Source organism: Ctenopharyngodon idella, chromosome 21, assembly GCF_019924925.1.
Source record: "Ctenopharyngodon idella isolate HZGC_01 chromosome 21, HZGC01, whole genome shotgun sequence".
Taxonomy (NCBI): Eukaryota; Metazoa; Chordata; class Actinopteri; order Cypriniformes; family Xenocyprididae; genus Ctenopharyngodon; species Ctenopharyngodon idella.
In genome coordinates this window covers 1,372,823-1,444,911 of record NC_067240.1, presented here as the reverse complement: position 1 = coordinate 1,444,911, position 72,089 = coordinate 1,372,823, and the positions used below count along the sequence as shown (strand labels likewise).

Below are 72,089 nucleotides of genomic sequence, written 5' to 3'. Positions count from 1 at the left end.
GTTATTGATTTTTATTCTGGTTTACAATTTGAAAAACTGATGAATATAATTGTGATAATATAATGTAATTTTATAAAAGACTTTATAATTGATTTTCACATTATTGCTGACCATAATGCAAAAAAATAAATAAATAAATAAATAATAATAATAATCACAGTAATTACAAATAAATTAAGCTATATATATTTTTTAGTTTTTCAAAATTTAATTTAAGTTAATATATATATATATATATATATATATATATATATATATATATATATTAGCTGACATATGTTCGGAGCAGCAGAACATACTATTTTCATAATTATAATATCATAAATGTAATTATTTTGGAGTGAAATATTTTTATTTTATGCTATTAAATAAATAATCACAGGTTTTGTCTATGAACAAATAAATAAAGATGTTTTGTATTCAATGAATGCATGATGAATTTAATTTATAGTATGAATATAATATAGTAATATTATTTTTTAAAGGGCTTTATGTCAGCTAATACACACTTATTGATTTAATTAATCCTATCCTATTTCCAATTTGCAACATCGCAAAATATCCAAAGACAGTTTGTTTAAATCACCACAGAAAAAAAAAATGCAAAAAATATAAAATTAAAAATTTTCATGCCATAATTATTATTATTAATTTTAAAATTTGTAAAGGGCTTTAGAATTGATTTGACCTAATTGTTGACCTAAAAAATCATAGGTTTTGTAAGATTCAGCCAAATGCTCTTCAGACCTACAAATAGAGTCTAAGACTGTCAGCTAATACACCCTCAAATTTCCAATTTGTGACATTGCAAAATATCCAAAGATAGTTTGTTTAAATCACAATTGGATGTAAAAAAACAATGCAAAAAATCTATATATTTTACAAAATCACATTTCAAGTGATGTCCTGTTGTTTGTCTGCAGGTACTGGAAAACGAAGCAGCTGTCTCCGAAGCGGCTGAGCACGGGGATCCTCATGTTCACGCTGGCCTCGTCCCTGTGTGATCAGATCCACCTGTACGGATTCTGGCCCTTCGGCTGGGATCCCAACACGGGGAAGGAGCTGCCGTACCATTACTACGACAAGAAGGGCACCAAGTTCACCACCAAGTGGCAGGAGTCGCACCAGCTGCCCACCGAGTTCAAACTGCTCTTCAAGATGCACGCAGACGGCGTCCTGAAACTCAGCCTCTCCCACTGCGCCTAGAGGCCAGAGGTCAGGGTCAAAGGGTCAGCGGTCAGGACTCAGGGTCGTTTGGTTTGGCTAAAGGACGTTTGTGGTGATTCAGGGTTGCAACTATTGACATCAAGCTCAGTCACTAATGATCAGTGTTAGTAATGATGAGGAAAGTTGGTACACTTTACAATATTTGTTAACATGCGTTAGCTAACAACGAGCAATATATTTTTTACAGCATTTATTATGTTTGCTTGACACTTTTCTAATCCGACTAATGATTTTCATTAAACAGGTGATCAAAACTACGAAAAGTCCCACAGACTTCCATTGAGTATGAAGTCAAGACTTTTGTAGAACAATACTTAAACAGTATTTAAGCTATCGCTAGCAAAGCTAAAGGACTATCCTAGGACAACATTTTAAAACATGCTAGTAACATGCTAATCATGCTAGCAACATGCTAAATCATGCTAGAAACATGCTAGGAATGTGCCGATTCAAGTTAGCAATGTATTAAATTGTTTTATTAAACATGTTAAATCATGTCAGCAAACATTCTAAATCGTGCTAGTCTAGTAACATGCTAGCAATGTGCTAAATCATGCTAGAAACATGCTAGCAATGTGCCAATTCAAGTTAGTAATGTATTGTTTTGTTAAACATGTTAATTCATGCCAGCAAACATTCTAAATCATGCTAGTAACATGCTAACCTCATGTTAAATCATTTTAGCAACATACTAGTAACATGCTAATTATGCTAACAACATGATAGCAGTGTGTTAAATCATGCTAGCACTAAGATAGTAACATGCTAATCACACTAGCAACATGCTAATTCATGCTAGCAATGTGTTAATCATGTTAGCAATAGGCTAGCAACATGCTAAACATGCTAGCAATGTGTTAAATCATGCTAGAAACATGCTAGCAATGTGCCAATTCAAGTTAGTAATGTATTGTTTTGTTAAACATGTTAATTCATGCCAGCAAACATTCTAAATCATGCTAACAACATGCTAGCAGTGTGTTAAATCATGCTAACACTAAGATAGTAACATGCTAATCACACTAGCAACATGCTAATTCATGTTAGTAATGTGTTAATCATGTTAGCAATAGGCTAGCAACATGTTAAACATGCTAGCAACATGCTAAATCATGCTAGAAACATGCTAGGAATGTGCCAATTCAAGTTAGCAATATATTAAATTGTTTTATTAAACATGTTAAATCATGTCAGCAAACATTCTAAATCATGCTAGAAAAAATGCTAGCAATGTGCCAATTCAAGTTAGCAATGTATTAAATTGTTTTATTAAACATGTTAAATCATGTCAGCAAACATTCTAAATCATGCTAGTAACATGCTAACCTCATGTTAAATCATGTTAGCAACATACTAGTAACACGCTAATCATGCTAGCAACATGCTAGCAATATGTTAAATCATGCTAGTACTAAGACAGCAACATGCTAATCATGCTAGAAACATGTTAACAACGTGATGTAATCATGTTATCTACATGTTAAAACATGTTAGCAACATGTAACAGGGCTTTCTCAAGCCAACATCAAAGTTTGTCATCAAACTTTACTCATCTAGTTAACCATTAATCTTAGTTAATAAAAAAGATCATATTTATGTTAGTCCACAGTACATTAATTAATGTTAACAGACATTAATATATATATAGATATATTAAAACATGTTACTAACATGCTAATCATGCTAGCAACATGTTAATCATGTTAGCAATAGGCTATCAAACATGCTAAAACATGCTAACAATGTGTTAAATTATGTTAGCAATGTGCTATATTGTACTAGAAACTTGTTAGCAATGTGCTAATTTATGCTAGCAGTGTGCCAATTCAAGTTAGCAGTGTATTAAATCATGTTAGCAGGATGTTAAATCATGTCAGCAAACATTCTAAATCATGTTAGCAACAAACTAACCTCATGTTAAATCATACTAGCAACATGCTAATCATGCTAACAACATGCTAATGATGTTAACAACATGTTAATCATGCTAGCAGTGTGTTAAATCATGTTAGCAATATGACAGCAACATGCTATTAATGCTAGAAACATGTTAGCAATGTGCTAGCAACATGTTAATCATGTTAACAACATGCTAAAACATGTTAGCAGTGTGTTAAAACATGCTAACATCACGTTAAAACATGCTAGCAACATTCCAAATCATGTTAGCAACATGCCAGCAACATGTAACATGCTAGTCAAAGTTATTTAAACTTTCAGACCTGGCTTTCTCAAGCCAACATCAAAGTTTGTCATCAAACTTTACTCGCCTAGTAAACCATCAATGTTAGTTAATAAAAATTATCATATTTATGTTAGTTCACGGTGCATTAATTAATGTTAACAGACACAACTTTTGATTTTAATAATGTATTAGTACATTTTGAAAGTAACATTAACTAAGATTAATAATAAATGCAGCAGAAGTATTGTCCATAGTTAGTTCATGTTAACTAATGTTAACCATTGGAGCCTTATTGTAAAGTGTTACCGAAAAGTTCTATCTGCTCAAAGCTTTTATTAATTACATTTATCAAAAAGCATCATGTTACAATATAACCACAATATAATGCACATATTACTAAATATAATGCACATCAAAGAAATGCTTTCGTTTAATATCCCTACAAAGGTTTTCTTTGAGTATATATATCTACAGAGCAGAAGATGAGCCGAACTCAAGTACGTCACCACCTAGCAACCAACAACAACACCCTAGCAACCGCTTAGTAACACCCTGGCAACGACCCACAATGGCTACTTTTGCAGGGGCAAACACCACTCAGATTTTCTTCAGAGGAATCTAGTTTTGTATATAGTCACAGAGGACAAAAGTATGGAAGCTGATTTCCGCAATGGAATAAAATAAAAGTCAGAATTGCGAGATAATTACTGTTTTTTTTATTCCGTTGTGGAAACAAGCTTCCATAAAATCAAAACACTATGCGTATTTTCTGCATGCCAGGTTAAGGCTGGTCTACTAGGTTATGTTTCTGAATTATTATATAGACAAATTAAAGTCTAATCGAAGTATTTTAATTGGACACAACCTGTGTCAATCAATCAGATTGCTCCAGTGGGCGGGGCATTCTCAGCGGAGGCTCTGATTGGCTCGTGAGCTGTCAGAGTTCTGCAGAAATATCAATGTTTACTTTCCATATAATTCAAAGATATATAGGTTATGAATGATGTCATTTTATTTGTGATTGATTCTGTGTTTATGAATGTGTACGTGTTATTAACACAATTATTATTAGTGTGTGAGTGTGTGTGTGTTGAAGTCATAATGTGCATGTGGAAACCCAGGTCAGTTTGATGTGTCGTGTCTTCTTTAACATTTATTCCTTTTTTTAAATAGTCATTATATAGATGATAATATATAAACACTACATATGTATTGATTATGCTACATTTTCTGTAAGACGTCATAAAGCTGAAGCGAAAGCAGAGACACAGATTGTAACCTGAACAAAAAACATCTTCTGTTTTCATATGAAACTTCATTGATTGCCATCAATGAAGCTTCCACCAGTTTATAATCATTATTTGTATGATTCATTTAATGGTGTTTTATTGCATTGCAGTTATCCAGCATAAATTATACTTTATATTGGTCGAATATGTCGGTTATTTAGTCTGACGGTGATCAGTCCATCAACCAGGACATGCAAATTTGTTTTTGCATGACCAAGCGGATTAACAAACAAATTGATTGGCTGAGATGATTAACAGACGACGTGATTGGCTGAGACAGTGGATACGTTCCAATCCCTGATCATATTACTGAAGATCCATTTGCAAAACGCTGAGCGTCTAAAAAGTTCCGCCGGACCTGGTTGTCAGTTTGATTAATCTGTCCTGCTTATTTGTCTGTTTAACACTGACAGAAATGTTCTCGAGTCATTTCTTTTTCATGTATGCATATACTGTATAAACATGTCAAATCAACATTGACCAAAGAACTTTCCTCGCAAAAGTCTGTCAGCTGACATCTGAAAGTCTTGAGAACGTCTCATTTCTTTTTCCAGTGTAAGTTTTAGTTTTGTTTGTGAAATTTATTTAAAAAACATGCAAAAGCAAAACATTTGCCGCTTCCATAATACAAAAGTGTTCACATCCAAACTTAATTGTGATATTACTGTTTACACGAATATTACAATGTGTTTTGATATCTTGGGTTGTTTTTCTGATCCAGAATCTAAAAGGTGAGAACCTGCCATTGTTTACTGTACACTACTGTTCAGAAGTTTGGGGTCAGTAAGATTTAAAAAAAATAATAATAATAATACTTTTATTCATCAAGGACGCATTAAATTTGATCAAAAGTGACAGTAATGACATTGATAATGTTATTTCAAATAAATGCTGAACTCTCTATTTATCAAAGAATCCTGAAAAATAAAATGTATGACGGTTTCCACAAAAATATGACTGTTTTAAACATTGATAATAGTCAGAAATGTTTCTTGAGCAGCAAATCATCATATCAGAATGATTTCTGAAGGATCATGTGACACTGAAGACTGGAGTAATGATGCTGAAAATTCAGCTTTAATCACTGGATATAAATTACACCTTACTATATATTCACATAGAAAACAGATATTTTAAATTGTAATAATATTTCACTATTTTTACTGTAGTTTTGATCAAATAAATGCAGAATTGGTGAGCAGAATAGACTTCTAATTCAGGAATAAATTGCATTTTAAAATATATTCAAATAGAATACAGTTATTTTTGTAAAAATATTATTGTTTTGCTGTATTTTTGTTCAAATAAATGCAGCCTATATGAGAAAGAGAGAGTAACAATATCAGAAAAACAACCTGCTGCTGTGTTTATTTCTTCATTGGTGATTTCTTCATGTATAGTTTTAGAAAGCCTGTTTTAGACACTTAAACTTCGCTGGGAATCTTTTCTTCACCCTTTCCTTCTGTACACAGATGTTATCTGTTGTGCGGCTGTACATCATTCCTCTCAGTGAGATTCTTTTCAGACGAACCGAGACTCCAGAGAATCATTCTGGACTCCTTTTGAATGTTTAATGCAGTTTGTTATTTTGATAATACCGACTTCTTTTGATTGTACCTGTCTTTGTTTCCATGTTCTGAATGTGTTTCGATTGTAAGATGCTCCACTGAATTTCTGATGTGCTCCTGGCACCAGATCTTTACTTTCACAAGTATCATTTAAGAGAAATTTAAAGTGCTCCTATTATGCTATTTTAAAGGTTCACATGTTAAAAACACTTTAATTTCTCATAATATCCACTGCAGCATCAGCTCTTTTTTCTCAGTGTCTGAAACGGTTCGATCAAGGATTCGGTCTCTCTAAACTCCTTCTTTCTGAGAGCTGCTCTGCTCTGATTGGTCAGACGGCCCAGTCTGTTGTGATTGGTCAGAAACCAAACGCTCATTATCATATCTCAATCTCAGCTCTTGATTCACAGTGATACGAACAGTAACGATGGCGTCGGTTTTACCGTATCAATCTCATCGAAGTGGAAAACAGACATGAACAACACGATCCAAACTCTTCCAGTCTCAGATACAACTACAGTGTTTGAGGGCGGGGCAAAGAGACGCTGTTCAGCCAATGAAGACCATAGGCTGGAATTATGCAAATTAGTTACAAACCTACATAGGTTCAGCAGGAAGTGAGACTGAATTACTGACGACTCGTTTCAGGCAGTTCAGAATCGATTCTTTCTTTTAGGAGACAATATTTATATATCACATGCAGACCTTTAATATTCAAGGTAATTTTGAAAAAGCATAATAGGGACACTTTAAGCGAAATGAATTCATGAAGCAAATAGTGAGTGTGTGTGAAGTGTTATTTTCTTATTCTTTTAAATGTGGAATCGATTGTAAACGCAGAACTAAGCTCCTGTCGATGTTTTCATGATGATGATGATGATGATTGTTTCAGAGAATAAACTTCAGTTTCAGACATCAAAGTTGTGTCACATGTGCCAGTTAATATATAACATCAACCAAACCTCTTAAACATGTCATGTAGAGCTTTTGATTTATGAATGATTATGACTATTTTAATTGTTAAAAAATCACAACCATTATTCTGTTAAATAGATTTATCTGTGGACGCTTCGATTGACAGTCTAATGGCCATCAGAAATATTCCTCAAGCGTGTGTTTTGTTTACAGTTGTCATAAATCAGGGTTATACGGTGAGATCTCTGACGACGGTTCAATACTTCACCATTAAAGATCATGTTTAAGAGGAAAATTCCTTTAAAGGTCCTTCTGAACATGATTTAAAACACAAAACGTCAATCAAAAACAGCAACACAAGTGAAATGTTATTGATAATCCATGTGTAGAGGAAGAGAAAACATTGATCACCGTTAGAGCAAAAACATCCTTCTTTATACTCTAATGTTCGTAATGCATACATGAAATTGCTTTGCGTTAAAATACAGCAGCATACAGCATATATATATATTGTTTGTGTTAAATTTAGTTTGTTTTATGTGAAATAAATAGACGTGGAGTGTGTTCAGGCCGCTGGCTGCGATTGGCTCTATAGTGTCGTTTTTGACCTCTGACCTTTGAGCCTAAAAAGAGGGGTCAAAGTTTAAACAGAATGATGTAACAGCCCCTCGGCTTTGTCTCTTTAGATCTTTCACTTACTGTTTGCAGAAACGTAGAAATATATTTTATTTCCATGTACAACTTATTGACGTTTTTGAAAGATATTTCTAATGTTGTTGATAAAAAAATAGAATTGTGGTTCTAGCTATAGGTTAGCTTACTGTGGTGAATCATCAAAATTCGTCATTTTTAAATAAAAATATGATTTAATATGAGTGAATTCACTAATGAAAGTCATTTTAATGTTGTATAGAAATAGTTTTAGAGTTATTAATCTGTATATTGAGCTTTTCTCTTCATAACCACAGTTTGTCGAAGTGTTAAAGTCGAGGGTTTGTTTAGTACAATTTCATTTGCACATTTCAGCCGTTTTGTGCTTCTCGATTCATAGAAAATCAATTTGGGGGGAAAAAAAAAAAAAGAAAGAAAGGGAAAAGCAGCAAAAAGAACCCTTTCCTTTCTCTGTTCTGGAAGATTTCTACACATTTTCTTCATTTATGATTAATGATGTTTTTGAGACTGCAAAAACCAAAGTCTCTGTAAATGAATACTATAACACTTTATATAAGCTTCATTTGTTCACATTATTTAACACGAACTAACAATGAACAATACTTCTACAGGTTTTATTAGTTTTGGTTAATGCTAATTTCAACATTTACTAATACATTATTAAAATAAAAAGTTGTTAACATTATAGTTAATGCACTGTGAACTAACATTGACAAACAATGAACACTAAATATCAATATATATGTGTGTGTGTGTGTGTGTGTGTTAATTAATACATTAACTAATACGAACAAATGAGACCTTATTGTAACGTTACCCTACTGTTACCCTTTGATAATAATAATAATAATAATTTTTATGCCGTAAGATATGAGCAATGGAAAGGATTTTACATGTATCTGTTCTTAAAGTGAAGAAATCTGAATAACAACAGTCTGCTGGATGTAATGAACAATTATAAGTTTTTTGTTCATTAGAAATAATTGTATTTATGCTCTGAGATCAGTTAGTGAATGAATATGATTGGTTTGTCACCTCACATTATCTGATGACATGAATATGACTGTACAGAAGAGTTTCTGTGGTTCTGAGCAAAAGATAGAAATGCAAACCAGCTTCAGATAATCAATACACACTCTATTACACACACACACACACACACACACACACACACACGCAGAGGCCTGCTGAGAGGTCAGGGAAAAGTGCTCAGTATTCCTGCAGTGTCAAAAAAGCATAAGAAAAGGACAGACAGGTGTGTGTGTGTGTGTGTGTGTGTGTGTGTGTGTGTGTGTGTGTGTGTGTGTGTGTGTGCGTGCGTGTTGTTTATGACGACACAAATGTGTATAATGACAGATTTACGAGGTTTATGAGGACAATTAATTTCAGTAAAACAGTGACTTTATTCCAGATTTATTCAGTATTTTAAGCATTTTAAATTATTAAACATTTTAACTACACTGTAAGAAGAGATAACCTGTAATTGTTAGTGTAAAAAAAAAAAATCAACCTGATTTAACCCATAAAAACGAGTTTTGTTGGTATAAATGTACTGTATGTATTTATGTATGTATGCATTTTGACCAGATGTTTACATAATTTTAGGTTACCATTTTCTTTTCAGTGTAAAATGTAAAATTTTAATGCATAGTTTTTTGTTGTTGTTGTTGTTTTGTTTTTTTGTCAAATATATATATATATATATATATATATATATATATATATATATATACATATTAGTAACATTTTACAATAAGGTTCCATTAGATACTGGTTAAGCATTAACTAATATTACTTATGAATGAACAATACATTTGATACTGTATTTATTCATCTTTGTTAGTTAATAAAACACAACTGTTCATTGTTAGTTCATGTTAGTTCAGCTTCATTAAATAATATGAACAGATGCAACTATAGTGTAAATGTTAAAATTAACATCAATGATAATAAAAGATTCAGAAGTATGTTCATTGTTAGTCAACTAATGAATCCTCATTTTTCATGTCATATTAGTTACAGCAAGATTTTATAATGCTGTATAATAGTCGTAAATTTCTTTTCTTTAGTAAATGTTATTATGAAATCATAGAAAACATCAAAAGCTTAGATTATAATTTTTGCGTTCATTAGTTTATTAGGACGTTACACACATATTCCTACTCTATTCTCTTTATTTATTCTGATAGAGGAATCAGTGCTGTTGTCCGTGTGTGTTTGCTGCTCTCTGTCATGAGGTGAAAGTGTCGAGGGTTAAAGGTCACGGAACCTGAAACACAGCAAGCAAAATACAGCCTTTCAGCAATACTGAATTAGACACGATGAAGATATCACGTGGAATAATCAACAGAGACGTTATCTTAGAAATGTGGAGGTATTTTTCTAGAGGAAGAACAATCATTAAAGCACTTCCATGTTAAACTGCTCACACATGCAAACCAAGAGCAGTTATTAATTAACCCTGAACACTCAAAACAATCAATATGATCATCAGAGACACAAACCCTCTCTGCACCATCACACACACTATATATATATATATATATTAAAACAACTATATACTAACTATATATATGTATGTATATATTAAAACTCTCTATATTAAAAAAAATATATATAAATGACCTTTCACTCATATATATCCTTAAAATCCGACAAAAAATCACATGTAAAAGGCGTATAACAGAATATTAGACATTATTTAATCACGTGGCGAAAAATTCTCACGTCGTGTGAACGTCATATTCTTTAAGGAAGCACAGACAAAAGGTAATATTACGTCAGAATCAGATATTAACCTCGTGTTGTGTTTAAAACCTTATTTCTATAAGCTCAGAATTAAGTCTTTAAAATAATGTCAGTAGTTTCACAACAGAAAAAAATGCTCAAACCTAACCGATACATAATTTGAAGTCGTAAAAATCAGGAATAAATTATTATTATATGATAAAAGAGAGTTTTAATGCATCACTAATTCAGTCTGATTCCTCCTGTTAAAAACAACATTTGAAAATTGAAATAAGGCCGTATTCTGAACATCAATCTCTCATCATATATGCACATTATTCTCATGTGAGATTTGAGTCGTGCATACAGATTTACACGCATATGAAACTTCATAACTTTAGCTGAACTTGATTAGAATAATAAAATTGAATTGAAGCGTGAACATGTTTCATGTTTTCTGAAAGTCTCGTGACGTGTAAACCCAAATCTCTAGTTTCAGCTTATAAAAAGTGTTTTTTGTTTTGACAGATCTCCTGCAAAACTGCATTTCAAGTAAAAAGTTAAATAATACTCAAATAAAGTCATAATTATTTTTTTATACTTTTATTTGCATGACAAAAAGGCACAGATATTATTAATAATAATAATAATAATAAATATTTTATGTCACAAAATTCACAGAGCGACAGAGATGATGTTTTCAGCCATCATAATGACATTAGCATGCCTTAAACAGCCTCATTTCTCATTCAAGAAGTGTTTCTGTAACGTGTCCATTCGTTTTAAATATGCAGAAATCACCGAGAATCACATCAGTTGTCACATGGTAAACATTTTATGCTCGCAAAACCCAAAGAATCATTGAACAGCATTTATTAAAGAGTGTAAATCTTTATCGCAATAAAAATATTAAACACTGCTTGAAATGTTCATCTCGACACTAATTCAGACGGATCTCCTGCACACGCACGGATGTTTCTCTCTCGTGACTCGCCCCTCCTGTAAAGCGAAGCGCAGGTTTGGATAAAAGCGTCCGTATATGTCAGCACGAGCGCGTTTAACGTGCCAGAGGAAAGTCCGAGACTTACCGAGAGCTGCCGGACACTGTCCACACCCAGAGCCCGCCGGGTCACTCGAGCAGATGCAGCGCAGGGCGCGAACTGACGGCCACTAACGGCACATCACCGTCATCATGGGGTCCGAGGCGCATTGATTCTGATCAATAGTGCTGCACTGACACAGCAGATGGCCGGAGAGAGACAGACATGAGGAAAGACGGGCGAAAAAAGCCCAATCGAAGAGTTACTCGGGCCTCTACAGCTTCTGCAGGATGATAACAAACTCAAGTGTGTTTCATTTACACTCCTAATCCATTCAGATGAGTTAATCTCATCACAGCTCAACATAGCGCAAGCTTTAGTTTCGGTGTTTCAGCCTATTACAAATCACATGTTCATTAAACGTGAAGCACAAACATTGATCCGCTGATAGTGGTATTCTCTGCTTTTATTGTTATTTTTATTTCTTATGCATTCATTTTTATTCTTATGTATTTGTTTCCTTTTTATGTAAAGCACTTTGAATTACCATTGTGTATGAAATGTGCTATATAAATGAAAGAGTCAATCAGATGCATATCAGATCTCAGAGAAACCAAAAATTGCTTTGCATTTTAAATAGGAAAATGGGTTTAAATAGCACCAGATTATCTTTATTGATTTCTTGTTTTCATTTTTGACTTTTAGCCTGTTTTTTGTTGATAAACAATTAAAATAGGCCAGTTAACAGAACTCAAAATGTCTTCATCATAATTATGTCATGTAAAAATACTTTTACTCCATTTTCTTCATCATTAATCAAACTCAAAGTAGTCTCAAAACACCTTTTTATAATTTCTAAAGTATTTTAGCAGATAACTTTGTCAATGCATATTATTTTCTGTTTTCAAGTTGAATTTTGTGTAAATTTAGTGAAAACAAGTGCATGTACACTGTATGATTTGTTATCACAACATTTTTTTCTTTTGTCAAATCAACTTAAATAATTAATGTGGTTCAGATAACATGATATTTTGAGTTTCTATTGATTAAATCAATCGCCTTCATTGTATGAACTCAAAATTTTATTTTCAATGACCTCAAAATTTTAAGGCAACCAGGTAACTTACTTTTTTAAGTTAAACCAACAATTCTTTTTTAGGTTCTAAAAAAGCAGGAGCCTAAAAGGAATAAAGAACGCTGTAAAATTTAAAAAGATTCTAAATGGAACTCGAACTTCCTGATAGTATCATTAAAAGTGCTACTTTAGACGTTTGTTATTTTGTTCTCATTTAGAGCTGCATAAAGTGAGTTTAGAGGTTTATATGCGTTTAGAAAGAAAACAACGTCCACGTTGAATCTCTCTCTCTCTCTCTCTCTCTCTGTGTGTGTGTGTGTGTGTGTGTGTGTGTGTGTTTCTCTCTCTCTCTTTCTTTCAGATATCGATTTTCTTTGACATGAATAAGGGCCTTTTTCAGTCAGTGATTCTTCGCATTATGTTGGAGTGTGCCAAAGCAGAGCAGCACAAAAGCTCTCGGAGAACATCAGAGCAGGAATCAAACTCTTCTGTGTCCGGCGCTGAATTCGCTCCAGTCGCGCGGCAGGTACAGCCACTTTTCCTCCAATTTGTGGCAGCTGAAAAGCCTCGTGGAGGACACTGGGCCCCCTGCACCTCCTGCTCCTCCTCTGACAGCTGATCAAAAGAAAAATAGGTCACGCTTTTCAGACTTCTGTCGCTCATCCTTAATTACAGTCGCTTTAAACAAAAGCAACATCTGCGCATCCTCCAAACAAAATAGCAACCGGCATTTGAGAAATCTGTTACTTCTGAATCACTTCAAGCCGGATCAGAGCAGAATGCGCGGAGAAGAAGTTGGATTGATCGATTTAGACTAACTCTAACGTGAAAAGGAGAAGATCTGTGGCACTTTGAGATATGTAGAACTTACTCAAATTAGAGAGTTTTAAAAATGTTTCTTTTTTAGACGCCTAAATTTAAAAGTGTGTTTCAAAACGAATTGAAGCCTTAAAACAATTTACTACAATTTTACAGCGTTTGCTAGTATATTTACAGGCCCATTGTGCACTATGAAATTAATATGCATAATTACTCTTTTAAATTTTAATGTAAAGCATGTAATGAGCCAGTGTTAAATTATCAGTTCATTCGCAGAAAACACAAACCAAAAAATGTGACTTGATATTTTAGCATTTGTGCAGTTCTGCAGTGTTTAACTTGATAGATAGATAGATAGATAGATAGATAGATAGATAGATAGATAGATAGATAGATAGATAGATTTATTGATCCGTCGAAGGAAAAAATAATTTTTGCCCAATGCGCAAAATACACACTGATGCACAAAATAAACAAAGATAGCCTATAGAATAAATAGGCTACATTAGAAGTGTGTTTTGCACTTTCTATTTTACAATTAGCTAAATTGTGTTTATGTGAATATACGCGATTATATTTTTGTGAACTGAGTAAATGATCCGTTTGGAATGACAGTAAAGCGACCGTCTGACGCTTGATTCCAGATGCAAAGACAGCCGCTCTGAACAGCCTCGTGGAACGTTCAGCGATTGGCCAGAACGCTAATGAGCCGCGCTCACGAGGAACGCGATTGGACCGCTGGCGCGTCAATCAAGGCGAAGTCTCCTCCCCTTTCAGCAGGGTCGGGTGCGCGCGGAGCAAGCCCACCCCGAACACCTCCAGCTGCCCAAACAGAAGACGCAGGAGGAGTAGAGGGCTCGGACATGGGGAGAAATCAGCACTGGCCCGTCTGATAGAGATCGGTGTTTTTTATTTATTAGAAAAAAGAAAAAAAAAAAAACCGAGAGGCCTTAGAAAAAAAAAATAATAAGGAGAGAAAACCCATCCCTGGCACAAAGCTGGACATAAATCAATGGACTGAATGAAGACTGCCTATACCGCCTATCGATGCCTGGCCAAGGATTTGGATGCGTACGCCATGAACCCAGAGATGACAATGGACATTGGCAACCTACACGCTGGACTAAGCCATGAGCAGGACTTGATGAGCAGCCACAGCCCCCATCACAACCGCAACCCGGGGGCTTCGTTACGGATACACCAGGATCTGAGCGTGGCGCCGTCGCGCTCCGCGATGGTGTCCAGTATGGCATCGATTCTGGACGGCGGCGGTGGTGGCGGCGGCGGCGCGGGAGGAGAGTACCGTCCGGAGCTGTCTCTGCCGCTCCATCACGCCATGAGCATGCCGTGCGACACCTCCCCGCCCGGGATGAGCGGAACGTACACCACGCTGACCCCGCTGCAGCCCCTGCCGCCCATCTCCACCGTGTCCGACAAATTCCACCATCCGCACCACCACCACCATCACCACCACCACCAGCGTCTCTCTGGGAACGTGAGCGGCAGCTTCACTCTCATGCGGGACGAGAGGACTCTACCAGCCATGAACAACCTCTACAGCCCCTACCACAAAGACATGAGCGGGATGGGGCAGAGTTTGTCCCCTCTGGGCAACGGCCTGGGCTCGATCCACAACGCGCAGCCCGCGCTCCACAACTACGGCGCGCACGGCCACGACAAGATGCTGAGCTCCAACTTTGACGCGCACACTGCCATGCTGGCCAGAGGGGACCAGCACCTCTCCAGAGGCCTCGGTGGCCCCGCGGCTGGGATGATGCCGCATCTCAACGGGATGCACGGGTGCCACCCTCAATCCCACGGGCCCGTGTTGGCTTCCAACCGGGACAGACCGCTCTCCTCCTCCTCCTCCTCCGGAGCGCCGGGCTCGGGCTCGGGTCAGCTGGAAGAGATCAACACGAAGGAAGTGGCGCAGCGAATCACGGCCGAGCTCAAGCGCTACAGCATCCCGCAAGCCATCTTCGCGCAGCGGGTGCTGTGCCGCTCGCAGGGCACCCTGTCCGACCTGCTGCGGAACCCCAAACCCTGGAGTAAACTCAAGTCCGGCCGCGAGACGTTCCGCCGCATGTGGAAGTGGTTACAGGAGCCCGAGTTTCAGAGGATGTCGGCCCTTCGGCTTGCAGGTAAGACAAGGTATCTGCTTTTTAACAATCTTTCAATATAGAGGAGGATCATCAGAGTGCATGCAGATTTTTATTTTAAAAAAGGACAATTGTGCCAGATTTATTTACTCATGACATTTAATGTGCATTGTTTGTTTCATGCATTTTGTTTCCAGAGTGAAGCACTGCTTACTTAAAAATAGATATTGTTTATATATCTGATGTTTTAGTTTGATCTGCACAAAAACACGCGCAAAATTCCGTAAACACAAGAGAAGAGGCGCTTTAGTCTCTCTCTCTGTGTGTGTGTTTGTGTGTGTGTGTGTGTGTTAAAGAAAAGCTTTCTGAATAGGGATGTGTTGCTGGTAATTACTGAACTGTTATTCCCCTCCTGCCCCGCTACATCAGGCTTGTTGCCCCCTCTAGCGATGGGCGGTGCAGACCCCCTTTTCCTTTGTTCGGCTGAAGAAAAAGCAAGAGCTGAATTTTCCTCTTCAGTTCAGTGTAGTTCGGATGTGTGTTGTAGGTGTCAGAGACGGTGTCGTGCTGTTGAAGAGCATCCTATCAGTGCATTAAAATAAAAGCTTGGTGCGTATTGATTTTTAATTTGTAGGGTGATGCACAATTATTCACTGAAATAATGGACAGCTCTGATGCCTCATGCATTGTGCCTGTGCATTAAAGCTTCAGCTGTTTCTGTAAAAAATGTGTGCAACTATTTCAGTTGTCAACAAAAGGGTTTGGAGAAAGAGCAATAGTGAATCACATACCAAAACATGGGCATCTTTATCAAAACACTCCATGTGAATGTGCTCTAACATCATGCATTCATGAGATGCTCTGTATGAACATCCAGATTAAGGTGATTGTTTTGTAAACAAACACATGCATGTTTCTTTCACCAAGAATATGATTGAAACAGAAGCATGTAGGGCTTCATTGGTAGGTGCTTTAATGCTGTTTCCCTGCAGGACTCTGGTCTCACAGATGGCTTTGGGTTGGGGGGAAGGTATTATGTGATCTGCAGGGGAATTGAAAAGAAGAACAGAGGCTGCAGCGGCTCGATGAATTATTGATAGAAATCTCTGCGTGACCCTCAGCTCAACGCACAAAACGTCACCTTGTCTTGGGTTAAACAGGCAGAGATGTGCGGCCCGGCACCTGCCTTTTGTTTAGCGTTTTGCAGCGTTTGGGAAAGAATGTGAAACAAACAATGAGGAGTTGCACGTCGTGACATCATAAATGACATCATAAATGTGTCTGACACTGAGAGGATTGCTCACCATGCTTGAATTAAAGCTTTACGTTCATGGAAATGCAAGCACAACAACCTCGCTGTAAATTCATGCATATAATTCAGCAAAAAGCTGAACGGGTTATAATTTACTTCAGGTGAACATCATGAAATTATTATCTTCATATAGGCATATAGTAGGGTCCAAAATCACCAAAGATAACAATTCATATGAAAATATTAAAATATTCCGCAATATTTAAATCTGGAAATAAGTTTTGTGGAACATATTTCTTATTTCTAGGTGACCAATCAAATGTCATTTGATCATCAGATGGTCATATTTTCTTGCTTTCATTGAAGATTCATTCTTAAATCATGATCTTCAGGTATTTGCACAACTTTTGGAGACATCGCGTGCTGCTGTTATTAAAGTCAATTTACTATTTTCATTCAAATTGTTATGCTGATAATGTCATTTGCAATGATTTGCATAAAATTGAAATGGATATTCATATTTGAATCTACATATCTTATTCATGAAGGTTATTAGACTGATTCTTAAGCATACATTCATTGGTTTTCTATATAAAACCATAGGGTTTTTGACTCTTTTGAATTTTAAAGAACATTTTATGCCGAAGAGATGCTACACTAAAAAATACTGGGCTAAAAACAACCCAAGTTGGGTTGAAAATATTGTTTTAACCCAGTGGTTGGGTTATATGTTTGCCCGACATGCTGGGCAGTTTTATTTAACTCAAAATATTGTTTAAAAATGACTATATGTCTGGCTTAAAATGAACCCAAAATATGTTGGAAATTAAAAATCAGACACACAATTAGAGGCAACAATAATAATCAAACGATGAACATTTATTAATAAGCAATTTAATAAATGTTTATTGTTTAATTATTATTCATTAAACATATTAATAAATGTTCATTTCAAACATATTTTGGGTTCATTTTAAGCAAGAAATATAGTCATTTTTAAACAATAGTTGAGTTAAATAAAACTACCCATCAGGTTGGGTCAAACATTTAACCCAATCACTGGGTTAAAACAAACCATTCGCTGGGTTTGTACATTTTTAACCCAACTTGGGTTGTTTTTAACCCTGCATTTTTAGAGTGTATAAAAGGAGAAATGTCTTAAATGATTGCATAATACTTTCATGTTTAACAGGTTATTTCAAGTGATAAAGTATGTTTTCAAGCTGTTTACACCCTAAAAAATGCTGGGTTAAAAACAACCCAAGTTGGGCTGAAAATGGACAAACCCAGCGATTGGGTTGTTTTAACCCAGCGGTTGGGTTAAATGTTTGACCCAACCTGCTGGGTAGTTTCATTTAACTCAACTATTGATTAAAAATGACTGTATTTCTTGCTTAAAATGAACCCAAAGTATGTTGGAAATTAACATTTATTAATATGTTTAATAAATGAACATTTATTAATAAATGTTCACCTTTTGATTATTATTGTTACCTCTAGTAATTATGTGTCTGATTTTTAATTTCCAACCTATGTTGGGTTCATTTTAAGCCAGACATATAGTCATTTTTAAACAATATTTGAGTAAAATCAACCTGCCCAGCACATTGGGCAAACATTTAACCCAACCACTGTGTTAAAACAACACAATTGCTGTCCATTTTCAACCCAACTTGGGTTGTTTTTAACCCAACATTTTTTGTAATTCATAGAATATAATTACAATTAAAAATGAAAACTAAACCCATAAAATGATGGGAACTGCTGAAAGGTTCTATAACTGTGAAGCGCCTGACGGAACACTTTAAGGTTCTAAATAGAATCTTTTCTTCCAAGAGTGTTGCAGATGCATGATGTCACCAGTGAAACGAGCCTGTCTTTGCACTATTAATTTAGTCAAATCAAACGTGACGTCTGACTGGACCTCATTCCAGTCACACCGCACAAGCAATCAGCCAGCGAGACAAACCTCGGCCTGTGCCGTCCGCTGCCGACAAACAACTTTATTAACTAAATGATCAAAGGGGACAAGCGCTGTTATACGAGTCAGGACGGAGGAGATTGAAAAAGAGCCAGGTGCTGGAGAAACACGGGGTCCCGGCCCATAAATAAGAGCGCTGGAGATGGATAAATATACCTGCAACCTATGCCAGGCTGGATCTCTCTTGATTTGGGCTTCTACAATCAGACAAAGACTGCAAGATAGAGATGATATGAAATATAAATATCTTTAGATATACAGTAGGATCTGAAAGTCTGAGAGCACAAATACTGTCAGCATCACAATTTGAGTTAAAAGTTGAATAGGTCTCAGTATTTGGCACATGCCTCGCAAAAGCAAAACCTGATGATCATGATCTCATCATGAAAGAGCTCATGATCAGTGACACTCTTTTACTGACATTTGACCCTAGAAATATTGCAACAACTCCTTTTCACTTTTATTTTCAAGGTTTGCATGAAAAAAGTCCCACATTTTCAATGCGGTCTCAGACATTTGAACACAAGTGTCTATTATATTGGTAGAATAAGAGGTCAAGAGCGCAGGGTGGCCGACAATTAATAGAATGCATGTGTATGATAAATACTGATTTAATAATTTAAATCACAAAACTGTAAGGTTAAACATGTTTATTTCACAGCATGCTCTATAAAATTCTCTTAAAATGGTGCATTATGTACTCTAAAAAAATGCTGGGTTAAAAACAACCCAAGTTGGGTTGAAAATGGACAAACCCAGCGAATTGGTTGTTTTAACCCAGCGATTGGGTTGTTTCGACCCAGTGAATGGGTTGTTTCAACTCAGTGAATGGGTTGTTTTAACCCAGCAATTGGGTTGTTTTGACCCAGTGATTGGGTTGTTTTAACACAGCGAATGGGTTGTTTTGACCCAGGGAATTGGTTGTTTTAACCCAGTGATTGGGTTGTTTTGACCCAGTGATTGGGTTGTTTTAGTCCAGCGAATGGGTTGTTTTAACACAGTGATTGGGTTGTTTTGACCCAGTGATTGGGTTGTTTTAGTCCAGCGAATGGGTTGTTTTAACACAGTGAATGGGTTGTTTTAACCCAGTGATTGGGTTGTTTTGACCCAGTGATTGGGTTGTTTTAGTCCAGCGAATGGGTTGTTTTAACACAGTGAATGGGTTGTTTTAACACAGTGAATGGGTTGTTTTAACCCAGCGATTGGGTTGTTTTGACCCAGGGAATTGGTTGTTTTAACACAGCGGATGCATTATCCCAGCAGTTGGGTTAAATGTTTGACCCAACCTGCTGGGTAGTTTTATTTAACCCAACGGTTGTTTAAAAATGTATTTCTCGCTTAAAATGAACCCAAATATGTTGGAAATTAACATTTATTAATATGTTGAATAAACGAACATTTATTGATAAGTTTAATGAATAATAATTAAACAATAAACATTTATTAAATTGCTTATTAATAAATGTTCACCTTTTGATTATTATTGTTGCCTCTAGTAATTATGTGTCTGATTTTTAATTTCCAACCTATTTTGGGTTCATTTTAAGTCAGACATATAGTCATTTTTAAACAATAGTTGGGTTAAATAAAACTGCCCAGCATGTTGGGTCAAACATTTAACCCAATCGCTGGGTTTGTCCATTTTCAACCCAACTTGGGTTGTTTTTACATTGTTCAATGAGCAGTTATCTACCTGTCATGAGGTTGTTATCAGATGTATGATCTTTTGGTTTGAATGCAAAGATGCACTCAATTGATAGGCCTGCACTGTATATCTTCAACGCCAGGCCAATCATGGATCTGTTTCTGCTTGATGTTGGCAGAACGAGACCAAAATACCAGTTTATTTTCGTCCAGTCGTTTAGTAATGTGTGTGAGTTATGTCACTTTCTCAAACAAATATGTGTTGCTGAACGACGGCGGATCAATGCGTGTAATCTCTTAAAGATTAAAAGGGCATTAATGCTGGCAACAATAACATAAACGTGAGCACCGAGTTCGCATTGATCTGGAACCCGATCCAGACCTGTTCCAGTAAAGCTGACGCTGGAGGAAGGTTCCCAGCAGCAGAAGACTGACTCCGCGCTAAACAGACTCCTGGCGGGCTATTCTGAGCCGCGCTCGCCGCGGTTGTTTAAAAGGATCATTAACGCTGATGAAGAGACGCGAAATGCACGGATAACCAAGCGTGGGTGTTTTCAAGTGAATTTTAGCTGGGTGTTTTAATCACCCCGGCTGTGTGTAGAGGAGGCTGGCGTTGAAAGGATGCGGCCGGTGACCTTCACACAAAGACCGGGGCGCAGCGCTCGCCTCGCGGCTCCAGAGAGAGAGGACGCTCGCGTCTGATAATTATAATGGCTTTGCGGTGCTTTGAGGACCTTTTAGTGATGAGATTCTCTTCTCAACCCAATAAGTGCGTAGAGAGTGAAATAATCCCGGCAGAAATATGATTGAGCGACTGATTTTCAGATACTCTCATGGCCAATCTGCTTAAAACAGGCTAATCCAATCACATCCTAACATTACATTATGATTATGAAAAATCAGCATTGCCTATTATATTATAAAGATTATGGTTTAGTAGACATTCATCTGTTCTAAATCAGACACTAAACTTCACTGTAAGGTGTTTAAATGTGGTTGACCAAACTCACACTCATCTGTTTATATTAATATTTTGGGTTAAACTTTATTTTAAAGTGTTCTTGTTATATTTAAGTATTGTGTAATATTAAGTAATAACATGTACTTGCTGTAGGTTTAGGATGTAATTATACGTAATATACTGTTATTATACATGTACACTAAAAAATGATGGGATAAAAATAACCCAAGTTGGGTTAAAAATGGACAAACCCAGTGATTGGGTTTAATGTTTAACCCAACCTGCTGGGTAGTTTTATTTAACTCAACTATTGTTTAAAAATGACTGTATTTCTTGCTTAAAATGGATCCAAAATATGTTGGAAATTAACATTTATTAACGTTTAATCAATAATAATTAAATTGCTTATTAATAAATGTTCATCTTTTGATTATTATTGTCGCCTCTAGTAATTATGTGTCTGATTTTTAATTTCCAACATATTTTGGGTTCATTTTAAGCCAGACATATAGTCATTTTAAACAATATTTTGGGTTAATAAAACTGCCCAGCATGTTGGGCAAACATTTAACCCAACCGCTGGGTTAAGACAGCCCAATCACTGGGTTTGTCCATATTTAACCCAACTTGGGTTGTTTTTAGCCCAGCATTTTTAGAGCGCAACATGTGTAAGAAAGACATTGCAAAATACAGTACCATATTCTTTATGGTTCAGTGTTTCATATCTCTAATGTATTTGTTTCATTCATCTTTCTGAACATTGAATCATGTTAAATGAGTAACTTATTATTTTTGCCACAAATTTCCCTTTGTCCTGTTTCAATCAATCCCATCGTATTCAGCAGATATACAGCAGGGTCTAAAAGTTGGAAAATGCTTAAATTAATTCAAATATTTTTTAAAGAAAAAAGAAAATAAAGTGCTTTAATGACAACACGCAGAACTGACGTAATTTCCATGTTTAAATCCCAGATTTTCTGTGTTCTCAGACTTTTTTGTTGCGTTGTATACGTATCGTCCTCCTCATATATCGTCTTTACAGGTTGGAGCGGCGTGTTTGTTTTTGAGTTTTGAGGTAAATCGGCAGTGATGTGATTATCTCTCTGTCTTGTGATCGGGGATCATCAGCTCCGGCCTGAGCAAAGGCCAAAGTTTTCGGTCTCTCAGCCCCACAAAACCTCTAGTAATGCTGCTGTCAGTAAACCAACAGAAAGAAAAAACATGAGGGAATCTGTGGGGGATTCAGTTTTTCTTTTAGCCTTATTTTACTTGAGGTTTATTTTTGTGTTCCAGCACTCTTTGGTTTTGTGTTAGTGATCTGCAAATGAATGACAGAAGTAAACTTGAGTGTGCTGCATGATAAAGTTTATTTTGTGATCATTCTTCAGTTTACAGACCATCGTGTCTCTTACTCCTGTGGAAAGAATAGGCAACGTTTAACTTCAGCTATGAGGAAAGAGAAAGGTTCATGTTTGCTTTCCAGAGGAGAGGAGCTGATAAGAACTTGCGTAATAAAACACGCTCATTATTTACAGTTGGCTCTTACACATATGTTCTCTTAAATAGTGCTTTTGTTAGATAAAAACCCATTGCAATTGTTTCTACATTTACATTTATGCATTTCCTTGTGCAAAAGAGTTGCATGAAGATTTCTCCTTTTGTGTTAAACACCAAAATGGACCATAAAGTATGTTTGTTTGACATACTGTAGTATGGATTGTTGATATGATTAATAGTGTTTTTGGTTATGAATGGAGCTTGATGGCTACATGAATACAGTGTTTTTGTGTGGAAAAGAGCGGATCTTAATTTCTGCTTTTATGTTCCAAGGATGAAATAAAGTCTTATGGGTTTGGAACAACATGAAGGTGAATAAATGATGACAATTTTCAGTTACACTTTACAGTAGAGTGCATTAGTGCAGCGCTGCTTCCGGATATGTTTTTTTCCATTCATTTCTCCCATAGGGATTTTTAAAAAGTCCTTATTAAAGCGTTATAAGCCATAAACCAAACCAAGCAGCTACGAGGAGAATCACAACACTGATTTGAAGCAAAAAAGTATTCGAACATTGGCTTTAGTGAGGGAAGGAAGAAAGAACTACAATCCCATGAAGCATTGCGAATGACATAATCGAAATAAAAACGATGGAGAAACATAAAATTACTCAATTAAAAATGTTGATATATATATATATATATATATATGTAGTTTATTGCAAAATATGCATATGGGTCAATGACGTGACGGCTCATTTTTTTTTTGTCCAAAGGCGCTAATAATAATAAAAAACAAAGATATGACATCCAAAGTATGTAAGGTAGTACAACTAGATCTCTTTTATTGAATCCAAAAGGTTTTAATTATATTTTACTACAGTAAAGGTATTTTAAAGATTTTGAAGTGTCAAAAGGTCATTCGGTTTAACCGTCCAAAGGCCAATACAGCCATTTCATTTGTGATTAAATTATCTTAAAATGTAATAAATGTATATATTTTTTATTGTAGCATGATTTTATAACATCATATATCAACAAAGTGCAAAATTGTAGAAAAATGACTTTCATTGATGTCATTCGGAGTAACCAATATAAAGGGACCATTTTGGATCAATATCATGTGACAGGATGTGACATCATTCAGACACCTGCAAAGGACCACATGGTCGTGAAGTAAAGTAACTAACTCTCTTTCAACTATCTGAAAAATTCATGTTTTCACTTGTTCATACGCATGTCCCGAAACATCAGGTCATTCGGTACAACCGCTATAAAACATGGAAAATGTTGTAATATTTAAAAACTTGTACTAAATATAAAATGTTGTCCTTTTGCTAGCTAGCTAGATATCAGCCTGTTAGCATTGTTTGAAAATATCGTCATTCGGTAAAACCAAAAGTGTCATTTGGTAAAACCGAAATTTTGGTTAAACCGAATGATTTTTTTGGTTGTTGTAAATCTTGTAAAAAATGGCAAAAGCAGTTTTAATTGATTATAAAAACCAGATAATCTCATTGTTAACACTTAATAAAACTTCAAAATGAATTATTTCTCCATTATGTTTTTTTACACTTTTAAAAACCTTATTTGTCAATGACCCATATTCAAATATTTAAGTATTTTTTGAGTGTAGAGAGATCGATTTGATTATGTCATTTGCGGCGCTTCATGGCAGTGGGCGGAGCTAACAAGCTCTTTTGATGTGTTTTGCTTGTTTCGACTCTGATTGGTGGAATTTTCTGTACAGCATCATGGGTAATGTAGTTTTCACCGCAAATTTGGCTGTTAAACAGTCATTTAAAAAATAAGCTGAAATTATGTAGGCTGACGGCTTCAACAGAACCAAATACCATTGATTAACAACCTCGTATAGCTCACAGTAGGGCTGTCTTTAACATTTATAAATTATCATTAAAAATCAATTTCCCTACTGAGAAAATGTTTTTATGAGTGTTGCGCTCTATTTGTTAAGTGCATTAGTTAACATGAACTAGCATTTATTAATCTTAGTTATTGTTAATTTCAACATTTGCTAATACATTATTAAAATCAAAAGTTTTGTGTTAATATTATTTAGCTAACATGAACTTATAATAAAAAAGATGAATAAATACTGTAAAAGGGGTATTGCTCATTATTAGTTTATGTTAGTTAACTAATGGGACCTAATTGTAAAGTTTTACCAAATTTTCATTCCAGGATGTGATGCAATCAGGACTATGTTGAAGTGTGTACTTTTTTAAGACAGGTTGTTTCTTGTCAAACAAAGATACGGGTAACAAAACACATTCGGCTCCAAAAGTAATCAGTGTTGCTTGTTTATCTGTGCGTTCGTAAGCATTCAGTGTGTTTGTGAAGCTGATTGGATCGTTGGCTGATGTTGTTGACGAGTGTTACATCATCAGCATTGTTTGTGAGCGTTCTGATTGGCCGTATCAGTGTGCTGATGTTTCTGTCTGGCAACAAACCTTTGAACCACTGATGTCATCATGTCAGATGAACTCTGACCTTATTCACTTGATCAGAGAACATTTGTTCTGTCCCTCATGGAGATCAAGCGATACAGCGACCCTGAAACGCACTGGTCAGTTTTGAGATTTAGTTTCTATAACTTCAGACTGTAGTGGAAAGAAAACATCCAAAACACACATTTAAGTGTTTATTTTATTGCACTTTATCTAGAAGTTGAGCAAAATCTCCACTTTAGCCGCACTTACACCAGACTTTACAATTTCATTCCTGTCTCACCAGATTTATAGAACGTTTTATTCCTAAAAAAGTTTGTATGAACCAAAACCATGATAAAACGATATTTCTAAAATCGCCAAAGTTGATTAAAAGACATTGAGAGTTCAGAATTTAGTGGTGAAAATGCAGTATTTCATGTACTTGATCTAATGAATCACATTCACGTCTTTATAAAAGTGCAAATCATCTGAGGTTTGCTGTATGTAGTGGAGCTGGCGCTGACGGCCGAAGCAAGATGATCCACTGCAGTGAACGCATGACTCTGTCTCTCAGTTTCTCTTTCCTTCCCCTCCTCCATCTCTCGGCGAGGTGTCCGGCCTCCACATTAAGGATATCCGCACATGCACAGAATGACACAGCTAAGTGCAAGACTACAGCATAATGCGTTTAGCAAGTCCTCTCGCTCTAACACGCACACACACACACACACACACACGGCACTTCCAGAAGAGCGTATACGCTTAGAAAAGGGTTGATATTGAGATGGGAAGCATCTGAGCACGAGAGATCACACGTCTGTGAGAGGATGAAACACTAGCCGAATTAAAAAAAGAGTGATTTTCTCTCATCTGTTATGGGGAGGTTTCACCGAACAAGTGAAAACATCATTACTGATCGTGTTTTGTGGCGAAATATTGATCTGATGTCACCCATCGCCTCCCTCTCTCTCCTCCTCTGTCTCGTTGTACTGTAGGCCTAGCTTTCGCTTTTTCTAATCAGACGCATGAGGCTGGAATTTAAAGTCTTGATGTTGTTTTCGGGCTCTACTAGATTGAATGTTGATCATTTTCCTCATATTTCAGCTCCTCTCTTCCCAGTCTGTCAGTAACGCTCTGTTTAGTTCCTGTCTCTATGAAGCCCCTCCTTCTGAAAAGCACAATGTGCTCTGATTGGTCGGCTGGAGCAGTGTGTTGTAATTGGTGTTTGGGAAATGTCCCGCCCCTTACCATAACCGCCAGTTATGACACACTACTAACTAACTCAACCAGGCCCCGCCCCTTTATTCTGCGTATGAATTATTTAAATGAGGAATATTGTGACTTTTCGTTCATAATATGACCTATTTTATGCATTAGAAGTGGTTTAGCTAAACATTTGCATAGTTTAAAATTTTTTTGTCTACTTATTAGTGATATGCGATATTAACCAGGCTGATTAATTGGCTGATATTTTTTAAATATATATATATATATATATATATATATATATGGGTCATTGACAAATAAGGTTTTTAAAAGTGTAAAAAAACATGGAGATATAATTAATTTTGAAGTTTTATTAAGTGTTAACAATGAGATTATGTGTTTTTTTATAATCAATTAACACTGATTTTGTCATTTTTTACAAGATGGACAAAATTTGTCAACAAAAAAGTAATTCGGTTTAACCAAAATTTCGGTTTTACCAAATGACACTTTTGGTTATACCGAATGACGATATTTTCAAACAATGCTAACAGGCTGATATCTAGGTAGCTAACAAAAGGACAATCAAACATTTTATATTTAGTACAAGTTTTTAAAATATTACAACATTTTTCATGTTTTATAGCGGTTGTACCGAATGACCTGATGTTTCGGGACATGCGTATGAGCAAGTGAAAACATTAATTTTTCAAATAGTTAAAAGAGAGTTAGTTACTTTGCTTCATGACCATGTGGTCCTTTGCAGGTGTCTGAATGATGTCACATCCTGTCACATGATACTGACCGCATGACTTAATCAAAATGGTCCCTTTATATTGGTTACTCCGAATGACATCAATGAAATTCATTTTTCTGGACATTCTTTCTCATAACAAAGCAACGACTTCTACACATAATTTTAATACCATTTTGCACTATGTCGATAATATACATTTATTACATTTTAAGGTATTTTAATCACAAATGAAATGACTGTATTGGCCTTTGGACGGTTAAACCGAATGACCTTTTGACACTTCAAAATCTTTAAAATACCTTTATATGTAGCAAAATATAATTAAAACCTCAAGTAAAGAGATCTAGTTGTACTACCTTATATACTTTGGATGTCATATCTTTGTTTTAATTATTTTTAAGGCCTTTGGACAAAAAAAGACCCGTCACGTCATTGACCCATATGTATACATATATATTAAGCATAATTGTAAATTTTCCCATGAGTCTGAATTGGCGTAGAATTTACTTTGAAACCATTTTCACTCTTTGATCTTGTACATTTCACAAATAATTACAAAGGAACAGCAACTAACACATTGAATTAAACAACATTGTTGATGTAGAAAGACTGAAATAGTATTTTTTGTAAAACATAGGCAACTCCAGTAAGTGGTCAATACATAATAAACACATTAGTGTAAATATTGTAAAAGAAGTGTTTGTTTCGTTTCAGCAGTTTGGTATAGTATGGATTGTTCCTGTAAAGCATCTGATCTCAGGGTTTGTCTTCAGCTCATGTATAATTCAGAGCTGATCAGACAGCAGCTTGTTTTTGTAAAGTCATGGCACATAATGTACCGAGAGTAAAACTACTGCGTGTGATGTGAAGACTGAACGGGACATCAGACTTTCTTAATACACGTTCCTGGTTTTATAGTGAATGATTCATCGGCGCATGTTATTCTAAAGAATTGTAATCTTATAATGTCTTAATCTCTGAAAGGACTTTTCTTTTTAGGCCGAGTTGCCGGTTGGTTAACATGCCTTTGATTTTGTTGTGCTGCATTTCCAGTGACAGAAAATAATGTATGGAGAAACTGATACTGAATTAGTCACATGAAACAAAGACGTAGAAAAATATGTATATATGTAGTATGTGGTATATGTAGATATAGTATATGTAGTAGTATGTAGTATATATAGTATTTAGAATATATGTAGATATAGTATATGTAGTATGTAGTATGTGTAGATATAGTATATGTAGTATGTATTATATGTAGATATAGTATATGTAGTAGTATGTAGTATATATAGTATTTAGAATATATGTAGATATAGTATATGTAGTATGTAGTATATGTAGTATGTAGAATATATGTGGATATAGTATATGTAGTATGTAGTATATGTAGTATGTAGAATATATGTGGATATAGTATATGTAGTATGTAGTATATGTAGATATAGTATATGTAGTATGTAGTACATGTAGATATAGTATATGTAGTAGTATGTAGTATATGTAGTATTTAGAATATATGTGGATATAGTATATGTAGTATATGTAGATATAGTATATGTAGTATGTAGTATATGTAGATATAGTATATGTAGTAGAATATATGTAGATATAGTATATGTAGTATGTAGTATATGTAGATATAGTATATGTAGTATGTAGTATATGTAGATATAGTATATGTAGTAGTATGTAGGAATATAGTATGTAGTATATGTAGATATAGTATATGTAGTATGTAGAATATATGTGGATATAGTATATGTAGTATGTATTATATGTAGATATAGTATATGTAGTAGTATGTAGTATATATAGTATTTAGAATATATGTAGATATAGTATATGTCGTATGTAGAATATATGTAGATATAGTATATGTAGTATGTAGTATGTGTAGATATAGTATATGTAGTATGTATTATATGTAGATATAGTATATGTAGTAGTATGTAGTATATATAGTATTTAGAATATATGTAGATATAGTATATGTAGTATGTAGTATATGTAGTATGTAGAATATATGTGGATATAGTATATGTAGTATGTAGTATATGTAGTATGTAGAATATATGTGGATATAGTATATGTAGTATGTAGTATATGTAGATATAGTATATGTAGTATGTAGTACATGTAGATATAGTATATGTAGTAGTATGTAGTATATGTAGTATTTAGAATATATGTGGATATAGTATATGTAGTATATGTAGATATAGTATATGTAGTATGTAGTATATGTAGATATAGTATATGTAGTATGTAGTATATGTAGTATGTAGAATATATGTGGATGTAGTATATGTAGATATAGTATATGTAGTATGTAGTATATGTAGATATAGTATATGTAGTATGTAGTATATGTAGTATGTAGAATATATGTGGATATAGTATATGTAGTATATGTAGATATAGTATATGTAGTATGTAGAATATATGTGGATATAGTATATGTAGTATATGTAGATATAGTATATGTAGTAGTATGTAGTATATGTAGTATGTAGAATATATGTGGATATAGTATATGTAGTATATGTAGATATAGTATATGTAGTATGTATTATATGTATAGTATATGTAGTAGTATGTAGAATATATGAAGATATAGTATATGTAATATGTAGTATATGTAGTATGTAGAATATATGTGGATATAGTATATGTAGTATGTAGTATATGTAGAAATAGTATATGTAGTAGTATGTAGTATATGTAGTATACTATATATATATACATGCTCACAATTCACAAAAATAATGTCTATTTAAACTTTTTAATTAAAATCTTTATTTGGTATCGGTTGATACATGAAGTTAATTTATGTTTATTGCACATAAGAATCATCAGAGAGTCAGTAACGAATCAGATATGATCCTACTGTATAAAATTAAATTTCTGTTTTTATTCTAATTCATTCTCCGAATTTCAGTAGATCTAGTTGGATCTTAGTAGATTTATATGTGATTCCTTTTAGCATTGCTTCCAAATTATAATACATATTCCATTATTATGATACATATTTTATTAGCAATCCTGTACACATTCTAATTTTAGTTTATTTATTATTGTTTGTTTGTAAATTTCCATGCAGTTGATGTTTTTCAGAACAAACAAACAAACAGTTTCATCCAGTTGAATTGTGTCAGTTTTATTAGATTTTTATTTGATTTATGTGTTAGTATAGTTTCCAAATTTGCATTTTTTTACTACAAATGAAGTTTCAGTGCATCTGATTGAATACAGATTTCAGTAGACGAGGTGATGAGAAAACAGGCCGGTCTTTGGATTCCTCATTAATTACTGAAGGTGTAAGCTGATACTCAATACAGGCAAGAACTGATCGATTTCATACGGCTGCGGAAAGCGTTCAGATATGAGCGAGCGACGGCGGCGCGGTTAGGACAGTTCCACTGGACGTTTCCTCTCACACACATTGATTTACATTTGCCAGCGAGGAAAGATAAACCAGCGGTGTGAGAGCAGTTTGATGAAAGGCCAGGGAAACCTGAGGTATCGATCGGATTGATTGAACCCTACCCCTTTTAGAAAAGCCCAAAGTTGACACCCCTCTCCCACCGCGGAAATGGTAAATCCCTTTGAATAATATAATTGCTTTTCTGATCGCACTGTAAAGCGCCATGAGAGCCCGTCCTGATGGAGTCAGTGTTGCGTGGACGCCCATTGACGGCTGAGATTGCGTCTCAGTGTGTGTGTGTGTGTGTGTGTGTGTTTCTTTCGGCCACAGTAAGCAGAATAGCAAATGATGACGAGGAAATTCACTGCTCCACAAAAGCAGCAGTCTGGAGCTTTTATCCAGAGCAACACTGAACAGAAAGCCATCAGGGCCTCGTAAAGAGAGCGCGCTTTAGGAAGTAAACATTGATCCTTTATTTTACTAGAGAGAACAAAAGGAGACAGTACAGCTGCCTCGTGCACAACAAACACCACTGAAATGATCTTCAGAGGAATGAGAAATTAAACCATTGAGAGTCGAAAAATTAGGGATAGAAATCCTATATTCATTTGGTAAAAATCATTTTGACTGCTAATAGAATCTTGACTTTAGGATTCTAATCCTAAAATAGGATTTTATTGAGGAAAAAGGCTTCAGGTTATCCAGGATCTTACTTGCTTCTCATAAGATTCTTATTGATCTCATTAGGATCCTTTAGGATTTGTTCTTACAAATTATGAATTTCAATTCTGTACTTATTCCTTTAGGATTTTGCTGACTAATTTCCATGCAGTTGCTCTATATTTTTCATTATAAGACAAAATTGCTCTTTAGATATGAGAATAAACATTTTAATCTGTTAATTCTGCTTTATAGAACAGTGTGTGTGTGTGTGTACATATAATACATTTTTATATAATAATAATATTTATTCAAAATATATTCCTAATATATAATATAGAATGTTACTATTATATTGTAATTTAAATATTAATATTTAATATGTAGGCCTATATATATATATATATATATATATATATATATATACACACACACACACACCTAATTTCCATGAAGTTGCTCTATATTTTTCACTATTAAACAAAATAGTTAATTCTGCTTCTTAAAATAGTGTATATATAATTTTACTATTGTATTATAATTTAAATATTAATATGTATATATTTAAAATTTAATATATTCCTAATATTTCTCCTAATATATATATATATATATATATATATATGTGACCCTGGACCACAAAACTACTCATAAGTCGCACGGGTATATTTGTAGCAGTAGCCAACAATACATTGTATGGGTCAAAATTATCGCTTTTTCTTTTATGCCAAAAATCATTAGGATATTAAGTAAAGATCATGTTCCATGATATTTCGTAAATTTCCTACCATAAATATATAAAAAATTTATTTTTGTGAGTGGATATGCATTGCTAAGGACTTCATTTGGACAACTTTAAAGGTGATTTTCTCAATATTTTGATTTTTTTGCACCCTCAGATATCAGATTTTCAAATAGTTGTATCTCGGCCAAATAGTGTCCTCTCCTAACAAACCATACATCAATGGAAAGCTTATTATTCAACTTTCAGATGACGTATAAATCTCAATTTCAAAAATTTGCCCTTCATGACTAGCTTTGTGGTCCAGGGTCATGTATATATAAATATATATATTTCTCTAAGTATGATCAAAACACATCAGCACTAATTGTGGGATATAAGGAGAGAACCTGCAACTGCATTATATGCATTAAAATGACCGTACAGCATGTAGTGTGTGTGTTTTTGCTTGTGTTTTCATACAGCAGCTTCAGTAATGGAGGCTGGAGTGGAATGGCGCTCACTGATCGTGTTACTGCAGGAGTGTGATGGGTGAACAGCGCCATCTGCTGCTGATCAGACACTCTGCACCTCAAATCATTTAACTACAGCAGAGAGGATTGATTTTATATCTCAAACATGTAGTTGTTTAGATCAAATTATTTAGCATTGAAATAAATAATCTGTGGCATTGATTTCTCTTGTCCAACTGTGTGGACAAGAGACGAGATTTTTGCCATTTCCAGTTTATACAGAAATGCACATGGCCAATTTTAATGAATGATGGACAAACATGTTTTTTGTATTTAAACATTTTTGCATAAAACTAACTGTAAGGAAATGCACACGTTCACCTGCAGGATTAACAGAATAATACATGTTTATTCTCATCTCGGGTGTGTATAATGAAAAATATAGAGCAAATGCATTGGAATTTAGTCGCATTTTCTTGTGCAGATGGCAGAATAATCTGGACGTTAATGGGTTAATTGTGCTTGAGGATAAAGCACTGAACGTCTGTCTGAGTTTCAGATCCCTAAACACTCACTTCTGAGCTTCTGCTGCCATTGTTACTGCATCAATTATACATGCAAAGTGTGGAAATATTGCTGTGCATTTGTCTTTATCAAATATTTAGTTTAAGCGTGCGATGATAGGGGGCTGACGGGGGTTTGTGTAGTTTTTACACACGCGAGTCTCTTGGACGTCTGTCTGCAGCGCTCAGCAACTTACTCTGCCTGAGTGCAAGACCTGCGCTTTCTCACTCTTCACGCTTGGCATGTTGCCACCTTAATTTTATGACAAATGGGTCTGCGCTGCGTGTGTGTGTGTGAAAGAGAAAGCAAGTCTCATAATGAGAGTGTGAATGCAGCAGAAGTGAAAACACACACACACACACACACACACTGACCACACTGGTGTGTGTGTCGCCTTTATTTACACCGTAGTTTCCTCTTACATAATAGTTTTGTACTCAATTGAGCTCTTAACCTGATTTCTATTGATCTGGCCCAGGCTCGGTTGTGCATACTTAATTCGGAGAAGTAATCAAATCAAATCTTGACACACACACACTTACACATGCTCTCTCTCTCGCTCCTCTCTCACACACACACACACACACACACACACACACACACACAAAAGAGACCCAGTGTGTGTGTGTTTGTGTTTCAGGGTTATTATCATTAACTAAATCTATTACAACATTTCTGTTAGTTGAAATAAAGCTGAAATAAAATAAAATATAATATTTTATAAAAATTAAACTAAAAAAAGAGAAATGTTGCCTAGGAAATAAACTGAAATAAGTTTAAGTCGAAGCACTAAAATTATTAACTGGGAATAAATAAAAACTAAATCTGAAATAAAAATATAAACCTAAAAAGCAACATTTAAAAAAAAAAAAAAGTAATAAATTAACAAAAGCACATAATGAAATGATTAAAAATTTCACTAAAATTAACATAAAAAAATAAAGGATAATTCAAAATATTAATAAAACTAAAATAAAATCTAAAATAACACTGGTGTGTAGTGCAGGTAGAAACGGGAGTGAATCTTGTTTATAACGTACATTTGACAATCTGTTCATGTACTGAATGCATTCAGATCAGATAAAGACGTTTGTTGGGCTGTAAGATAAATATATTTGTTGTTTATCTTTTTAAGGTGAATGATTTTTAGCCACGGCAGTGTGTTAAACAAAATGTGTTGTGAGATGGACAGTCTGATATTATGAATTGTTATTTTGAGTTTTTTCAATGGTGCGTTTTGCATTAAATCTGTGATGTGCTTTAGCTTTAGCAGCGCTTACTGAGATCAGCACAACAAACTCAAACACAGGTCAGCAAAATTCACAATCATTAAAACTGCAGAAATAAGAAATTCTGCCCGAGGCCACGATAAACTCTGTCCTACAGGTATAGCAAAGCTGTTTTAAATTGACTGACTGAAGAACATTTCTTTAGTTATATACTGTATATATGAGGTGCTTTGCAAAAAGGGTGCATTATGATGCTACACATGTCTGTGTTTTAATTGCTAGATGGTTTGTGTATATACCATTGAGACTAGAATGAAATAGCCTGCTGTTTAATGTACATTTATTGTGCCTACTATTTTAATAAATAGCATGGTGAACAGTAGGCAATGATACTTGATTTTATGGTAACACTTTACAATAAGGTTCATTAGTGAACTAATAATGAACTACACTTACACAGCATTTATTAATCTTTGTTAATGTTAATTTCAACATTTACTAATACATTATTAAAATCTTGTTAACATTAGTTAATGCACTGTGAACTAACATGAACAAACAATGAGCAACTGTATTTTCATTAACTAACGTTAACGAAGATTAGTAAATACAGTAACAAATGTATTTCTCATGGTTAGTTCATGTTAGTTAATACATTAACTAATGTTTAACTAATGAACCTTATTGTAAAGTGTTACCGATTTTATTTAGTACAGAGTAGTGCTGTCAAATCGATTAATCGCATCTAAAATAAAAGTTTGTTTACATAGTATATGTGTGTATATATTATATATATGTGTGTGTGTGTGTGTATACATATACACAGACATATATAATATAAATGTAATAATAATATATATATTATGTAAATACAAACTTTTATGCTAGACGGGATTCATTGATTTGACAGAAATACTTTTTATTGTTTTAAAGGGGCTATATGAACGAATTATTTATGTATTAATCACTTTTTTATTGCCCATGTATGAAAAGCTTGTAACGAAACTAAAAAAAACGAGACCTTCCCCGACTTCCTAGGTTGTCTATAGATTGATTTTTATGTGAAGGACTCGGGACGTTTTTGCCGGGAAAATCAAAAGGATGTGACGGTTACGCGCGCTCCCGAGAGCCTCGAACGAATGCTTATGTTCAGGACAATGCCGGAAGAGCTATTCTGTACTGTAATGTCAATGTGTCACGCAAAGAAAAGGGATTAATTCAAACTATAGTCTCACATAGCCTATAGTCTCAAACATACTTATAATCAAACTATCATAACAGTGTAATTTTAATTACCTCATCTGTCGACATGATGCCCTTTAAATCGCAGAGCTGGTGTAAACATATCCACATCACTATAATCAGATGCTTTCTTAACTGCTGTTTCTCACCGCTGCCATTTTTGTTGTGTGTTTATTTTGTTATTGAAACGAAAGCGCGAAGCATATTTACATATTCATCTAAACGTCACTCTCAGCAGCGTGTGCACGTAAGTGAGCACGAGCAGTAAGTTGCTGCTGAAGTTCACTTAAAGGCCACAGCGTGTCGCTAATAACAAGGGTTTATAATATCTTAAGTCATTTTGTTTCTCAAGTGAATGCGTCTTGAATTAAGAATTTTTTGATATTTTTAATGGAAAACAATACAACTAAAACTACTAAGCAAAAACATCTTTCGCAGTGTAGTATGCAAATTGTTGTCAAATTGCCTCATTGCATATTTATGGAATTGAGTTTTCATCTCAGAAATCAATTATATTTAAGATAATTTGTTTTGCATTTTAATTCAGTTAAGTGTCTGGACTTTAGTCTGATCCCTAGTAAATTGATCACATTAGAAATGCAAGATGAAGTGCATTACATTGTGGGTTACAGTATATTAGTGCACATATATCAAGCACACTGCAGAAATAGTGCTAGTGGTAGTATGTAATCCCTAGCCTCTCTCTCTATGTGTGTATTTATTTGGTATTTGTTGTGATTCGTTGATGTTGTCAATGTAGATCACTCTCGTTCTCACTCTAGTTTATCTGGTAATTTTCAGGTGATCATGTGTTTTTGGTCTCTGGACTCAATCATGATAAAAGACCCTAAAAATAAACTCAGAAACTCCATATGAGCACCAGTGAATTACTCTGGGAATCTTGGTGGTCGCAGAAGCAATTACCAGGAGGGAATCTCACCTCACCTCAAATAATCTAAAGCGTTCCTGTGAGACGCCACTGATCAGAGAGCAGTTTAGAGGTTACATTGTGCGTTTGAGTCCTGATTCGGAATAAGAATGTATTAAAACACTGAGGAGGTTTGTTTTAATTGCAGTGCTGTTGTTAACTAAAACTATTAAAACTGTATATTAAATTATGTTAAACTATATTTTGTTAATTTAAATAAAGATGAAATTAAATAAAATATGCATTTTACATGGAAAATGTAAACTTAAAAAACTTAAGGGAAGATTTTTTGAAATGTTGCCATTGCAACTATATTTCAGTTTTTCTACTTCAAAATTTCAAGATTAATTCAATGCGTTACTTGCGAATTATTTGTGAAATTTACTATCAATTTCTGAGTGAAATTTGTTTATACAACCATTTTTAGTGTAGGATTTACCTACAAAAATGTGATTTTTTTTGCTTATTACTTCTGAAAATCACAAGACTGGTCTCTTTAGATTCGGTGCAGCATGCCGAGTCAAACGATTCCCATTTTTTCCGTATCGGCCATTTTGAATGTCAGCCATTTTGAATTTTGTTGTAAAAAGCTGTTTTATGAATGCATTGGTATATCGTTATGAAACTTGGTATGTCTCATCAGCACCATGCCCTGAAGGTACTCTAAAAGTTTTGAGACAGCGCCACCTTGTGGTCAAAAATTATAATGAAATTTAAACAAAAATGCTAATAGCTTTTAATTAATTTCACCTATTGTAATGGAACTGGTCTTACAGATTCCTTGGGTCATGCCAAGAACATAGACACCAATTTTGCCATAGTTGGCCGAACTTCCTCTCCGTCATTTTGATTTTCTTTAAGAACCTGCTTTTTCGAACTCTTCCTAGACTGTTTTTCCGATTTTCACCAAATTCAAGTCAGATCATCTTCAGACCATGCTGGAAAAAAGTTACGGATTTCATGTAAATATACAAAATTTTCGTATACTGAATTAATTTGTTGGCATAATGCCAAACTGCATCTGCGGCTGTATCTCTGGAAAGATTTTACATAGTAACACCAAACTTTATGTGTGTAATTGTCACCCAAAACTGACCACACCAGATCAATTTGGTGTCAGCGCCACTTATTGGTCAAAAGTAATAAGCAATTATGTCACATTACAAGTGATTGTATCTATGAGCTTTCAACCATTTTGCTTAAAATGTCTTTACTCATTGTTGCAGTTGGTCTGATGCTCGCTGCCTTGATTTTTAGCTCCTCATTCTGCCTCATCATGCTTGGCCCCTTAATTGCTGCTTGCAGCTATATTCTTTTTTATGTATTTGTAATCTAATTGTAGGTGGTGCAATAAACTTCTGAGCTGATCCTCATTTCAAAGTAATAGGATGCAAGTGTTTTCCAAATGCATAAATATAAAATGTCATAGACGTGTGATCGATTCTAACGTGTTTATTCTCTTTCTCTTGTGTCTCCTTTCTAACAAACGAAACCCCCGAAGCGTGCAAAAGAAAAGAGCAGGACCCGAGCAAAGACAGGAGCAATACACCAAAGAAATCGCGGCTGGTTTTCACGGACCTGCAGCGAAGAACACTTCTGGCCATTTTTAAAGAGAACAAGCGTCCATCCAAAGAAATGCAGCTGACCATCTCGCAGCAGCTGGGACTGGAACTGAACACTGTAAGCAACTTCTTCATGAATGCCCGGAGACGCAGCCTGGACAAATGGCTGGACGAGGGAAGTCCGGGCAACACGTCGTCCACCTCCAGCACTTGTACCAAAGCGTGATCCCGGAGGGAGGGAGGGAGGGGGGTGGGAATGCGGGACGATGGATGAGGGTCCCTGCACCGGGGAGGGTGCAAACTTTTTAAGAGGAGAAAATCGTTCCGAGGGGCAATGAAGGGAGAGAGACTGCTTACCGGCTCACTGCTTACAGTCAGAGAAACACACAAATCCAAAGAGCGAAACGTCAGGAAAAAACACTGCTTGCTTTCTCTTCTCCGGTCCGAAGCAAGAATCATTCATCAGGAATGAAAAATTAAAGCAAATCCAAACATTGTTAACTTTCCAGTTGGCTTTGAACTGAAGAGAAGACAAAGGGTTTGCATCATTTCTCATCTGCATTCACTCTAAATTAGCTTTGATTTTCATTTCCTGGAGTGTGTGTGTGTGTGTGTGTGTGTCGAGATGTTTTAAACTATAAGGGTGAATCTCATAAACACGTGTCGAGGTCACATGTAATTAAATGCAAATTTTTTGTCTTATTTTCCAGAACAAATATCTAAACATTCTTAAATCAAGATAAAACAAGACAAAATATCTGCCAATGCAGTCAGAAAAAAAAATGAATTCGAAGAATTATTTCAAATATAATTATAATGATAAAATTCACATATATATATAGTGAAATATGACAGATTTTTTGTGAGATTCACCCCTAACAGCACAGGTTTAAGTTGGTATTGGGTTTTTCTAACACACTGAACCTGGTTTCACCTAGAAAAACGCCTGTCAGAAGCACAAAGCACAACAAACATGAAGGACACACAGATCTCTCACACCGTTATTGGCCGGCTGGGTTTGTGAGCACAATCCTGAAGCACATTAAATTTGCAATAGAACAGGGGCTGGACCACACCGATTGTTCTTCTTTGGTTTAAAAATAACTCAGGATGATACAGCCGAAGAATGAGCTTCTGTCTCTCAAACACACTTAATGAAATGACAAACACACACACACATCAGCTTCATGTTATCACGACTGTAACCGTATTATGCTAAGAAACCAAACTGGCATTGGTGATCAGGGCCTTTACAAGAGTTTAAGAGGACAATCTCCACACCAACGCCTACCAGTTTAGCTTTCCAAAGGTTCTGTCCATTTCTCTTCTCTCTTTCTCTCTCAAAGCCTCTTCACTTTACTGAGCTCTTTCATATACTCATCTCAAATTCCATCACTCATGCTCATTTATTATTGAACCGAGAGCCGGTAAGCAGTTCTCTCCTGGGTTACGCTTGAGGGCCTCTTCGGATCGCTCAAAACGGACACTAAAGACTTTTTCTATTTATTGACAAATCGACACCAAAGAAACTTTTTCTGCACCTAACTGTTCTGCAAACAAAGGACAACAAAGGAAAAAAACAACCAAAAAAAAAAAAAAAAAAAACTGCAACAAAGATGACAAAGCGAGGAACGCCGAGCCGGCGTCTTTGTTGTGTTCGGATCGGTGGAGACATTGGAAAACAGGAAGCAGAATGGGATTGGAAGGGTTTTAATGCGACGGAGCTCTTCCCACGGCATCGGCGGCTCCCGCAGGCAGAATAATGCGTCTCTCAAACGAAGTTGAAGATTGTCTTTAATGTGTGCCTATGCAGTTTTTTCAACCCAAATGGAAAGAACAACAAGAACCTCATCAGCTACAATACCAAAGATTCAGAGTTACTCCCGCCGCAATCCCATTCCCACAATGCATCGGTGCGGCGTTGCCTCTCTCCAAACATGGGACGTCTAGGATTCGGCTCTGCTTTGGTTGTTTTCCCCGTAGTCGCATCCGTCTCAGCTAAAACTAAAGGTGTAACTCAGCCTGATGGGCATACCAAAGATAAACACCTTTAAGCACATGCAATCCCAAGTAGTTTTGTTTTCATATCCCAACAGATCAGTATACCAAAGAGTTGCAAATCTTCCAGCCATTGTTGAACGCATATGCACGTTGTTTCCCAGCGCCGAATCCCACGTTTCCCATGTTTGAGAGAGCCGTTGGCGTTATTGCAAGGCACCAATGCAGCTGGTACAGAATCCATTATATTCCAACTGAAAAGCCAATAATCTGCCAAAAACGCTCACTTAATTCTGTAGAGAGGAAACTGCAGACTGTAGGTCGAATAGCTTTATCCTTTAGGTTTCTCTCTTTAAAAGCTTCTAGTCCAAAGATTCTCCAACGCCATTTGGTTGGAGCTCCATCTGCTCTTCGCGACAGTCAGGTCTTTAGGAACATGGGCCAAAGAGCTTTTCTTTGCTTGTTTTAGTACTTAAATTTTGCCAATGCCTCTGTACAATGTCTTACCCAGGTTTTGCAATATGTGATTTATTTATGTAATTTATATTTGCTATGATTGAACTTAATTTAAGTTGCCAAAACCCCTCCCCCTTTATCCTGATTAGCTTGCCAAAGTTTACATTTACTTCTTTTGCATGTTGGACACCATCAGACTTATTTATTTATGACTAAATGTGCTAGAAGGTTGTTGTTATTATTTTTTTCTTTTTCTTTTAATCTTAATTATTTAATGTTATTTAATTAGACGTAATTGTTTGGATGACTATTAGTGCATCAAAGATGCAGTGATTCTCTGTTAATTTATTAGTTAGCTTTACTTTAAAAAGCAAAATGAAGGGTGTATTTAATTTTTCCTTAGAAAGAATAATTTTGGAAACGTGTTAGCGATCAGGTTTTAGTTGCAATTCACATGTTTGTATGTTTGTATGTATGTCAAGATTTTATGTAAATCGTTTAGGTCCTTTTGTTGATTTTCTTTCGAATGAAAACAATCTCGATGTTAGCGTTCTGTCGAAGGACGAGCGCCGAATTTCAAGCCTGATGTTTTCGAGGTCGTATACGGGGCCACACGTTAACGGAGATCAACGCAGGACTCACCAAAGATAAAACCCACGGACGCTGAGAGGCCGTTTATTCATTGCTTCACTCGTAGAAGGACATAGAGGAAAATCCCTTAAAAACTAGAAAAAGCTGCTTCCAAGACTGACTTGTGTGTGTGTATAAAAGTCTTTCTATCTCTATAGTGAGAACCACAGAGGCTACCTCACTGAATTTTCCATTTGTAATTTTAATCGTGTTGATGAAACCAAAGATACCAAAGATTTCTTTTTCTCGAGGACGGTCTGCGCTTGACGCCATGCTTGGGATATTTTGATAATGCCACTCTCTCTTTCCACTCTTTTTTCTCTTCTTCCTCTTTCAGACACGAGTTCCTCCTTCTCCTCGGAAAAATAAGTGCAATGGAGCGGATGGGACTCGATGTCGAGCTGTAGTTTTTAGCGCTGTGCGGTTCTGATCGTCCGTTACCGGTCAGAATGTAAAAGACCTCGATGCAAAAACCAAATACTCCAAAAACTAAGATCTGTTTGGCACAGAAACATTAACATCGTGTTTTCTAATCAAACGCAATCCACATAATGGGACATAATATTGAAATTGATGGAAATTCGTATGTATTTTACGAGGTAGCTAAATCGTACGAATTCGTGCGATCTCACTCGTACAAATTCGTACGTTTTTTTGCAAAATCGTACGTATTTTACGAGTTGCCAATTTCGTATGAATTCGTACGAATTACCTACCGCTAACCTCACCCTTAAACCTACCCATCACTGGGTTTTAGACAAATTAGGTCGTGAGATAGCATTGTAATGTTCAGATATTTAAAATTATGATGGTTTGTTTTAGTCAATGCAGCTCTCGGTGCAGTATTTTCAATCATATGCTGCATTCCATTTATTTTCGAAAAACACTGAAAAGTACAATTTCAAAAAAAATTCCCTCAACAAACTTAGTAAATTTTGAAAATAATTATGGCAACACATTAAATTAAACATGAATTTTGAAGTCGAAAGACTGAAATAGCTAGTATTTTCTTGTAAACATAGTACAATAATCTTGGAAAACTGCAATAAAATGCCACTTTTGCAAATAATTATAATAATTATGGCAACACATTGAATTAAACATGAATTTTTGAAGTCGAAAGACTGAAATAGCATTTTCTTGTAAAACGTACAAAAATAATCTTTTTTTTACAACTTTGAAAACATTTTTTTTTTTTTTACAGTGTACCTACTTGGAAATGTGCAATAAAATGCCACTTCATACTTAGAAACTTGTACAACTGCACTGCAAAAATTATTTTCTTCATCAGCATTTTTGTCCTGTTTTCTTATACAAATATCGAATTCATAAATCAAGATACATTTACTTGAGAAGCAAATGACTTCAAATATCTGCTAATGGCGTCAGAAAAATAAACGATGCAAAGGGAAAACAAGATTATTTTTCTGACTCCATTGGCAGATATTTGTTCTTGTTTTAAGCTTAAACTCACTTGTTTAGATATTTGTACTGGAAATCAAGACAAAACACTGAGGAAGAATTTTTTTTTTTTTTTGTAGTGTAGTCAGCAGGCTACCGTTAAGATGAACCTGATAGACATACACATGTAAGCAAATAAAATACATCAATTCGTTCTTACACCACATGTTGATGAAACCGGTTTGGCAAACCTTATTAAGAAGAAATATTCCACTGTTTAAGCCAGTTAAAATAAACTTTCTCAAAAGATCTAAATCCATTCTGTTAAAAACAACGTTGGTGTTTCTGTGCACGACAAACTCCAAAACCAAAGACCAACGAATCATCTCGTACCAGACCGAAGAGAATGATAGGGACGACTTTTAGGAAAACACGGCTGTTGTCGGCAGCTAAAGACACAGATGGGATCGTATTGATCCGTTCTGCTGCAGGTCGTACATCATTCCGTCCTGTTGGAAAAGTAACACATTTAGGTTACTTGTGAAAAACTAGAATCTGTTAACAGGGACACGAGCGTGTCACGTATTGATCGGCCGGTCATTAGGTCAATATTCTTAGCAGTGATTCTGTATTTATGATGTGGAAGAAATCTGATCCCTCCTCAGTTTGTCTTGTTTTCCTACGAATATCTAAACAATCTTACTTGAGAAGCAAAACTACTTTTTTTTTTTTTTAATTAATCGATGCCCCTGATGGAGAAAAAAAAAAATGAGATGGGAGGAAAAATTATATTTCAATGCTTTTGCATTCTCTCGCAAATGTTTAGCGTTCCCCGAGAAACGTTGCGTTCGCTCGCAAATCTTTTGGGAGAACGAATGCAAAGTTTCTCGGTTAAACGCAAAACTTCTGCAAGAGAATGCGTCAGAAAAATAATCTAGTTTTCCCTTTAAATTAAGGTTATATTTCTGACTCCATTGGCAGATATTGCTTCTCCAGTAAATGTAGGTTATCTTGATTTAAGATAGATATTTGTACTGAAAAACAAGACAAAAGTACTGAAGAAGAACATAATTTGGTTACACTTTATTTCAATGGTAAGAGGCCGAAAATAAAGTGTTACCAATCATTTTTTTTCAGTGTGCATTGATTAAACCAAAACAGATTCTCTCCAAAGTCATATTTAAACATTTAGAGCGCTTTTGTTGTAAAGTATGAGATATTGTTGGATGAGTGCCTTGCTTGAACCAAAGCGAAGTTTCGACCTCTCTGTTTCTTCTTCTGTTAGTACCTCAGCGACAGGAAAAACCCGGCAAACGCGGGTGTTATGGTGCTTTGCAATGCAATCCTGCAAAGAACAAAGACTAACTATACCAAAGGCTTTCTATACTTCTGTTCTCTCTCCTCTTTCCTCTCCTTTGAATGGTTGCAAAGCTTTAAAAAGAAAAAAGAAAAAACCCCGGAGCATGTCGAGGGCGCAGACCGTGCTTTTCTTACCAAATTTTTCTCGGATATACCTCATAGAAGATAGTGTTAGGGTATTGTTATTATAGCGTATGTATTAAATTATTCACTTACTCTTATTTTTTAGTAACTGTGACTTAAGACAAACCAAGAAAAAAAGCTTTATACATCTTAAGTTGTGATTTTTGTAATAGCTGAGGTTCGCTTACCAAAAACACAATGCTTGTCTTTTTCTCTCTTGTTAATGTGACAACTTTCACAATTTCTTTGTGGTGCAAGTTTTACGAAATTCTGATTTTATTTTTTTGTGAAGGGTGGCTCATATTCTCAACAAGGATATTATTTTTGGATTTGGAAAGGTTGGTTGCTAGAATGAGCCTCGAGTTTACAGTTTTCATACGCTTCTGTTGTACAGTCCGCTTCGATTTCATTTACAACATCCATTTCTCTTTCAATTCTTTTCTCGTTCTGTGTGGAAATGTAGCATTACAGCCGTCATTCAATGCCGTAGCCTTGATTTATGCATGAGTATCTTTACGGTTCTAGCTAGCGTGTAATGCATTGTCGTTAAATAGCTTTTAAGTTCTGGATCCGTCTCATTTTCATTTTTTTTTAAACTGAGCCTCATTTTTTGCATGTTGGCCTGATCTAATTCTTGAAGAGTTCATCTCAGATGTGTATAGAAACATCGTGCACTTGATCAGTTCGGTTTTCGATCGCACCGTGAAAATAAGTGAATCAGATTTACCCTGGTAAACAAACTGATCGCTTTCCATTTGAACGAATCTTTCTGATCAAGTGTAGCGTGACTGTTAATCTTCCATTATCTCAGAAACAGAAACCCATCAGCTGTATCCCATGTGTGTTTGGACTAAATTTTGACTCGCAAATTGTCAGATAAGAGTTATCGGTCTGTACTGAATCATTCTGCTCTAGATGTGTCTACCAATCCTGTCCAAAAATACAACAGCTAAACATCCTCAAATACAGGATGAAATGTACCAGACAATCTTCTAATAAAGTAAAACACTTCACTCTTTTGAGAACGAAAGTCCACACAGACGTTGCAGGAGATAAAGTGAGTTTTGACGTCTTGTGTTTTCAAATGAAGGAAATTCCAAAGATCGCGTATAACTGGATGTAACGCTTGAACCGACCGAGGGATATTATGGACTGTATTCCAAAGATCTGCTTTGAAAATGGATTGGAAACGGATTCTTTTCTTTTTCAGTTTCATCATTTGACATTTTGTTCATTTGTTGATTTGTTAAATCATTATATTCATGTAAAAAAATGGATTTTTGTTGTTGGAATCACAAGAGAAAATTGATCAAATTTTAGTTTTGCATTCATGATCAACGTCTTTGAAACATTCAAAGTACATGTTCTTCCACAAAATGTTTGACCCATAAATAAAGAGAACAAGTGATTTTATTCCGAAACCATTTGTTTGGTCAATCACAACAATAAAACCTGTCTCATGATGTAAATGTAAATTTTGCATTGTTTCACAACTTGTCCAAAGATTTCCACTCAAATGAACATTGACGAATTAATCACCCACTTTTTTTAGCTGCATTGGTTCCGGAAGTATTTTTTCCATTCATTTCTCCCATAGGGATTTTTAAAACGTCTTCTTGTCATAAATCATAAACCAAGCCAGCCAGCTATGAGGTGAATCAAAACATTACAAACTTTGATTTGAAGCAAAAAGGTACTTGAAAATTGACAAAAATACAAGACTGGGCTTTAGTGAGGGAAAGAACTACAATCCCATGAAGCATTGCGAACAGCATAATCGAATTTAAAACAATAGAGAAATATAAAACTACTAATTTGTTGATTATTTATATACAATATATTTTAAGTTGATTGCATAGACTGACTCAATTATGTCATTCGCAGTGCTTTGAGATCTAACGAGATCTTGGTGCTTTTCCTGATTGGTGGAATTTTATGTACAGCATCATGGGTAATGTAGTTTTTAATCACGAATTCCACTGTTAAACACGATTATTTCAAAAATAAGCTATGCAGGTTGACGGCTTTAACAGAAGCAAACACTATCGAATAAAAACCTCGTAGCCGTGCACAGTAGGGCTGTCTTTAATGGTTTATAAATTATCGTTAAAAATCAATTTCCCTATGGAGAAAATGGAGTTTTTACCTCTGGAACCCAAGTGCTGAGCTCTATTTAACAGTTTTATAAAGTATTTGAGTTTCAGTTAATTTCCTTACACACACAGAACACAGGTACATAGAACTTAATTGGGTTTTGAAAAAAAATTTACGTACAATTGTTCTCATTTTCATTCAACAAATGAAATAATCATTTTTCAAACTTCAAGAAGAAATGATATCGTCAGAATATTTGAAACCATTAACATGTACAAATTCAAAACTATACTTTCACATTGCAAACACCAGCACACATCTCACAGAACATGTCGAATAGATGTCAGGAAATCAAGAACAATTCATTAAAACACCTGAAGCGTCTGCCTCTATTTTGCATGTGTTTGAGTCATTCTCACGTCTGGATCTGAGCAGGCGATGGATTGTCCAAACGCTTCCATCAACTCAGTGTATAAATTTTCCTACAATCAGGTGGGATTTACCAAATAGTATTTGAACCTCTCATCTGTGCAATATTAATATCTGTGTTTGAATAAAAAAAAGAAAAAAAAAAATTGAAAAAAGAAACAATGCTACTTAAACTACAAACTCAGTGTTGTCATTGTCGACTGTTTCTGCATCACATGATTTTTTTCTGGCAGTGTTGAAAGTTGTTGCTCAGCAAAGTGAAACATCCTTTTTTTCTTCCAGCACATTCTGTTTGTGTGTTTGTGCACAGATTTTCCTGTCTTTTACTGCATTACATTTGACCATTGCTCAAGGCATTGGTGTTTCTGTCCGCGTCATTCTCAGAAGTTTATTTTGGTTTGAGTTTCTTGTTTTTTTTGGTCACTATCATCAGATGGTAGTGTTGTGCTCTTTGCTCTTCAATAAATGACCTTGATTCATTCATCTTAAAAACTGTGCCATTTGTCTTTACTAAAGAATAATCCCGATTTCCCCCTTGTAAGTGTCTGTTTGTAGTAACAAAAATTTCCAGAAGTTAAAATACATTTGGTAACACTAATTAACCTGGAATATAGCCTACTGAAATTTCAGACTAAAGATTTTAACTGAGTATAAATCCCAACATAACAAGATTAAACACTAACACATCTCTTCCTACATTTTTTTTTTTTTTTTGTGCAAAAACACAAAATAATGCTTAATTTCAACATTTATTCTCCTTATGCAAAGCATGCTGGGAACTTTGCCGCACTCGTCCTGATTAAGTTTAGCTTAGTGCAGTTAGTTCACGTAACTTTCTTCTATAAAGTATAATGAACTTTCAGTAATACTTGAGTGAAATAAACTCAAACTCAAGCGGTCACATGGTACAAGTCGGAGCGATCAGAAAATTCAGAGTTTACAAGTTGTAATTATGAGTTCTATGAGGACATGAACGCTTTTTTACAAGTCGGAATCTCGTAATTATGGTTATACGACAAGGAGTGAACTCTCCTTGTCGTAAGACCAAGACCCAAACCGAAACCAAGACAATTCAACAGCCACACAGCAAAACCAGAAGTGTAGTCAAGACCAGACTTCCAAGACCAAAACCAAGCCAATCAAGACCAGAGGTGTGGTCAAGACCAGACCTCCAAGACCAAGAACAAAACCAAGAGAAAGACCAGAGGTGTAGTCAAGGCCAGACCTCCAAAACCAAAAGCATGACCAATCAAGACCAGAAGTGTAGTCAAGATCAGACCTCCAAGACCAAAACCAAGCCAATCAAGACCAGAGGTGTAGTAAAGACCAGACATCCAAGACTAAAACCAAGACCAATCAAGACCAGAGGTGTAGTCAAGACCAGACCCCCAAGACCAAAACCGAGACCAATGAAGACCAGACCTCCAAGACCAAGAACAAAACCAAGAGCAATCGAGATTGGTCTTGCTCTTGGTTTTGGTTTTGGACTTGGAGGTCTGGTCTTGACTACACCTCTGGTCTCGATTGGTCTTGCTCTTGGTTTTGTTCTTGGTCTTGGAGGTCTGGTCTTGATTGGCTTGGTTTTGGTCTTGGAAGTCTGGTCTTGACTACACTTCTGGTTTTGCTGCGTGGCTGTTGAATTGTCTTGGTTTCGGTCTGGGTCTTGGTCTTACGACAAGGAGAGTTCACTCCTTGTCGTATAACCATAATTACGAGATTCCGACTTGTAAAGGTGTAGTCAAGACCAGACCTCCAAGTCCAAAACCAAAACCAAGAGCAAGACCAATCAAGACCAGACCACCAAGTCCAAAACCAAGAGCAAGACCAATTAAGACCAGAGGTGTAGTCAGGACCAGACCTCCAAGACCAAAACCAAGAGCAAGACCAATCAAGACTAGAGGTGTAGTCAAGACCAGACCTCCAAGTCCAAAACCAAGAGCAAGACCAATCAAGACCAGACCTCCAAGTCCAAAACCAAGAGCAAGACCAATTAAGACCAGAGGTGTAGTCAGGACCAGACCTCCAAGACCAAAACCAAGAGCAAGACCAATCAAGACCAGACCTCCAAGTCCAAAACCAAGAGCAAGACCAATTAAGACCAGAGGTGTAGTCAGGACCAGACCTCCAAGACCAAAACCAAGAGCAAGACCAATCAAGACTAGAGGTGTAGTCAAGACCAGACCTCCAAGTCCAAAACCAAGAGCAAGACCAATCAAGACCAGACCTCCAAGACCAAAACCAAGAGCAAGACCAATTAAGACCAGAGGTGTAGTCAAGACCAGACCTCCAAGTCCAAAACCAAGACCAATCAAGACCAGACCTCCAAGTCCAAAACCAAGAGCAAGACCAATTAAGACCAGAGGTGTAGTCAGGACCAGACCTCCAAGACCAAAACCAAGACCAATCAAGACCAGACCTCTAAGACCAAGGACAAGAACAAAACCAAGAGCAAGACCAATCGAGACCAAAGGTGTAGTCAAGACCAGACCTCCAAGACCAAAAACAAGAGCAAGACCAATCAAGACCAGACCTCCAAGTCCAAAACCAAGAGCAAGACCAATCAAGACCAGACCTCCAAGACCAAAACCAAGAGCAAGACCAATTAAGACCAGAGGTGTAGTCAAGACCAGACCTCCAAGTCCAAAACCAAGACCAATCAAGACCAGACCTCCAAGTCCAAAACCAAGAGCAAGACCAATTAAGACCAGAGGTGTAGTCAGGACCAGACCTCCAAGACCAAAACCAAGACCAATCAAGACCAGACCTCTAAGACCAAGGACAAGAACAAAACCAAGAGCAAGACCAATCGAGACCAAAGGTGTAGTCAAGACCAGACCTCCAAGACCAAAAACAAGAGCAAGACCAATCAAGACCAGACCTCCAAGTCCAAAACCAAGAGCAAGACCAATCAAGACTAGAGGTGTAGTCAAGACCAGACCTCCAAGTCCAAAACCAAGAGCAAGACCAATCAAGACCAGACCTCCAAGTCCAAAACCAAGAGCAAGACCAATTAAGACCAGAGGTGTAGTCAGGACCAGACCTCCAAAACCAAGAGCAAGACCAATCAAGACCAGACCTCCAAGTCCAAAACCAAAACCAAGAGCAAGACCAATCAAGACCAGACCTCCAAGTCCAAAACCAAGAGCAAGACCAATTAAGACCAGAGGTGTAGTCAGGACCAGACCTCCAAAACCAAGAGCAAGACCAATCAAGACTAGAGGTGTAGACAAGACCAGACCTCCAAGTCCAAAACCAAGAGCAAGACCAATCAAGACCAGACCTCCAAGTCCAAAACCAAAACCAAGAGCAAGACCAATCAAGACCAGACCTCCAAGTCCAAAACCAAGAGCAAGACCAATCAAGACTAGAGGTGTAGTCAAGACCAGACCTCCAAGTCCAAAACCAAGACCAATCAAGACCAGACCTCTAAGACCAAGGACAAGAACAAAACCAAGAGCAAGACCAATTGAGACCAGAGGTGTAGTCAAGACCAGACCTCCAAGATCAATATAAAGGGGACCATCAAAATAAAGTGTTACCCAGAAATTAAGTCAAACTGGTTAGTAATAAGTGAAGCTGGTAAGTTTTTTAATCCTCCTCTGCTGAGATCTTGAAAGATTTAATGTCTTTTATTTGCAGTTGATTTCATCTAAGGCTGTGGCTGGAAATCATCATATTAGAATGATTTCTGAAGGATCATGTGACTGAAGACTGGAGTAATGATGCTGAAAATTCAACTTTGATCGCAGGAATAAATTACATTTTAACATATATTCACAAAGAAAACAGTTATTATAAATTGTAATAATATTTCACTTTTTTTACTGTATTTTTGATCAAATAAATGAGTTCTTTCAAAAACATTATTAATCTTACCAACCCCAAACTTCTGAACGCACACTGAATGTTTGTCATGTCAATATAAACAAAGTATTTTAAGCATTTCATTAAACAGAAGCAAAGACCAAAACATAAACTTACCTAAAAGTTTAATACTTTTTATTTGCATTGTATCACCAAGCACTTGAAACTCTCAGCTTTCCTCTGGCAAGTGGCTTATGATGGTGTGATTTCTGTCAAACATCTTTCTCTCAATCTATTGCTTATTTCCGTCAAGGCTGCTGGGGTAACAGGCGTTTGTGTTCCCGTCTTATCGGGTGACATTTGGCTTTTCATTACTTGTGAGGAGGATAAGAGCCGAGAGATAAGGTGTGACATTAAGAGATCGTTCGTACTCACATGTTGTGGAGAGACAGACGCCAGTCAAAGAACACGCTGACAGCTGACATCGACGAGTTTCATGCTTAAAACTGAGCTGGAAAAGGGCACATTCACCACATAAATCCATCCAAACACGAGCACAGAGAACAGACAGAGAAGATTCACCTTCAAACCTAAACTGAAGTTTACATAGTGAAACAGAGCTTCACTGAAAGTACCAAATAACAAAGTTTTCTGCCTAAAAAATGAACAGTACTTTAGCTTCAATGTCCTTAAAAGTTCATTTATTAGTGCGCAAAATTGTGAATTTATTAATAGTATACTGATTTTTTTCTCTTTTTGAAAAAAAGTGGTTATATAGTGGAAATATCTTGAATTTCAGTGGATTCACACTCTCAAATGCTCAGGAGGATGAATAAAAACCAGCAAAAAAAAAAAAAAATTCTGTTGCATTCTTCAATCAGAATTACCATGATTATGAATTTCTGACTAGTTAAAAAATATTCCTCTCATGCAAACTCAATTAAACCAATTCCTCCTTCTTATCCATTAAAAACCACAAATAATATTGCTGATAATACTGATGCACTTTCTTTTCAGTATTTTGCAGTGGTGAATTAATAAGCAATATTAAGTATTCTGTTGTCAACAATAATGATTTTGCACATGAATGTATTTGACACTATTATAGCTTTAAAAATTGTTTTTTTTTTTTATTAGTTTTGTGTATTTTCCAAATAGGTTTTTGTCATTTTGTTGATTTTTGTCTACATTATTTTTAAAATATTTTTTATTTCAGATTTCGTTTTAGTTGTTTTAATACATCAAGTTAAGCATAATGTTGGCAACTAGCTGAAATAAAATAAGTAATTTTTTTTTTTTTTTTAAATATTTTTTTATTTATGGTTTTAGTTTAAGTTTAAGAATAACAACCCTGGTTTCCAAAAGAAAAGACACTTTAAACTGATGAATTTGCAACAAATAAATTTATTTCCAATAAACAGATTCACATCTCTGACCCTCTGAGATATGTACACGATTCATTCAGCTCTGCTTTCAGTGTAACTACATGTTTAATAAAACTACAGATCACATAAATCAGAAAGACCGCCAACTCTTGAATATGATGATACAATTATTACACAACAACTACATGAACGGTGCAGAGAAAACCTGTTAAAATGAACTTCGACGCTGAGACAGAGGCTTCTGGGTAAGTCTTGTTTGGAAGCATTTATATCTGTGTTTTCTCTCCGAATAGAGCAGATGATGAAGTGTTTTCCTGATTTCACTCCGTTATTAAATAATAAAGATTCTACAGATTCAGTATTTTCAGTGTAAAATTAGACCAGAGCGATTCGTAAGGAAGATGAACATGAAAACAAGCAATTTCAGAATTTCACAAAGAACATGTCTGGGTTACATCTCACCCCAAAATTAAGAAATGAAGCATATTTTGCATTGTGACATTGCTTTCATGATAATCAAACACATTTTGAGTGCAACAAATACTAATATGATGCATCCTGACAATCTGAATAATAAATCAGGTGTTTACGAATTTGGGGGAATTGTGCTTTACTGTCATGACAATAACATCACAATCCTAAATATTTTAATGAACCTAAACCTAATAAAGTAGTAAAATGTAATTTTCTTTATTTTTTTACTTCTGATTTTTTTTTGGACGAAATGAAGCGATCAGACATCAAACAGCAGCGAGACATATGTTGTGCGTTTCTGCAGCTGAATCCAGAGTAAAATCTGGTGGAAGTTATGATCAAAATCAGTCTATATATGTGTTGTAGCCTTATCCAGTGTGATGAAATGATCATTAAAGAAAGATTAAACCTGTACTAAGTGTAAATAAACAGCATTTTACCATCTAAATCTTAATTAATAAACACCAACATATGCTGGAAACAATCACGCCTCAGAGAGTCATCAGGGTTGATGTGGGGCAGGTGCTTCTTACAAATAATTTAATGCAGATTTAATTTTTATTCTGAAAAAACAAAAAACACTGGTAACAAGTTAATAACCACTACATTATCCACTAAAATCTTAAAGTATAGAGAGAGAACGAAGACAAAGTGCTGACGTTTTACTTCTCAAAATATGCATATTTGCTAATGTAATAAGGCAAAGTTAGAAACACGTGAGTGAGGACAGGCCACAAAAACATCCTTATGATGGAAGAAACAGAAGAGAAACAGAAATCCAGTGTACAGCAGAGTCCAAAACATCTCATTTAAACCTGGATTATATACATTCACACAAATTACTGATCATGTGACTCTGTACTGACGGCCATTTTATTATTTTCACTGAAGCTCAAGATGCTCTTTGATCATCTCAAATAATAATTAGAATGATAAATTATTATCATTATATTTACATACATTTTCAATTGATGTACGGGTTTCAAAGTACATTTTTTTGATTACAAAAAAAACAAGCAAACAAATAAATCAAATTAAAAAGCATTTCTCTCAGTCTTTTGGACTCAACTGTACATCTGTGCAGAATGACCAAAAACAAAGATTTGTGGGGTAAGAAAGGTCCATGGAGAAGAAATGTAATTTCTCGTTCCCCACTGCCTTCTCTCTCTCTCTGTGTCTGTCTTTCACCACATCTGTCCTTTCCAATCGTCCATCTGATCAGTCTCTCTCCCTACAGAATCACTCACTGCTTCATTTCTCCTCTCTGCTCCATCATCCCCCTGTTTCTCCATCTCTCTCTCTCTCTCTCTCTCTCTCTCTCTCTCTCTCTCCCTGCAGAAATCAATGCTCCTCTCAATTAGAGGTCACAGAGCCGCTGCTGCAGCGTTACACTTTTCAATTACCAGGAGGATCCTGCAGCCCTCAGACACACACACACACACACACACACACACACTTATATTATTTATATATGCAAATTATATATAATTTTTAAGTATATATATACACACACACATACATACACATTTTGAGGTGAAAAATGGCGTGGATGTTTTCTTGAGATTCACCTATGAAAAGAACAGACCATGACAGAGAGAGAGAGAACAGGAAATGACCATAAACAACAAGGGACCTGTTACAGGAAATGGAAGACATGCTAACACTTCTAGATCATGTGACTCCATGGCAAAAGAAGCTAAAGGCATTTTAAAAACACACCAACAGAAGCGGTTTCTACTCTAACCATCCACACGCTGATAAATAACCATGAAACTGCGTTTACTCTTCGGATCGTTAAAGGCACGAGATATCGAAGGCTCTGAGTGGAGCGACGGATCGCCAGAGTAGCGTTATGAAGCGTAGGCACGAGCGACCCTGCAATGAGAGGGCAACCGCATGGGTCGAAGGTCAGAGACGCTTCCACTGCGGTTTCAGATGGGAGGCGCTGCGCAGCGGGAGTTTATCAAAGGAATGAACTTCTGTCATCACCTTTCAAACCCGTGTGACTTTCATTCTTCTGTGAAGACGTTTAATCCTATAAAATTAAGAGATAATGTGGAAAAAGTACTTTAAAATTGGGCCTTTTAGTATACAGTAATTGTACGGTGGACAGGGGTCAGCATGAGCACCCCGACTGGTCTGCGGCTATTCAGCCCCATACGCAACAAACTGCGACGCACTGTGGATTTAATATCAGCATCTGCACCAAATTACATATTTTTGCTCTGAATGAAACCGAGCTATTTTTTCTCATTATATCAGACTATATGAGCCATAAAAGTATCAAATATGATACCTAACAAAAAACATATATGCACACTTTTTAAAAAATGTTTAATTTCAAAAACTTGATGTCATTCACATGACTTGTGCAATATATTCAACTACATTCAGTCATATGATGCTTTAATGGTTTTTGGAGCTCAATATCTCCACAGAAGAAATGAAATCACGCAGGTTTGAAAGCACATGAATGAATGTGAACTATTCCTCTGAGGACGATCTGATGCACACACAGTTTTAGCACCATGTTTTGTTTTGTGTTTACACTGAAAAACTGGTTAATTTGTTCCACGCTGACTGTTTTTGCATTTTTTTCGGACTGCATTTAGTTGTTTAAGGGAAGACATGATCACATGCTAGGAAAAAAAAAAAAAACTGGACAGAAAGACCAAGTAAGAAAAACAAAAAGGCGAAGAGGTTTCAGCTGGAATGAATGCCGGGATTAGTGCATTTATCTTCAATTGTCACGGTCCGGCTTCCCCGACAACCTCCTCTCCGACCCGCACGGGTTCAAGCTAACCTAGAGCCGCCGCCTCGGTCCGGTCCTTCCAATCGGTGAGAGGGGAATGATGACACGGCTGCCGAGAGGTCAGAGGTCAGGGTTTCTGGCTGGCGAAAAAGGCCTTGGTCTGACCGCAGGTGGGGTTGACGCACAGCGGACAGCGGAGGGTGAGCTGGCGGGAACACGGCTCGTTGGACTTCAGATGGGACTGAACCAGATCAGCCAACGCCTGAGAGACAGACAGAGAGAGACTTTTTAAAGTACTTTTTCTCATTATCTCTTAATTACATTCAAAACTAAACAGTATAAATATTGATTTTATATGAAATGATCACGTGTGCTGCTGTAGAGACGCTCTTACCCTGAAGAACAGTGGATTTCCATTCAGAGATTCTGCTCGTCTGATGTTCTCCACTCCACACTGAAAACACATGACTCGGTCAACATTCACGTCACTACATCTGCATTACTGTACATGTACAGAGACAGAGACTTTTGAATGAAAATGTAATAATGGCTTTTCTTTTCATAATGACAAAATGAAGGTCGTGTTGATGGAAAAAATATATATATTTCAGTGTTACTTTTGTATTATTGATAAGTTGTTAATGCTTTGAATTTTTGTTTTTATTTTCATTTTAAAGTAATTTGATTCGTTTTTATTTTTAAATGTCTATATACTTTTATATATTTTTTAAATAAAAATGCATTTTTAAATAAAGTTTGTTTATTTGATTTGATTTCAGTTAATGTTTATTTTATTTCAAGTAATGAAAATGATTTCTTATAGTTTTTGTTTTAGTTAATAATAACCCTGGTGACATTATTGCTCAAAATGTGCACACAAACCCACATTTTACATTTTATGCCATATTAACAAATAATATCACAGTCCAAAGTTGCATATTATTTTAAGGTATCCTTGTTACAGTGTAATTATACACTACTTTTCAAAATTTTGGGGTTTTTAATGTTTTTGAAAGTCTCTTCTGCTCATCAAGGCTGAATTTATTTGATCAAAATATTTACAGTATATATACTGTATATATATAATATATATGTATATATATATATATATATATATATATATATATATATATATATACAGTAAAATTGTGAAATATTATTACAATGTAAAATATCTGTTTTCTATGTGAATATATAGTAAAGTGTAATTTATTCCTGTGATCAAAGCTGAATTTTCAGCATCATTACTCCAGTCTTCAGTGTCACATGATCCTTCAGAAATCATTCTAATATGATGATTTGCTGCTCAAGAAACATTTCTGACTATTATCAATGTTGAAAACAGTTCATATTTTTGTGGAAACATCATACATTTGATTTTTCAGGATTCTTTGATGAATAGAAAGTTCAAATGAACAGCATTTATTTGAAATTAAAAAACTTTTGTAATATTATAAATGTCTTTACTGTCACTTTTGATCAATTTAATGTGTCATAAATAGAAGTATTAATTTCTTTCAGAAAAATTAAAACTGACCCCAAACTTTTGAACGGTAGTGTATTTAATTTAGTAAGTGTACTTACTATACGGTTAGGGTTTGGTTTACGTTTAGTTGCATGTCGTTGTGCATAATTTACTTTTATAACTACAGTAAGTACATGTAACTTGTGTAACAAGGACACTGTAAAATAAATCAAGTCCTGATGATCACACAGTAAATCCCACATCTACACGGAGAGCCGGCGTGAAGCGGCACAGATCCAGAAGATCAGAGAGGAGGGAATCTCCTGATCGGATGGGATCGGTCTCCTGCTGCAGACGGACGGATGAGGGCGACAGATCGATCACACACTAATGCTGTAGCCGGAGGGCAAACGCACCGACTGCACCGCATGAGTCTGGGAAACACGCTCATCTTCACCCTCGGACTCTTCAGAACTGCAGCGGTGGTCGATGAGTCTCAGATATGAGTGCAGAGGTGAAGGGTCAAAGATCAGCTCAGCTCACGGTTAATAACAGACGCTACAGTGACGGGAATCAACTAACCTTCAGTAGTTCAGTACTAGAGTAGGTGGAGAGTGAAGGTAGATCAGCTGTTCTCATGATTGAGGAGATTTTGAAGTTACAAGCTACTGTAAAAGGTACCAGTGTACCGTGACAAAGCATGTTTTTTTTTCTAGTGGTTATTATACACTGGTTATTATAGTTTATATAGTTGTAAACATGGATATTTTTCCTACAAAAAGCCATGGCTTCACTTCAGAAGGTCTTTATTAACCCAGTGGAGTTGTATGGATTATTTTTATGATGGATGGATGTGCTTTTTTTGGGCTTCAAAATGTAATATTACCATTCACTCCCATTATAAAGTTTGGAAGAGCCAGAATATTTTTTAATATAACTCTGATTGTGTTCGTCTGAAATAAGATAGTCGTATACACCTAGGATGGCTTGAAGGTGAGTAAATCGTGGAATAATTTTCATTTTTGGGTGAACTATCCCTTTAAATACTGCTGGTCATCATTACCGTATATAAAGTATAAATACTACCGTCAGATAAATGAGGTGTTTAAGTTGTGTATTCTAGGTTTTCTAGTTGTATCTGTTCATTCTTATTATACAATATGAAAAATATTTACAATAGAATGATATAAATACATTTTATTATTGTATTACTACTACTAATAATATATTAGTATTATATAAGTAGTATATTATATAATAGCAATATATTATAATAGTAATATATTATACATATATAAATATAATTGTTATTAATAATAAGAACATTATTAATATTAAGTATAATTACTATTAATATACATAGTATTACTCTAAATTATAATATAACAACGATATACATACATATATAATAAATATATTATACATATTATTATTATTATTAAGAAAAAATATTGTGCAAGTATAAAATATTACTTTAAATGTTTAATACAATATGAAAAAAAAAAAAAAAAAAATATATATATATATATATATATATATATATAAAAGCATCATACATATATATTTATACATACATGTATTAACATATATAACACATTATATATATATATATATATATATCTACTACTACTACTACTACTACTAATAATAATAATAATACAAATAGTATTACTCTTAAATTTATATGTAGCATGTTACATGTAGCTTGGCTGTTGACTACTTTAAATTATAAGGAGCTTCACTGAAACTGTCAAAAACTTCACTGAAATTCTCACACACACACACACACACACACACACACACTCTCACCTCTTCTCCGAGGATCTGTGAGTACTCGATGTCGAGTTCGTGCAGAGTTTCGATGTGGTCGCTGGTGAAAGCGATGGGCACCAGCAGGAGATTCTTCTTCCCGCGCTGACACAGGCCCTTGATGACCTCATCAGTCTGCGGCCCCAGCCACGCCATCGGCCCCACCTACAGGAGCCCAGAAGGGACACAATTCACATCACCTTCACACGCAGAGCTCAGCTATGGAAGCCCATCTCCACCACATAAGAAAAAAATTATGCTTTTATAAATAATAATTATGCCACAAAAAAAAAGACATACTAAATTGAAATTATAACATAGTATGTCGAAATTATGATTTAAAAAGACTGAGTTTTTATGTCAATTTCAACTATCATAATTAAGATTTACCAAAGCATGATTTTATTTCTGATGTGGCAGAAATGGGCTTCAATACTCAGCTCTATTCTAAGACTCATTAAGAATGTTAGTGCAGTTACAGCAAATGACCACTAGATGCCTCTGTTTATCAGCTGGTCTAAAACTACAGTATCGAAATCATTACAAGAAAAAACACCAGGGGAACAGATACTGAGTGAAAAGTTTACTCAATTTACTGACTTTATCTGAAACATACTTGTTATTTTCACTTAAGTACCAAAAACATACTTGAATGAAAATAAAAAAGTGTGACTAAGTATTTAAAAAATAAATTTTTTATGACTCTGAATCATCTTCTTAAAAAATATTTTGTCAGACAGACAAAATATCTTTGGGTTGAAGAGGGAAAACAAAAAATGATGAAGAAAATAAGGTTACACTTTATTTTACAGTGACGTAATTATATTGTAATTACTCAAATAAGTACTGTGTAATATTAATTAACTACATGTCCATACTATAGAGTTAATGTTAGGGTTTGGTTTAGGGTTATATACTTGTAATTATGCATAATAATACTGTTATTACTATAGTAAGAACATGCAGTAATGTGTAACTACGTCACCTTAAAATAAAGTGTTACCGAAAATAATCTGCAAAAATGTAACGAGACCTTTTCAAGTCAGAAAATAAAATTGTAGGGAGTTCAGAAACGTAACCAAGTAAAAGTACAAGTAGAGTACTAGAATAAAGTAGAGATCGCCCAAAATAATATTAAAAAAATATTACTATTTACACCCCTGAAAAACAATCATTACATGAGGTTTAATAATATCTGGATGTGTGTCTCAACAGGTCATGTTAGAGTTAAAATCTTTGCATTTTGAATTTTTTTTTTTCTGTTTCTGAAGTGAAATGCAGAAGCCAATTCAATCAGCTGCAACTGTATATTTCCTTACATTTTATGCACATTTTGAGATATAAATGCTGGATGAAATCGCAAGGATGAGCATAAAATCTAACTTCTCCAGAAGTGACGATTTTGTCTTGAACACATAGGATGGAAATGCTGCTTTATTGTTTGTTGCGATATTCCAAGTTAAATTCACAACTTCGGATGGAAACATAGCTATTGACATGAAGCGATCGTGACCTTTGACTGCCAGACGAGTCTGTAGGGGTTACAGTGGCCTAACCGGTCCATCACCCTCTGAACTGTAGCGCCAACCTCCTGTGGGTACGGATCGCCCCTGTTCACCACCTAAACACACACACACACACACACACACTTTATTAGTTTTTATTCTAAACAACAAACGAACGCATCAGACATTCAGTGTGACTCACAGAGAGCGGCAGCGAGTGAGCCGAGAACAGAATCACCACGTCATCTCTCTTCTCCGGAGGAAACTTCTCCAGCTCGTTACGAACGTGTTCAGCAAAACACTGAAAGAAACCACAAACATCACCTTTAATCGCAGCTAGAGACGTTACATAACAGGAATAGTTTACTAAGATTAAAAAAGATTTTTTACAGTGTGTGCATATGTTACCTCAACCAGTAGAGGGTGTGTCGGCCACCTGTCAATCACACTCCAGCGCATCTTTGGCCTGTCAGTGCGGTTGCTGTAGTATCTGTATATAGCGTTCAGACTGCTGCCTGTCACACACATTCACAGATCACACTTCAGATGCATCAGAAAGATGATTTTATGAAACATGTAGCAATTACAAAACCTAAGGGTCAAATTTACTATCAGTATTTAAAAAGACCATTATGTTCTTGTTCAAAATCTTGATGTTGTTTTTGGGCTACACTAGATTGAGTGTTGATTGTATTCTCCATTGTTGCAGCTCCTCTCTTCCCAGTCTGTCAGTAACGCTCTGTTTAGTTCCTGTCTCTATGAAGCCCCTCCTTCTGAAAATCACAATGTGCTCTGATTGGTCAGCTGGAGCAGTGTGTTGTGATTGGTCAAGCACTTCAAGCATGTTTGGGAAAAGTCCCACCCCTTACCATAACCACTAGTTTCAACACACTACTAACTAACTCAACCAGGCCCCACCCCTTTATTCTGCGTATGAATTATTTAAATGAGGAATATTGTGAAGAAAACTCAAGACTACAAATGGAGGCGTTTCAGGGAGTTCAGAAACACTGACACTGATATAGAGAAGAACTCCCGCTGGAGGGACTGTGTGCTTTCGAACATTTCGAACAAGCCCCCTAACTACTGATTGTCTCTCTCTCTCTCTCTCTCTTCTCCCCCATCATGAGTGGACACGCCCCTACCGCTCTCTCTAATCCCCCATCATGAGTGGACACGCCCCCTACTGCTGATTAGCTCACTATCCTCATCCATCATGAGTGGACATGCCCCCTACCGCTGATTGGCTCGTTCTCTCTCCTCCCCCATCATGAGTGGACACGCCCCCTACTGCTGATTGGCTCGCTCTCTCTAATCCCCCACCATGAGTGGACACGCCCCCTACTGCTGATTGGCTCGCTCTCTCTCCTCCCCCACCATGAGTGGACACACCCCTACTGCTGATTGGCTCACTCTCCTCACCTATCATGAGTGGACATGCTCCCTACTGCTGATTGGCTCGCTCTCCTCACCCATCATGAGTGGACACGCCCCCTACTGCTGATTGGCTCGCTCTCCTCACCCATCATGAGTGGACACGCCCCCTACTGCTGATTGGCTCGCTCTCTCTCCTCACCCATCATGAGTGGACACGCCCCCTACTGCTGATTGGCTCACTCTCCTCACCCATCATGAGTGGACACGCCCCCTACTGCTGACTGGCTCACTCTCCTCACCCATCATGAGTGGACACGCCCCCTACTGCTGACTGGCTCGCTCTCTCTCCTCCCCCATCATGAGTGGACACGCCCCCTACTGCTGATTGGCTACAAGTGTGTTGTGCTGCTCAGTCTGATCTACTTTCAACAGCGTTTCTCAGAAATCGCTTACTGCGCCTTTAATTTACACACTGTCAGTAGAACAGCCGCAGAACTATCCACTCCCATCTGGGCTTTTATGGGATTGTTAATTTGCGGTGTTTATTAATCTAGCCCTAACTATTTTAAATGCTTAAACTCATCAAGATAAACACTGCTGTATGCGAGTGTCACCTGTGGTGGAGCAGCTGTATTGTGGGTACTGTGTAAAGGCCACGGCTCTCTCGACTTCATCCTTCTCCATCTGCTCGATGGCTTCCTCAGTCAGAGGATGAACGTACCGGAAACCGATATAAAACTTATGAGGAGCTACACAAACACACAGAGACAGACGATTAACATTAATTATCTCTGTCACATTTTATCACACACATTAATTATCTCTGGCACATTTCATCTTCAGTTTGTCGTTTTTTGTACTTTGTTGCTTTTTGTTAAACTTGATTGCTAGTTGCTTAGATTATACTGCAGTTTTTACTCCATTATATATTACTTTTTTATTTTGCACCAGTGTTACTAGTTTTATTAATATTTTTAATTTATATGTTTAGTTTTCATATTCATTTTAGTTTAACTTTTAAATTGTGCTTTTGTAATTTTATTTATTTATTTTTAAATATTGCTATTTAGGTTTCATTTGTTTTAGTTTTAGTTTATTAATTGGAAATGAATAAAAACTAAATTATTTCAGTGCTTCAACTTAAACTTATTTCAGTTTATTGCCAAGGCTTTTCGTTTAGTTTACATTTTTCAACTAATATTTATATATTATTTTATTTCAGCTTTATTTCAATTATTAGAAATGTTTTAATAGTTTTAGTCAACAATAATAATCCCGTTTTGCACAATTAATATTTTAATCTCTTTTGCTGATATTATCAGATTTATTTGTTATTATCATACTATTTATTATTATTATTATACTATTCCAATATTTTACTATGAACTGAGAGTTCATATTATTTGTTCATTCATTTATTTGTTTATTTGAACACATGATGTTTTGGAGTGAAATTCAAGTATTCAAGCATTTTTATTACATTTGTTGATAGCTACTCTCTTGTTTTTTTTTATTTAATATTAATTAATTTTTCTAAAGGATTATTTTATAGTTATTTCTTATTTTTATTGTAATTTATTTTATACAGCTATTTTACTGTACATTGAGAGTAATTTATTAGTTTACTTGAACACATGATGTTTTGGGATGACATTACAGCAGATATTTCATGAGCAGGTTACTGTGGATCACAACTAAATCTTATCTGTTCACGACAAACTGAAGTCATTCATGAGTTTATCAGAGGTGTGTGTGTGTGTGAGACACTCCTCTGAGGTTCATCTATCATTCTCACACACACTCTCATATCAGCACTCAACACTGACTGCCTATCTTTTCAACAAAGATGACAGTTTGTCTGTTCGGCTCTGATTATTTTATGATCCGTTACAAAAAGGCACCATCAGACAGTCTGTCAGTATGAGCATTAGAATTTGAACCTCGAACCTTGCTTTGATATTTTATATGGCACAGACCTCACAAACAGAAGCTGTATGTTTCCATTTATAAAGACAATTCATACTGTTGAATATGAATACTGTGTAAAATATAATTTTTAAATATTTCTATTAAACTCTTAAAAATAAAGGTTCTTTATTGGTGTTCATGAAGACCTTTTAACATCCTTAGAACCTTTAAATTGCACAAAAGGTTATTAATTATCCGGTTATCAAAATGTTCTTAGAACTAAGAAAAAATGGTTATTTTAAGAATTGCTCACTGAAAGGAACCAAAATGATTGTTCTACGGAATCGCTGTGAGAACTCCATCTTGGAACCTTTATGTTTAAGAGTGTATTACATATGCATTTAAAGGTCAACCCTGCGCTCTCACCTGTCTCTGGACACATTTCGTCAAGGAGTTTGACCATTCCTTCCCCCTGCATGGTGGTCCAGGCTTTGATGGGAGACCCTCCTCCGATCTTGCTGTACTGCTCTTGGATCTTTGGTGTGCGTCTTTTGGCAATGAAAGGGCCGAGTTTACTGCAACAGACACAAAACGGACGTATTTGAGAAGGTCTAAAAGATGCGACTTTTCTCTTCAACAATTTTTTGAGTCTTACTTTTGCACAGGAAGTTGCATGAGGTCTGTGTCCATGAAGAGCCGCAAGAGAAAATCATGCACGTCTTCGAGTTTCTCCGGGCCGCCCATGTTCAACATCAGAATCCCTGTTTTGGGTTTTCTGCAGATGAAATGAATGGTTTTGACTAATGGAAGGAGATAGAGTGAGAACTAAACAGGGCCTAAGACGGAGCCCTGAGGAGAACAAAACAGGGCCCAAGACGGAGCCCTGAGGAGAACTAAACAGGGCCCAAGACGGAGCCCTGAGGCACACCGCATGTACATGCAGCAAAGGAGGAGGTGAAGTTTTCAATTGCTACAGAAAAAAGTTCTCCCCTTAAGACAGAATGAGAGGCGTTTCAAAGATGGCCACTGAGTGAAATGACTTGCCTGAAAGGGACTTTGGCTCTACTGCTCCAAAGCATCAGTAATAGATGGTTTAACCATATGTTGTTTGTTTAAGTTTTGTTTTTGAGCATGTGTGATCATGTGATTTCCCAGCAGGCGTTGAGGAAGTGAGTGTTTAATTGTACCTGTTCTCTTGAGTCTCCGGAGTGGGTGAACTGGCAAATGCAGCTGCTGCGGCCGTCGACTGTCGTCTGAGAAACGCGCTCGTGCACAAACTCACGGAGGGACTGCGTCTGACCACTGACAAACACACAACATGAGGAAACATTATCCTGCAGTCACAAATGGTGGAGGAAACAGATGCAGGACAAGAGCAAATGCACATTAAATATGGTTTTGCATTTCAAATTTCAAACAATAAGTAAATGAATTAATTTTTTGCAATGCGCACAAAGACAAACTTTAACAATCCACACAAGCCTTGTTAAAAAATCTGTATGATATCAAAACTACATAATGATTATGAGTCTTTATTTGATTTGATGCCCAGTGCAGAATTAAAGCTTTTATAGTTCATTTAAAATAGTCGCAGCATTAATAGTCTTTTTTAGTGTGAAATGTCATACTTTTTTAAATTATGAAGGCTCAAAACTGCATGAATAAATACATACATAATATGAAAATAAATGAAGGAATATATGACTTGATAAAACAAATACAGTCTATTTTATTTAGGCCTGAATTTTTTTTCATTACTTTTTTTTTTTTTTTTTAAACAACAAACGTACTTTAAACATGATTTTGGAGACCAAAGTCATGGGGGGAAATAAAAAATATATATTTTGCATATAGTGAATGAATTAATTTTTGCATTGTGCACACTTTACAAATCCTCCCAAGCCTTGTTAAAAATCTGTATGATATCAAAACTACATAATTACTGATTATGAGTCTGTATTTCATTTGATGCCCAGTGCAGAATTAAAGCAGCCGTTTTATTCATTTAAAATAGATGCAGCATTAAGTCTTTTTTTAGTGTGAAATGTCATATTTTTAATTATGGAGTCTCAAAACTGCATAAATAAATAAATTGATACAACAAACAGTGAATTTTTAAGTATATTTAGGCCTGATTTTTTTTTTTTGCATTATTTACAACAAATGCATATTAAACATGGTTTTGCAGATCAAAATTATGGGGGAAAAAAAAAATATATATATTTTGCATTTTGATAATATTTTCAATGCTAGTTAAGTCATTATATTATTTTTTATGTTCATTATACCATTATTTAAATTTTAATTATTACATTCATTATTCATTATGTTATTTTAACAGCATATCACGATTAGTACGATCATATAATATTACATCTAATTTAGTCTATATTCTTTAGGACTAAACATAACACCCGTGGCATGTATGATGTAATAAAGAAATACATAAAAGCATATAATATTTACATGCGTCTAGTTTCAAAGCGCTGCAGTAGCGCCGCGCGGCCGCTTGTAGTCGCTGTTGGCGCAGTTACGCAAGTTGTGAAAGCGCGTGTTGTGTAACATAATGTTTAACGCCACGGAAACTTTAATTCGTGGTTTTAGTTGACGATTCGCGCGTGTGAACCTCATGCACTCATTTCACGTTACACTCTTTAATGCAGATGTGAAAATACAGGCGCTATCTGTGCGAATATTCAGTGAAGAGGTGAAAAACTGCAGGTAGAAAACAGAGGAAAGTCACGGAGACACTTTAACCTTCATGAACAGAGCTGACATAAACACAGCATATTTCAGCCCTCATACTGTTCATTCTGCATGATTAATTACATACATGATTATATAATCATCTCAATGAATGAATGTCATGTGTGTATTTAGATTCATAAACACACTTACGCTGCATGAGCCGGCACGCGCCTCCCAAAACCGCCATTATTTACCGCTCTGTTGTAAAGTCTCCTCGTATTCCAACGGCAGAAAACAGAGAAGTGATTAAACTGCAGATTTAGAGCGCTTACTTCTCTCTTCTGTCTCTCTAAAGCGCTGAAATTCCGATATAGAGCTGCTGATCGGTGTCACTGTTATCACGGCGTGATGACGCACGCACGCTCGCCCCGCCCCCGCGTACACACCCTCCCGTACGTCAGCACGTCAGGACAGGAGTGACGTGTGTTTGTGTAAAATTAGCTTTTAGCTTCATTTGCACGAATCAAACAGAACAAAAACAAACTTTACCAGTCCATACAAGCCATGTTAGACATCTGTATGATATCAAAACTGCATCATGATCACAGAGTCCAGCATGTTTCTGTTTTTAGCGTGAAATGCCATATATTTTAATTATGGAAGCTCAAACATGCGTAAATAAATAAATAATACGTAAATAAAGGACTACATGACATGTTAAAATAAATACAATGAATGTTTAATTAAATTTAGGCCTGAATTTATTCTTGTACTATTTTTATTCCTTCATTTATTTTATTTGCTACATTTACATTTATTTATTTATTTATGCAGGTTATGGCCTCCATATTTATTCCTCTCACATCACTTGTTTTTCCTGATCTAGGTTTTGACTGCTTTTTTAATTACAAGGAAGTGAAAAGCAAAGATATTGCAGCTGTTTTTTTAGCAGGTATTTCCTGTTGTAACCGGTTCTACTACAACAAGCCATAAAATATAAACTGTTTTCTCAATTACTTTACCAAACCAACACATTTTTTGTTTTGTTATTCGGTTTGTAATTAACAATTAAAATCGGTTCAGTTAAATTTAGTAGTGTGTTGAAACTGGCGGTTATGGTAAGGGGCGGGACATTTCCCCAAACACACTGGAAGCGCTTTGACCAATCACAACACACTGCTCCAGCAGACCAATCAGAGCACATTGTGCTTTTCAGAAGGAGGGGCTTCATAGAGACAGGAACTAAACAGAGCGTTACTTGTGGAGTCAAAATCATGCCATATAGTTTTGAAAAGAGTATTGCAAAAAAAGAAAGAAAAAAGTTTTGCAAACAAAAATAGAGAATCACAAAAGAAAAAGAAAATATTGAGAGAAAACATAAGTGTGAGCTTGAGATACCATTTTCCCTAAAGTGCGTTTCACTTCATGTCAGTTTTTACATGGGGTGGAGTCAAGAAACTGGGGCGTGTTCAGCGGACCTGGCCACGCCTCCCTCCAAGTGACGCCATCTGCTTGAGACGCGGATCAGCACAGACGAAGGCAACATCGCTGAGGCATGTTTTCCTTGTAAGCTTAAAAAATTTAAGCTTGCGTCTTTTTACTGATAGTCTGTCAAGTTAATTACATTCTGTAACTTTGAACTAATGTAAACAGAGTTTGCCGGCGTCCTCCCGCGGGTTAACAGTTTAAATTTGTTTTAAGCAAACACTAGTAATACACATTTAGTTAACAAAACGAAACCATAAACATTTTAATGTTAGTAAAAGTGTGAGTACAACGAAACGATCCAATCACATGCCTCTCAGCGATGTTGCCTTCGTCTGTGCTGATCTGCGTCTCGAGCAGATGGCGTCACTTGGAGGGAGGCGTGGCCAGGTCCGCTGAACACGCCCCAGTTTCTTGACTCCACCCCCATGTCAAAACAGTGCCATGAAGGGAAATGCACAGAAAAGTGAAGCGCAAAGGGAAAACGGTATCGCGAGCTCACACTTGACTGAAATGCAGAATAAATGGAGTGTTGAAAATGAATTAGTAGGTGTGATCATGGAAAATATGTTGCAGATAAAATAGGATCATAAGCTTCTTTTACAGCAGTCATTGATTTTTGCAATTAATTATATCTTAATTCTTGCAATTCTTTACTTTTGTTTGCAAAACTTTTTTTCTCTCAATACTTTTTCTTTTGCAAAATTATATGGCATGACAGACTGGGAAGAGAGGAACTGCAAAAATGGAGAATATGAGGAAAATAATCAACATTCAAGCAGGAAAACCAGTTCTAGTAGAGCCCGAAAACAACATCAAGACTTTGAACATAACAGGTAAAAAGCCCACAGCAGTGCAGTTGAGCTTCTCTCTGGTGCCCTCTAATGGAATCAAACACAAGTGCATCATCTCACTGATTTATTAATATGAGTATTACAGACAGTAATATAATGCAACACTGAATCATCTATCAAACCGTCTTCTGGTTAGATCTTTAAACATGACATGTATATATATTATGGTCTCCAGCGTTGAGAGTGAGTGATGTGATTTTTCTAGTTGGTCTCTTGTGGTGTGGGCGGAGATTTTGTGCATGCGATTAGGGTCGGCAGCGCTGAATGAAGCGCGGATACAGGCAGACGTCACGGATGTGGTGCCGGTTCAGCAGCCAGGTGAGGAACCGCTCCAGTCCCAGACCATATCCACCATGAGGACACGTGCCAAACTTCCTCTGCAACACACAAAGAGTTACACGCTTAGATGCTGAATATGTCAATATTTCAATCATTGAGGTATAACAAAGGGTTGGACAAAATATTCAATATTCATGAGGACTTTGGTGGCATTTTTCATATATTAAAATATCTCGTATGTAGGTAAATATTGCTGTTTATAATTATGTATTGGTATACTGGTGCATGTAAATGTAAATTAAAATGATATTCTTCCTGCAAACAAGGCTTGATTAATACGTAATTACGATTAATTTTGGTTTTACATTAAACACTGTTAAACTACTTGTCAACAATGGCTATTTGGAAACCAAAAAAAATCCACTATTTACATGATTTCAGGGAAAATACAAAAATATCAAGATGTAAACTATCATTCAAAAAGTTTGGGGTTGGTAAGATTTTTTTAATGTTTTTTAAAAGAGTCTCTTCTGCTCACCAAGGCTGCATTTATTTGATCAAAATACAGTAAAAAAAAATATGAAAAAATATTACATTAAAAAGTTACATTTTAAATATTTATTTCTGTGATCAAACCTGAATTTTCAGCATCATTACTCCAGTCTTCAGTGTCACATGATCCTTCAGAAATCATTCTAATATGATGATTTGATGCTCAAGAAATATTTATGATTATTATCAATGTTGAAAACGGTCATATTTTTGTGGAAACTGTCATACATTTTATTTTTCAGGATTCTTTGATGAATAGAAAGTTCAAATGAACAGCATTTATTTGAAATAGAATCTTTTGTAACATTATAAATGCCACTTTTGATCAATTTAATGCATCCTTGATTAATAAAAGCATTAAACAACAATATTTGAAGGCCCACCCTCACTCTTGTCATGACTAGAAAGATGTATATTTGTTATAACAATAACCAAATAAGAAATATTTTTAGTTATTTAGCCTATTTTAATGCTTGTTTTGTCTTATTTTAAATAATTTATCTTAAGGACCCTCTTGGAAGTTTGTTGAGGGCCCCGATCCCCTGGTCGTGAACCACTGGTCTATACGAAATATTTCCAGAAGGCTGTTACCTGGTCAGTGTACCAGTAGTAGGGTGTGGGGTCGATTCCCTCTCTCTTATACCCTTCCAGGAGCTCCTCAGCGTCCCAGATACGCATGGAGCCTCCCACAATCTCCCCGACGTTGGGCATCAGAACATCCACCTGACAAACACAAACACACCAGCCATTATAACACAACTCTGTGAACACTGCTCTCCTGCAGACTCATTTATAAATCACCTTGAGTGTGAACACAATAATCTTCCTATCATATACTTTTTTTGAGACTGTTACAGTGATTTTGCCTTTTTGCATATTAAAGTGCCCCAATTATGCTATTTTAAAGGCTTCTAATTTTGTTTTCAATTTCCAACAATATGTTTACATGCATCCAATGTCAAAAAACACTTTCATCATCTCATAATATCCACTGCAGCATCAGCTCTTTTCTCTCAGTGTCTGAAACGGTTCGATCAAGGATTCGGTCTATCTTTCTGAGAGCTGCTCTGCTCTGATTGGTTAGACGGCCCATCTGTTGTGACTGGTCAGAAATCAAATGTTCATTAGCATATCTAAATCTCAGTATCAGCTCCGCCTCATTTTGAGCCTGGCTGGTAACTCCACCCACAGTGAAACCCCATTGGTCCACATAACTGCACCAAATATGTTTTGATTGGCTGTGAATGCGATGGCTTTGGTGTAGTCAGGAAAAAAAAAATCATTTGTTACTGGATGTTTTGTGGCTGGTTATGACACGTGTCTGATCCTAACCGATTCAGTGAGGCGACGGTCCTCAGGGCAGCGCTGCATGTAGAAGGATTTGATCTCAGCCGGGAAACGACACAACAGGATGGTCTCATTAATGGAGTCAGTCATCAGGCGCTCAGGGGCTTCTGGGATATCCTGTAGAAATGACACAAACATGGTCAAATATCATAATAACTCAAGCGTTTCGGCCTTTCTTCGTATTTCAGCGCTCTTGGCAAGAACGTATGAGACTCGACATAACAAACCTCTCCAAACTCATAAAACGTCCCATCATCCTTCTTGATGTTGTGCTCTCTCAGCCACTCGATGGCCTCGGTGTAGTTCATCCTCTTGAATGGACGTTTGGGAGGCTTGAAGTCCTGCAAGAGGAAAATAAAAAAAATAGATGTAATGTACAGATTATTCAAAAGAATATTCACAATGTTGGCTTTTAAAATGCAGTCAACTTCATGAATGAATAACACAATCCAGGCCTTTAAAATGGATGTTTCCAGGTTTCCAATGACTGCGAGAACCTCAGTATAATAGTTAACTGATAATCAGAAACACATAAAGGTCAGGGGTCGTACAGGGTTGAGGTCGTAGAGCAGCTGCGCAGCAGGAGACTTCAGGACCCTGTCGACCACGTCACACACCAGATCCTCCAACCTGTTCAGAAGGTCTTCATAACTCATGAAGGGACACTCAGCCTCAATGTGGGTGTACCTGAGAACACACACACACACACGTTGGTTTCGATGTTTTATGTAAATGGATGAATGTCGAATGTCTCCAGACTCACTCGGACAGGTGTCTGCGGGTGCGGGACTGCTCGGCGCGGTACGACTGTGCGATGCAGAAGGTGTCGCCCAGCGCAGGGATGCAGGTCTCCAGGTAGAGCTGAGAGGACTGCGTCAGGTACGCGTTCTCACCGAAGTAGTTGAGGCTGAAGAGGGTGGAGCCGCCCTCCACCTGCGTCTGCACCAGAGTGGGTGGAGTTATCTAAGGACAACAAGAAAACAAACCTCCACGGTTACCTCTGGTGCTGCTCGCACGGCAGTCAAAAATGACAGAAATTCTTTTTTATTTTTATTTCAATGAAATGAATGTACTATTTTGGTCTGATAATGTTTCTTATTTAATATTTGTATTTTCAGGGGATTTTATGGTACTAAATTATATTTACGGAATAGTTATGATCCATTTATTACCTGTTAATCACTTTTTAAGCATAGACCTAAAAATGAAATTTCCAGTATAAATAATAAATCTTGAATGTTTTGGAGAACAGACTGAAGTTTGGTCTCTTTTTTAAAGAAGATACTTGGCAGATTATTGCTGAAGTGAAAAAAAAAAAAAAAAAAAAGTTAAGCTGTATAAGTTTAAGTTTATTATTATGAAAAAATGCATAAAAATACTATTTTAAAATTTATATGAAATACATATTTTCCAAAACATGTTTTACTCTAAACTGTGAGGAAATCAAAGCCATAAATCTAAAAAAGTTTGAGGTTGATATCTCAAAAAATGAGCTTTCAGTAAGATTTTTTGGGCGCAGTACCAAACATTTCCACTAGATGAGATTCACTTCCCATGAAATGCGCTCATTTTTGACAGTGAACAGTACAAGTTTTTTTGGCCATTTAAACTTTTCGAACCATGTCCATGATTTTTTTTGTGTGTTCACATAGCAAGTGCCAAAATATTTGCCAAGTTTCGTACCATTCCGATGAAGTAAAACAATTCTAAAAAACCTAAATGTAAAATTCTTTCAAATTCACG

General features: G+C 35.9%; 5 protein-coding genes across 12 annotated transcripts in view; 3 read left to right on the top strand and 2 right to left on the bottom strand.

Annotated features, from left to right (window-relative positions):
* st8sia3 (ST8 alpha-N-acetyl-neuraminide alpha-2,8-sialyltransferase 3) overlaps positions 1 to 6,852 on the top strand; it is a 52,015-nt gene extending 45,163 nt beyond the window's left edge. For all 6 annotated transcript variants that reach the window (XM_051877653.1, XM_051877652.1, XM_051877656.1 and 3 more), the window contains one exon: positions 924 to 6,852. In XM_051877653.1, coding sequence (XP_051733613.1) covers positions 924 to 1,206 — 283 coding nt within the window. In that variant the 3' untranslated portion in view covers positions 1,207 to 6,852. The remainder of the gene's footprint in view (positions 1 to 923) is intronic.
* A 7,296-nt stretch (positions 6,853 to 14,148) lies between these two features.
* Positions 14,149 to 45,560, top strand: onecut2 (one cut homeobox 2). 2 transcript variants are annotated; one of them, XM_051877648.1, is made up of 2 exons: positions 14,149 to 15,668; positions 38,112 to 38,369. In XM_051877648.1, exons 1-2 carry the CDS (start codon positions 14,539 to 14,541, stop codon positions 38,218 to 38,220), a joined length of 1,239 nt encoding a protein of 412 aa, XP_051733608.1. In that variant the 5' UTR covers positions 14,149 to 14,538; the 3' UTR covers positions 38,221 to 38,369. The 2 variants fall into 2 exon arrangements, with proteins under 2 accessions (XP_051733608.1, XP_051733607.1); XM_051877647.1 differs by having other exon boundaries at positions 14,157 to 15,658; positions 38,112 to 45,560.
* A 2,106-nt stretch (positions 45,561 to 47,666) lies between these two features.
* Positions 47,667 to 50,175, top strand: LOC127504291 (proteoglycan 4-like). Its single transcript, XM_051878850.1, has 2 exons — positions 47,667 to 48,222; positions 48,395 to 50,175. Exons 1-2 carry the CDS (start codon positions 47,667 to 47,669, stop codon positions 50,173 to 50,175), a joined length of 2,337 nt encoding a protein of 778 aa, XP_051734810.1.
* Positions 50,176 to 51,850: 1,675 nt separating this feature from the next.
* fech (ferrochelatase) lies at positions 51,851 to 66,276 on the bottom strand. 2 transcript variants are annotated; one of them, XR_007927132.1, is made up of 12 exons: positions 66,040 to 66,276; positions 64,329 to 64,443; positions 63,797 to 63,916; positions 63,568 to 63,716; positions 61,848 to 61,982; positions 60,265 to 60,371; positions 60,059 to 60,157; positions 59,865 to 59,972; positions 58,352 to 58,516; positions 55,472 to 55,531; positions 55,129 to 55,339; positions 51,851 to 53,893 (listed from the first exon to the last, which is right to left on the bottom strand). XR_007927132.1 is itself a non-coding variant. In XM_051877649.1 (11 exons), the coding sequence occupies exons 1-11, from the start codon at positions 66,074 to 66,076 to the stop codon at positions 55,205 to 55,207; spliced, it is 1,230 nt and encodes a 409-aa protein (XP_051733609.1). In that variant the 5' UTR covers positions 66,077 to 66,276; the 3' UTR covers positions 51,851 to 55,204. The 2 variants fall into 2 exon arrangements, 1 of the variants encoding a protein (XP_051733609.1); XM_051877649.1 differs by having other exon boundaries at positions 51,851 to 55,339.
* Positions 66,277 to 68,219: 1,943 nt separating this feature from the next.
* nars1 (asparaginyl-tRNA synthetase 1) overlaps positions 68,220 to 72,089 on the bottom strand; it is a 13,131-nt gene continuing 9,261 nt past the window's right edge. The window contains exons 11-16 of the mRNA XM_051878849.1: positions 71,110 to 71,309; positions 70,898 to 71,033; positions 70,574 to 70,687; positions 70,332 to 70,463; positions 69,591 to 69,722; positions 68,220 to 68,545 (exon numbers count right to left, since the gene is read on the bottom strand). Of these exons, the coding sequence (XP_051734809.1) occupies positions 68,414 to 68,545; positions 69,591 to 69,722; positions 70,332 to 70,463; positions 70,574 to 70,687; positions 70,898 to 71,033; positions 71,110 to 71,309 (846 nt within the window). The 3' untranslated portion in view covers positions 68,220 to 68,413. The remainder of the gene's footprint in view (positions 68,546 to 69,590; positions 69,723 to 70,331; positions 70,464 to 70,573; positions 70,688 to 70,897; positions 71,034 to 71,109; positions 71,310 to 72,089) is intronic.

Excerpts from the sequence above, each read along its gene's own strand:
- LOC127504291 (XM_051878850.1), top strand. The coding sequence starts at position 47,667 with ATGGTTATACGACAAGGAGTGAACTCTCCTTGTCGTAAGACCAAGACC. Across the intron at positions 48,223-48,394 it reads TTTTGTTCTTGGTCTTGGAG|GTGTAGTCAAGACCAGACCT; the intron begins GTCTGGTCTTGA and ends CGACTTGTAAAG.
- onecut2 (XM_051877647.1), top strand. The coding sequence starts at position 14,539 with ATGAAGACTGCCTATACCGCCTATCGATGCCTGGCCAAGGATTTGGAT. Across the intron at positions 15,659-38,111 it reads GTCGGCCCTTCGGCTTGCAG|CGTGCAAAAGAAAAGAGCAG; the intron begins GTAAGACAAGGT and ends AAACCCCCGAAG.
- fech (XM_051877649.1), bottom strand. The coding sequence starts at position 66,076 with ATGGCGGTTTTGGGAGGCGCGTGCCGGCTCATGCAGC. Across the intron at positions 60,372-61,847 it reads ATACAGCTGCTCCACCACAG|GCAGCAGTCTGAACGCTATA; the intron begins GTGACACTCGCA and ends TGTGTGTGACAG. Across the intron at positions 55,340-55,471 it reads GAAATCCACTGTTCTTCAGG|GCGTTGGCTGATCTGGTTCA; the intron begins GTAAGAGCGTCT and ends TCTGTCTCTCAG.